General features: G+C 41.1%; 2 protein-coding genes across 6 annotated transcripts in view; one reads left to right on the forward strand and one right to left on the reverse strand.

Annotated features, from left to right (window-relative positions):
- Positions 1-15,118: 15,118 nt before the first annotated feature.
- On the reverse strand, positions 15,119-30,672 carry MRPL39 (mitochondrial ribosomal protein L39). Of its 2 annotated transcripts, XM_040227535.1 has the most exons (11): positions 30,499-30,672; positions 29,527-29,733; positions 27,645-27,784; positions 25,873-25,972; positions 24,464-24,531; positions 21,580-21,692; positions 20,215-20,280; positions 19,148-19,301; positions 17,213-17,260; positions 15,686-15,772; positions 15,123-15,246 (listed from the first exon to the last, which is right to left on the reverse strand). In XM_040227535.1, exons 1-11 carry the CDS (start codon positions 30,560-30,562, stop codon positions 15,199-15,201), a joined length of 1,095 nt encoding a protein of 364 aa, XP_040083469.1. In that variant the 5' UTR covers positions 30,563-30,672; the 3' UTR covers positions 15,123-15,198. The 2 variants fall into 2 exon arrangements, with proteins under 2 accessions (XP_040083477.1, XP_040083469.1); XM_040227543.1 differs by lacking the exon at positions 15,686-15,772 and having other exon boundaries at positions 15,119-15,246; positions 30,499-30,636.
- A 37,225-nt stretch (positions 30,673-67,897) lies between these two features.
- JAM2 (junctional adhesion molecule 2) overlaps positions 67,898-72,089 on the forward strand; it is an 82,039-nt gene continuing 77,847 nt past the window's right edge. For all 4 annotated transcript variants that reach the window (XM_040227559.1, XM_040227550.1, XM_040227573.1 and 1 more), the window contains exon 1: positions 67,898-68,417. In XM_040227559.1, coding sequence (XP_040083493.1) covers positions 68,351-68,417 — 67 coding nt within the window. In that variant the 5' untranslated portion in view covers positions 67,898-68,350. The remainder of the gene's footprint in view (positions 68,418-72,089) is intronic.

Below are 72,089 nucleotides of genomic sequence, written 5' to 3' on the forward strand. Positions count from 1 at the left end.
CCGGAAGTTTCAGCCCTGAAGCTGAGCCAGCATGAGGTCAGGGCATGGAGGAAGCCCCTTCTGTGAACACTCAACCTTACTCCTCCTGCTTCCTCCAAAGAATGACTCTGGGGGCAAATATATCTAACCTTTTTTTTTACCCCCCACCATCTTATCTGAAGGTATTAATCACTGTCCATAATAGAACTACTGGAAAGATTACTTAACCTGTAAGTAAGTTCCAAAGGAGTTTCAGTGAAAACTTCCTGGTTTTAAAGTTGGGAAAAGCAGAGTAATACTCCTCTAAGGCTAGTATTCTTCCTCGTGTGCACATTCACAATTAAATGGTCCCTCAGTATAATGCTTCCATGGTGATCCTGTGTATCCACTTTGGCTTTCTTCTGAGACAGTTCTAAAGTATGAAATACTTGTGTTAAAATCATTATTGGCATATATCTTTAAAAACACTCCAAACACTTTAAAAACTCTAAAACACTTTAAAAACACATATATCTTCAAAAACATTTTCTGAATTTCAAAAGACATATAGGTATGTTCTAGTAAAGTTGTTTCATGTGCAAACCAGTCTTTTTTAGTCAAGAGCTCTTAATTTAGAAAAAGCAGGTATTTTCATTAAAGAATTCTTAATTAGAACTCAAGAAAAGTGATGTTAGATTTTTATGGAAGTAAATGAAAGAAAATATCATGACATAGTTTATAATTGTTTCCCAGCAAAGGATTATACAGGGAATTTTCCTTAAATGTAAACTTAATGATACGAAAAGTAAATTTATTATTCATCAAGAGGTCAGGATTTGGGTTATTTCTGCAGAACAATCCATTTTACTTTTACAAGATGCATTTGTGTGCTTTATTAGACATGTCCCTAGTTAGATACCACCTCATTTGGTAGCAGGTCACTTCATCAACTCCTCTTATGATTTTCTTTTGTAACTTTTTTTAAGCAGAGAGAGCAACATACTCCTTGGGCATCGATCCCTCTTTAATGATGGAATGCATGTGAACTCAAGGGGAACATAATCCTCTTTGCCCTATTTCCTGACACCACAGAAGTTGACTTAACTCTAAAACCAGTTACTGAAATGTAACATAGAATACTCATTTTCTATAGAAAGTGATAAAAAAAAAAAAAAAAAAAAACTTCACACAAAGATACACACTTTAGAGAGCCAGTCACTTGAATATTTCTGTCACCAAATATTGAAGGTTTTTATGAAGAATTACTGAGAAATTGAACACTTTCTTGCAGTTTTATAATACACAGAGGTTGAAACACAGAGGACTGAAGTGAATCTGTGACTCTCTTAGGCTGGACTTGGAAAGGAGGAGCTCTCGGATAATTGAGGGTATATCTTTCCTCTAAATCACTCTTTATCCCCATTGAAACTTACCCACCTTGGCCCTCTCTCTGTCCTTGATCTCTGCCTTCAGAGATGACTAGCTAACTAACCTAATAAGCAAGTCTATTTGAGGTGTCCATGCAGGGGCTTCAATGCCACCTTTCTCCTCCTTCTCCAAATAACTGACTTGCATTTCAAGGACTTTTTTAACTGAAACCTTTCCTGCCATCTTGGTTCTCCTACCTAAGGCAATGGTTCTCATAGTAAGAAATTCAGACATAGCAAAAGGGAAGGGAAACACTATGATGTAGAATTTTTAGAGGGCAGGTCCTTGGAGCATCATGTGTGCAAACACCCTAAGTCAAAAGTTAATCAAGAAATTATTTTTCCAAAGATGAACAATGACAAGTATAGACTTTCTCGGGATCTTGATTTTTTATATACTTTACCATTTAGTTTTATGACTTAAAACAGTGACTTCAAAACACAGGGTAAGTTCTGGTGGGAAAGAAAATATATGCTTTCTTATGCACTTATATGCTAGTCACTTTCAGTGAGTAGATCCAAATAAGAATCAACATTGAATATTTGTGTTTTTTACTGGTATATAAGAAAATTTTTTAAAAATGGGGAAATAGTTAAAGGAAGTTATCTACACTTAATCATTTTAATTTTCAAAAGTGTAATTTCACTATTTTTCACCTATTAAAATCGTTTTGGAGCTAGAATTTGTATGACTACATCAATATAGGATCATGCCTTTTAGTAGAAGTAAGTGTATATTCACTTTGTAACAGCAAATTAATAGTATCAAAATATCTGTACCTTTCATGCTGAGTAAAGTGAGAGCTGTCCCTGATGGCTTGGTTATGAGAGTCAATCACTGTGACTTTTCTTAAACTTTATAGCATGCAGTTGTTTTGGTATGCAAATATTAAGTGGTTGGTGCTGAAAATAAGCAAAATAAGAAAACGCAGAGATATATAAAATTGTGGAAGGATCTAACTTATAATTCATGTGTGAAGAGATCCTTAGTGACAAGCCTAACATATTCTACTCTGAATATATACAGCTGATGTCATTCCTGGCAAATCAGTAAGGTAAGAATAAAAGGATATGTTGAAATCATATGCTCCCCTAAAAAAAAAAAAATCCTTCAGTAAAGCATAATAAGGGAACTTTCCCCAGAGTGCTGTCTTCAGGTTAGATCTGACTACCAGAGGAAGAACAGGTCTGTCATATAATGAAGGATGTCTATTGTAGTTATTTATCTAGTGCAGGTAATGCTGCATTTTGGCAGTTTTTAACTCAAGGAGTGGTTTTGACACTCAATTACTAATTAGAGAAGGAAATGGCAATCCTCTCCAGTACTATTGCCTGGAAAATGCCATGGACAGAGGAGCCTGGTAGGCTACAGTCCATGAGGTCGCAAAGAGTCGGACACGACTGAGCGACTTTTTCTTCTCTTTTCTTTCTACTAAATAATAAATACTGTCAGGTACTATATTAAACTTGGAACCTATCTTTGACAGTGGTAAAAAAAAAAAAACCACCTGCCAATGCAGGAGATATAAGAGACTTTGGGCCCGATCCCTGAGTCAGGAAGATCCCCTGGAGGAAGAAATGGCAACCTACTCTAGTATTCTTCCCTGGAGAAGCCCATGGATAGAGGAGCCTGGCGGCTTACAGTTCATGGTGTCTGTCGCAAAGAGTCGGACACGACTGAAGCAACTTAGCATGCAGGCATCTTCAGCTGTGCTATAGTCAAGTTTATACTCATAATGGACATTTCATACCGTAGGCCTAAAAGTATTGTGGAGCGAGGGGTTTGAAGTAGATCTTTAGAAGAATCCCAGTCAAGACCTTTACTCTAATTCATACTGTGTAATCCATATAAACTTCTTGGTATTGATCTATACTGCTCATCACGCTGGTTACAGTCTTTTCAAATGGTTAGCCTCTGTAACTATTGATTGCTGGGTCTGTAATTCTTCCTCTGCCACTCTACCAGCTGGGTGGCTATTCTAATTCCAGAATAACACCACTTCGTTTTTTAATACCTCCTGACATCATCCTGCGCCCAGTGCCTTGGCTAACTGACTGGGCTTTGTTGTCTATGATTACTAATTTCCACTTAGACGCACAGCAGTTCTGTTGTTGGCTTAGGTTCTCCTTGCAAGCCCAGGCAAAAACAGTGAAAGTGAGCAGTTTTGTCTCAAAGTCCGCTGACTGTCCTTTTAAAAATGCTATTCTGAGATAACTTCTTCTGTATTTCGTTTATTGGGATTAATGCTTTTCCTCTCTCATCATGTTTTAAGTGATATTTAAAAGTGTGCAGTATACTTGGGGGCTTCCCAGGTGGCTTAGACAGTAAAGAATTGGTCCACAATGCAGGGGACTTGGGTTCAATCCCTGGGCCGGGAAGACCCCCTGGAGGAAGGCAAGGCAGCCCACTCCAGTATTCCTGCCTGGAGAATCCCCATGGACAGAGGAGCCTAGGGGACTACAGTCCACGGGGTCACAAAGAGTCAGACATGACTGAAGCAACACAGCACAGCACAGTGTATCTGGACAAACTGCGCAGTTTTAGGAATTCCTCATGCCTGAGGGGTCTGTCTAGGTAACACACTACCACAGTTTCCGTCTGAATACTGAGAACAAAAGGAGAGCCGTGTGACACTTTTATTTCTGCATACCTTTAGTGCTTGAACCAATAAAAAAAAAATACAAGTCGTTAGAGGACTTCCCTGGCGGTCCAGTGGTTAAGACTCCACACTTCCCACTGCAGGGTGCATGGGCTGGATCCCAGGTCAGAGAACTAAGGTGCCATGTGCTATGCTATGTGGTAAAAAAAAAAAAAAAAAAAAAAAATGCTATTAGAATTTTTAATACAGTATTGTGAAAACCACTGCCACTTTTCTGAACACTCACATCAGGCAATTGTAAAACAAGATCAAAGAGAAAAAGACTCTGATTGTTATACTAAATATATTTCATTTCATACCTATGCTCAGATGTCATTTAAAGACCAGGAGTAAAATTTATGGGAAAAACAGTATGCAAGCAGTTCACCTTAAAAACAAATTAGACACAGTTCTTTAAAAGAAGGTTGAATTGTATTGGCTGGAGGAAGTAATGTTGGGATATTAATGTACATTTATTGAGCATTTACTGAGTCCAAGGCTCTGTGAAGGGCAGGGGGAAAGTCCTTATCTTTACAACCTTTATTGACTGAACATGTTAAAAAAAAAAAAACATCTAAAATCCTGAACTGACATCACTGAATTCAGAGCTCTTCATCTTTAATTCATCTCAGAAAACAGCAAAGTTCAAGAGAAAAAAGAACTATCAGTAAGAATGACAAATTTCCTTGGTCTGGAAATTTCCAAACCACGATATTCTGCCCTGTCAAAATATATTCATTGGGGAATTTTTAACTTTATACACTTCTTTTGAACTTAATCACAATTTCACATCTAGCTGGTTTCATGATTAAATAGGAGAGAAGGTGATTCCCCTCTTGTGCTGAAGGCAACCACACACTTGAATGATACTCTAACTTCTAGGTTCTGCTGTAGTAACTGAAACCAGAAGCTTGTAGGAGAAATGTCACTGTATCTGAGAGAGTAAAATCACACCCTGACAGGAAGTAGCAAATTCATCTTTTTCTTTTTTTAATCCACTCTGCTGAAGGCAAAGTCTGAAACCCAGCACTCTGTAAGTCATACTTCCTTTACGTAGATCAAAACCAAAGCCACTGGTAGTGCTTTCCCCTAAGGAATCTCTAAATAGAAGAGGGGGCCATCTTGTGATGAATTCATTTCTAGACAACACCTCCACTGCCTGTATCATATCTCCTGAAACAAGAAAAAAAAAAAAAAAGAGGTCAAACCACAACTATTTATTACAGAATGAAAATCTAGCCTGAAATCTACCTCTATAAAACAAGTTAACTCAGTTTTAATCTTTATAAATCACTGAGTACTATTTTTAATATTTTGGGCTTTTACTTAAATTACCCACTTCCTAGGAGAGATATAAATCAGAAAAGATAGTACTACGTCAGGATGCAAAGTCTGCCCTTTGCATTTCAGCATTTTGGACTTTGAAGAGTGCTTTCACTTTTGTTATAAAGAAGATGATACGTACGTGTGAATACTTCAAAACTACATTAGAATTTTAAACAAATTTTAAAATAGTCTTCAAATACACTTAAAAGGTAAAAATATCATCCTTTAGTTGCCGATTTCTCTACCCTTTCCCACAAATAACTAGGATTTAATGAACTCTTTCCCTTAAAAAAAAACAAAACTGTTTTTACTTTCAGATTTATACTCTGAAACTCCAGCTTTATAACTGCATGTGTGTACACGATCATCTTTCTCTCTCTTGCAGGTGGCGCAAACCATGAAGGGGACATCTGTGGTTTAAGTTCTCTATGCCTCATCCTCCGAATGCTGGAGGCTTGCTGTGGGCTGTGTGCTATTAATGCTAATCGTGATAGGGGTTTTTACCTCGGACTGACTCCTACATGTTAGCATTAACAGGGCACGGTGCCTGTTATGAGCGTTCGCATGGAACAAACTGCTGCTGTGGGAGGGTGACAAAGCTTGAGTCACCCTGCTGGATCAACTCCGACTGCAGGCTTTATTATTTTCTGTTAATCTTTATCTGGTCACTGGGATGTTCTACCTTAAATTAAGTTGTAAGAGTAAGGTCATTTTAAAGACTTAACAGCCATAGCCTGAATGCCAGTAATTTTACTTTAATCCTCAGGCCCACATCTATATCTTCAGTGGAAAATGTATTCGTGTCATTTTAAAGTTATGGTTTATTCGTTCTGGTTATGAAACTGTTCATAAACACTTTCAACAATTCAACTGGAAGAAATATGGACTAAACACATTCTGAAACAAGCTTCCAGGATATCTTTGTAATTGAAAATTAGGACTACTACTATCCACTAGTTACATCATGGATTGTCCAGAAATGTGTTTTAAAGATTTAGAAATTGATGTTTTCCCCCATGTAATAACTCTATTAGACAACTTTAGTATAAAATGGATATTTTGAATCTTAAGGGGGAACTGGAAGGCTATGACAATTTGTTTTTTAAAAATGAAGTATTTTTAAAAATTAGTATGGTAAATGACATCTGAGAGCTAATCTGTTTTTCCCTACAAGACATAAAGATTTAATCAAAAACTTCATATGTGAAATTAAGTCCCAAATGTAGCTTCAAATTCAACAGCTTGGCCACGTACCAAACATTGTGGAGTAAGAGAATCCACTTTTCCTCTCAGCCTATTTCTCCTTCCACCGAATTGGGCTCATACTTTATAATGTTGGTATGAGGCTTACATGATAGAGAACTTGTTTGTAAAATACAGAGTGTAAAATATAGCGTACATTAATGTTATGGCAAAATTAATCCAAGAACTAATCCCCCTTTGTTAGTGAAAAGCTAATGATTACAGAATTTTTCACGTTCAGATTCCTATGCAACCTTTCTCCATAATTATAGGACTACATCTCTTACATATATGTAGCTAATTATAACTGTTAGCATATTTAATGTGTATTTGTATTAAGCAACTCTTTTCAACATTTTTGTCAGATGGGTTATGCACTCTAACCAAATAAACCTCTTGAGTCTTTAGTTGATTTAAAATAATTGTTATAGTCTTTTTTTCTTTTGCAAAGTACAAACTGTAATTTCAGAAGCTATTTACACAAGAAAAGACAATGGGAAAAAATTATGAGAATATTAAGGGGAACATTCCTGCTTCCAGGACACAGTATTCTCATGAGGGCATCCCCTTGGCCTGTCCCCCATTTCTGTTCAAGCTATGTCTGCTGCCAAGATAAATTTCTCCTCTTAACCCTTGGAGTGAACATTAGACTCCATGGAGCCCCCACATAGGTAGGTCGCACTGAAGGGTTTTTCTTGGGACTGTTCATCTCATCTGCACTGCTTGGCCACAAGAGGAGTCCTTGTTTTGATTCCCAATTCTTCAGAACCCTGCTTGCTACCTACAGCCACCAAGACCCAGAGTGTTAAGGCCTGGAATACAGTAGCTAGTATTACCTTTCTGCTGTTATGATGAAACACTACAAACATCAAAAAGGCAGATTTTAAAACCATGCTGTGAAATGCTTCATTTGAAAAGCACTAGACTAGATGAAACTAAAGGGAGTGACTTAATCTAAGCTTCAGCCTCATCAGTAGAACGACAACTACATTTCATAAGGATGACAGGCTTAAATGAAAGTGTTTGTATGATATCTACTATGCATTAAGTGTTAAACACTAGCTTTAAGACATTTAAATTTCAGCCTTTATAGTGAGTGATCTACCATCACAGATCTCCCCAAGGACAGAGTAACTTCGGATTAACTGTAACCCCATGATGACCACTCAGAGAACCTAGATACTGCAAGGGCCACTGGGTTTTCTCTTCGCCTAACCTCTTAGACTTCTAGTTCCTGATCTCCTGGTCTCAGATGGATCTGATCAATATAGTCAGTCATTCCAAAAATTCTTGGAGCATGAGTAAGACTGGGTGTGCATTTGGGTTGGAGGGTGTGTGTGTTTGTGTGTTAAAAGTGACAAACCAAATGTGGCTGAAGTAAAGGAGGGTTCTGGAAAAAGGAAGGCCAAGGGAAAAGGAACCCAATTTTGTACACAGAGTGACTGAACCGAATGAAGCACTACGTTATGCAGGGCCTGATTTCTTATTCTAAAACACTGAAGTATGTCAGGAGGGCTGTCTAGGCTCTGACTCTCTTTTCCAGAAACTTGCTAAATTAAAGACCAGTCCTTTCCTATTCACTGTTGGCAGCCAGATAGACCCAGCAGATTAAAAATAAAGGGAAAAATGTAGACAAATTAAGGAGAGAAGTGAATTTGTGTTTTAACTAATCCAAGTCTTCCAGTGCTAGTCTTCAGCTGGCTAACACACGCGTGCATGGTTAAGTCACTTCAGTCGTTATCTATTTGCGACCCTTGGACCACAGTCCCCTAGGTTCCTCTGTCCATGAGATTTCTCCAGGCAAGAATACTGGAATGTGTTGCCCTGCCTTCCTCCAGGGGATCTTCCCAACCCAGGGATAGAATTCACATCTTAACCTCTCCTGCATTTGCAGGCGGGTTCTTTCCCACTAGCGCCACCTGGGTTAACACATATATATTCCTAACCATTTAAGTAACAATTTTGTTAGGTGCATTTCTCAACTATCATCCCAAAGATGTCTTGTCCATATTGAATCACTCTTCCACCCTTCTTTGCAAAACTCAGGGGTTTCCTGGATCACCAGCACTTAACACACTGAATCCTAATTTGTTCTGGTGTGTGGATGATTGTACTAGAGGAAGCGGTACCCCTGATGGCCCATCTGCCATCTTGTATTTCCATATCCCTTAATTACACCATCATTCCAAGTCCAACTGTGAAAACAGAAACTAGTGTAAATACAGTGAGCATTTCACTTTATACTGACAGGCTCAAAGAGGTGATTTGCGGTAAATAAAAGTTCATTATAGCAAACAAATGACTGGGAAGTTCTATGTATAACTGAAGAGCTAGGGCAGTGATTCTTACCTAGGAAACTTATCAAGGGGGAGGTTCACAGGTGCACCCACCCCCTCCTCACTAAAAAAAAAAATCCGATTCTGTAATAAAATTAAGGAAACTACTTTTCTACCAAGCTAACCAAGTGATCCAGATACAAGCGGTTCATAAATCAACTCTAAAGAACAGTGGTTTATATCCAGGAGTACTGTTGACATGCATGCAGGCTAAGTCACTTCAGTCATGTCCCACTCTGGGACGCTATGGACGATAGCCCACCAAGCCCCTCTGTCCATGGGGCTCTCCAGGTAGGAATACTGGAATGGGTTGCCATAGCCCTCTCCATGTGATCTTCCCAACCCAGAGATCGAACCCAAGCCTCTCACATCTCCTGCACTGGCAGGCAGGTTCTCTACTAGCTAGTGCCACCTGGGAAGCCCACTGCTGACATGGCAACTAGGAATGGTGGTCAGCAGAAATCCTGCAACATACAGGTGTAATGTCTGTTGACACACCATTTGCTGTGTAACCAGAAGTTCTGCCATGAGGGCTGAGTGGTGAGATGTAGTTATCCTTGACCTCTTCAGGGGATAAGCAGCAATTAAATTTCAGGTCCCATTATCCTTCCCTGCTCAAAACACCCTAACCATCTTCAACAAACCCACCTGACTTGAAAGCTGCCCACTAAAACCAGCTGCCACCAACTGTAACCAATCAATGACTATCTAGGCCTAACCGGTCAGCTTAGAACAGTAGTTAGGGATGGTCAAGAAGGAATGAGGTGCCAGTTCCTGCCAAAAGGGTGGGCTAAAGAAACAAGTGTGAAATGTCACTGCCATCCTATCTCACTCACTCCTAGGCTGTCGAGGCTTCACCAAGCTTCACACCCAATCTCCACTTAGGAAAATCCTACTGTTTCCCAAATGCTGACAGCTCAGCAATTTCTGACCCGTTTGCTCATGCTGAGAACATAGGAAGAAAGCCCTGAAGAGGGCTGCATCCAAGAGGGATCCTTCTGCCCCGTTCCCCCAAAGCACAGTTTGCAGCTCTCCTGTAAAGGAGCATCCCTCTGTGCCCTGCGTTGTCCTCACTGTGTACACACTGTCCTCTCCTCGAGATTGTGAGCTCCTGCAGGGAAGAAGTATCACTGTAAACTTTTCTGTATTCCACTCAACCCAGGGCCTTGCTCACGGTTGCTTAATTGGAATGGGAAAATGTATCCAAGTCTCCACTGACTCTGGAAATACAACTTGTTCTGATGCTGGAGACTGTCTGTACCTGGCATATCTGTATTCTCAGACCTGAGGGACTGTTTTTCAATAAACGTACATGGATACAACTCGAGCCCCAGTTTGGCTCTTCCTAAATTCTGCAGCTCAAGAGGGCAGTCTCCATATTTAAGAAATTCCATCACCAAAAGTATATATACGAAATTTGTCCTTTTTCTCCCTCCAGGCAGGCTTGATGTAACACTCAACTTTGAGATCCCTTAGAAATAACATTGCAGTAGTAGCTTTCCCTAAATATAAGTATTTTACCTTTAGTATATTTATCAAATCTAAAATCTAACTGAATAAATTTATCTTCAAAAGGATGTTACCTATATTAAAACTTAAAATACACATAACCCTTTGACCTATAGGATCACCTATAAGAATATTATAGAACTACCAGCACATGTAGAGTATCATATGTACAAGGTTACCAGTAGAAGCATTATTTTAAAAGCAAAAATGTAAAGTCAACCATCAACAGCGTTCTAACTTAACAATGGTACACCTTTATTTAACACAAATGGAATATTTAGTACAAATAGAATTCTATAGGCTGAAAGAATGGAAACAGAATACATAAATTCTAAAATAGGAAGAAAAGCCTATTCTCTATGTCTGCTTCTCCATTGCTACCCTGTAAATAAATTCTTCAGTACCATTTTTCTAGATTCCATATATGTGCATTAGAATATGATATTTATATTTCTCCAACTCACTTCACTCTGTATGATAGGTTCTAGGTTCATCCACCTCATCAGAACTAACTCAAATGCATTCCTTTTTATGGCTGAGTAATATTCCATTACTCAGGAGGGAGGTTCAAAATGGGGGGGAATATAAGTATACTTATGGCTGATTCATGTTGAGGTTTGACAGAAAACAACAAAATTTTGTAAACCAATGATCCTTCAATTAAAAATGAATTTAAAAAAAATAGGAAGGAAAGAAGAGAAAAAAAAGAAACTGGATCAAAATCCAGTGTTTAGCAAGAAAGGAAAGAAAAGAATGCAAAGTAGTAACCACAAGAAGGGGTATATGAATTAAAACATACTTCTTAAAAGACAGTAATTCCAAGACTGGATTTTAAAAGAAAGTTCAATGATTTTATGCTATTTATGAAAAACGGATTTAAAACATAACAACATTTTTAAAAAGTTGAAAAGGGACAGAAAAACGTATACTATGTAAACACTAACAAAAATTTAATGTGAAAATAGAAACAGATTAAAGAAAAAATAGATTGAGGAAACCAGATTAAGGGGAGAAAGCATTATTAGCGATACAGAGGATCCTTATCTAGTGATTAAAAGAAAACAATTTGCCACCAAGTTGTAACAATTCCAAACTGGAATACACAGTGCTAACAAACAGTCTCTAAATAAAATAGGCAAATATAAAATGTCAAATCCACAATCGCTGTATAGGAGTATGGATTTAAGAATGAAGAAAAAAGATTCCTATATGCTTTTTTAAAGAGAAAACCTAAAACATAATGACATAAAAAAAGTTAAAAGGAATGAAAAGTATTTACCACTAACCTAAAGAAGCTCATGTAGAAATATCTGTAGGAAAGCTGCTTTATCCGAAAAACAGCTTTTCACACTAGTCACTCAGAAGTTGACAAGCTGATCCAACAATCATGAAAATTTTGGGAAAAAAGAAGAACTCACCATACCATAAGTCAAAACATGTTACAAAGTTATAATTAAAGCAGTGTGACAGTAGTACAGGGATAGACAAATGGATCAGTGAGGACTCAGGCATGTAAAGGATTCTGATATATTATGTGGTAACCTCTGAAGAGGAGGGAGGAAATAATGATGTAGAATAACCGATGACCCATGTGGGGTTAGATTCAAAATTAGATCCCTTCCCTCACTCTAAATGCAAAATTAAATGTCAAATAAATGAAGCAATTAAATATGAAAAGCCTTTAAAATATTAAAAAATACCTTATAACCTTCTTACAAGAAGAACACCTTATTAACTTCAAGTTAGGGGAGGCTTTTTTAAAATTTCCAAAATGCATATAAATCATAAAGGAAAAGATGAATAATTCTGACCACGTAAGACATAGTATCAACAAAGTCAGTCAGACTAGAGAAGAGATTTACAATGACAAAGGTTTAACTTTCTGAACATATAAAGAAACTCCTAAAAGGACCAAGGAGCCAATAAAAAAAAATAAATAATGGATAAAATCTGTAAACTGATAACTCACCGAAGTCTTATTGGCTACGAAACAAATGAAGAGATGTTCACCGTCACTACAAGCTCGGTATTAGATCGTGTGCATCCAACTGACCAAATATTTGAAATATCTGACTGTCTGACAATGACAAGAGTTTGTGAGGGAGTGGGAAACAGAGACCATCAGACTGCTGATAGGGGGTAAACCAGGGCCACTGCTGCAGTGCTGACATATTTAGCAGTTGAAGACGCATGTTCCACCCCAAACACTGTCAATTGTATACACAAAGAAACATAAGCAGAGTACTTTCTGCAGTACTGTTCATAATACTAAAAACTCAAGACCATCCTCGATGGTCATCAATAAGAACATGAATTAATCATGGGATTAATCATACAATGGGATACTATATACACCTACATGCACTAACCAGCTCAGCACACACACTAGCTCTACAAGTCTCAACATGTTAAATGTGAACACACAGCGCTGAGCAATGGAAGTAAATTTCAAAAGAACATGCGTATCATGAAACCAATTATGTTCAGTATAATATACAAAGAATAATATACACTGCAAATCATGAATGGTAAGGATATGCACAAAAGGACAGGAGTTCTTAGAAAGAAATAATATGAGGAAAATTTTCAATGCATAGGCAGCTTTTCCTTGATTTAAAAACAAAAGGATCTGATAAGGGAAAAGACTGATGGTTAATTTGGGTAGTGGCTATAGGTTAACATTCTTGGCTGCAAACAACAGGATCTACTCATTTAAGCAAAAAACAAATGGTTCACAAGGCTCAGGCTCAGAGACCAGATTACAGGACCCAAAGAAATGCCCACTGTTACAGCACAGGGCAGCTGCAGGGGGAAAATTACGGGGCTCAGTCCACCTTCCACCACATGAGACCTTGGCTGCTACTGTTGCCGCCACCTTGAAAGTCACGTCACTGCTCCCCCTGGACAAAATGAAACTCACATGCCATTGTCCTCACGGCACTGCTTTCAAATTTCAGACACATGTGTCTAATCGGTGAGCCCAGGACACCTGTCTGGGCTCTTATTGCAAGGAAAGCTTAGAGATTAAGTTTTACTCTCCACTGGGTAAGACAGGATACACGAAGGGTGAAGTCACCAAAGGGTGGATGTTCAAGAGGACGAGGTACCCCAAAAGCATGAAAAATGGCCACCCAAATAAGGGTGTGTTAAATTATATTTTGTAAGCTGAAAATATTTCACAATTTTTTAAAAGAATTCAAAGCATAAACCCATAAACAACAAAGGGTATGGGAGAGGAAAGCAGCAGCAGACAAGAAATCTCGTTGCTAAAAGATGGACAGTGAAGTGACCAGTGCAAGCGTGGAGGATGCCACCACCCAGAATATGTGGGGGAGTCCGGCACAAGAGGGAGCCGACCTGCCCAGCTGGCCAGAGAACCTCAAAGATGGTGGAAGACAGAAGGCAGAAGAGGGACTGAAAAGAATGGGCTCTACAAAGGTCTATATACAAATCAGTTGTTCTCTGGTCCCCACCCACTACTGCCAAATACATCAAGGCCTGAGTCTAACATTGGTCCACAGGTAAAATATTGGAGGGATCTCATAAAATAAGTTCAAGAGTCGAGAGAGAATCGGAAGAGTCATCATAGAAACTAGTCACCAAAACTGACAAGTTCTTCATTTTAGCACTAGAAAAATCCCCATCCTAACAGCCAGCTTCACCTACTCACCCTTAGAGAAGCCAAACCTCACCCATACCACAGAGCTACCACTCAATCTCCTTCCCTACAGCTGCATTCTCAACTAAAACTACAACCAACAGTCGCTAGATTTGGGGGTGGGGCATGGTTAGGGGGAACCCGAAACATGAAAGATTGAGATAAGCAAAAAATCTGACTCCAGAGGAAGGAGATCATCCACGGACTAGGAAATAAAGGAACAAACGAACATATAACTCCATCAGTATCTTCTGAAAGATTCACAAATTCATATGCACCTGTTAAACATGAACAAGAGCACAGTACATAAGAGTTAAGGGTATGGGAGTGAAAGCACCTGGATCCAATCTCCAGCTTTCCTATTAATACTTGCCAGATTCCAGTTTCCTCACTGGCAAACTGGAAACACCTTATTAACAGGCTGTTCTGAGAATTAAATACAAGATTCCATACGAAAAGCTTAGCACAAGGACCTGTTTATGGGAAACAGTTACTCAGTAGCAATTTATCTATCTATCCACAAAACACATGCCATTTTGCACAAAGATGTTTACTGCATCACTGTTTAAAACAGTGAAAAATGGAAACTAGTACGATCCTATTTATGTCTGTAAAAGATTAACTTTCTATCTGTGCATATATGTTTAAGGGGCTTCCCTGGTGCTCAGCAGTGAAGAATCCACCTGCCAATGCAGGAGACGCGGGTTCAATCCCTGGGTCAGAGGATCCCCTGCAGGATGGCACGGCAACCCACTCCAGTATTCTTGCCTGGGAAATCCCGTGGACAGAGGATCCTGGCAGCTACAGTCCATGGGGCCACAAGAACCGGTTATGACTTACCAACTAAACAACAACATATATGTTTATATATGTACAAAAAAGCCCTCAAAGTAGAAACATGCCAAAATGCTGAATCCAGATAGTAGAAGGGGGCAGGTTTGTTTCTATGTAAAATTTTTACTGTTTTACCCTTTAGAGAAAGGAGACAGTAAACCAGTATAAATCTCAGGGAGAGAAAGACAGTTCATTTTATAAGCACGCACAAACACACATAGAAAACTTTTATTTTAATTTACTCTACGTATTTAAATTTGAGGAAGTCACTAGGTAGATGCACTCTTCTCTGTAGGCTTAGTTTGATCTTCAGTTACCTGTAAAAACATAAATAACTTTACTTTTCTAATAAACACTTTTACTTTTACCATTCACTCACCGTTTAAAATCACTGCAGTCTTTCTTTTTTAATAATCCTTTGCCTTTCTTTTTCAATAGTAATTATAGAAAGTTAAGTAGAAAGAGAAGAAAACTTACACAACCAAGTTCCCAATATAAATTATCAAGTAAAGTACAATTTCACTAAAAACATAATCTGAGGCATTTATCTAGGCTTCTCAAGTTCGTCACTGAATTTTTCATCTATAAAATGCAATCAACAAAGTATTTTAAATCAATCAATTTTGTTGAAAAATATCTAATTCTATTTTGAACACAGTATACTACAAGTTTAGTAGAATACATATCTGTATGTTAGTATTTGTTACATGTCACTCAGGAAACAGAACTAAACGGCATTCCTCATCACCCTACAACCTGCTCTACTTCCTGCGTCATCTCTCTCAGTGAAGGGCTCCACTCAGACGCCCAAGCCAGGCATAAGAGAATCCATATTTCTCTCACCTGCGTATGTGATCAACAGTCTTACTAATTCCACCTACGTAACTCTCACAGCCATTCTCACTGCCCTGCTTGAACTTCAGGGTCTTGTCATCTGCTACTCCTTAGAGGGCTGCTGGCTTAAGTCACAGTTATCTTCCATGCTGGCCCCAGAATGAGCTTGTAAACAGGAAGATTTTATCAATAGGTCACTTTCTTACTCAAATTCTCCAATCATCTTCGGGAGGGGCATGCCAATTCCACATCACAAAAGACAAGCCCCTCATATTCTATTTCCAACAGACTCATCACCCATCCCACACGTGAGTGTGCATCCAGATTCCTCTTACATTCACCACGCACTCGATTCCACCAGCCTCTCAGACAAGCAGCTTCTGCTGGGATAAACCCATCTGCAAGCAAATCACCTGCCTGGCCCACTTCCATTCACCCTTTAAAACCAGTTTAAGAAATAACGATTGGGAATGCTCCTTAACCAAGCAGTGGCTTGGCTTGGGTCCTTTTCTTTATGCCAGAGCCCCACATGTACACCTGAATTGTCTGCTTCTAGGTCTAGTTATGCTGTTCAAGTAACTTCCTTGAGGACAGCAAGTAGATCTTGTTCATTATTGCACCTACAGTCCCTGGCACATAACAAGGCTATGTAGTTAAATCAACGAACCATATGTTTAAGCTACTGCCTTTGTACAAGCAAAATAAACAGTGGAAGAGGAAAGTGAACCAAAATAAATATTGTAAAACAGCTACTCAGTGACTTCCACTAGACACTCTAGGCTCCTGTCTCTACTACTTACTACATTTCTTATATATTCCTTTCTTCTCTAATCTAAAATGGTCATTGTTACCAACCAAAGAGACAAAGCTATTCCATCTATTCAAAAACACTTTCTTCTAATGAGAAAAAGAAAATTACATCATCTGTGCACAAGAACATTATAGCTAAGTGCCTAAATAGCAAATTCTACCTGTAAAGTCATTACTAAAGGCTAGCTGTACACATCATCATGCAAAATAATAAATATTTAATTGGGTAATGGTTTTTCAGGACATTTATATATTAAAGTGTCTACTGTCAAGGCAGCTTTAAAACATACGTGGCAAATCTTAAATATTCACTAAGTTCACAAAAAAATATAGCATAGACTTAATTAACACCATTATAGCCATAAAGAACTGTTACTGCTATACAGCAGTAAGTTTTATTTTTCTTCAAGTTCCTACAGTATCACTCTCATGTTATTAGCAAATAAAAACAGAATTGCCAAATAACTTTTCTTTTGCCAAACAAGGTCAACAACCACAATACTGATTTAGCTAATGAGACAACCAATTTCTTTCCTTCTCTTTTTCTTTATTATTTTGTTGTTGTGGTGGTGGTGGTTGCTTAATTTCAAGGAAAATTTCTTCATAGAAATGTATTCACACGCTGTCAAAAACACTTACCATTTTCTGAGACCTTTCCAATAATTTATTCCATATGGTAAAATGTGCCTTGAAAAGAAAAGATTTACTATGAATTAAATAAAGCAGCAAAGTTAAAATCAAAGAGGCTGAGTCTTTATATAGGTTTTAAACAAAACAAATACAGAAAACAAATACATGGAAAGTTAGGCAGTACTGATGAGGCTACGGGGTCACAAAAGTGAGTCTGAGTAGGGAAAAAAGGTACACACTATACAGGACAGCTGCTTTGCTTAGCAGTTAAGAAAAAGAGACTTAAGGACTGAACATGCCATTCTTTGTCCTTCTTAATCAGTACCACCATAGAAAGCATTCCTTCTAATGGGAAGCAAAAATCTCTCCCACTAACCCCTAATTCTTTCCTTAAATAGCCAATTTCAACATGCTACTGGTCATTGTTCAAATCATAAGCAATTACAAGGAAAGGTTCATTAAGAATTCTTCTCAGTTCTCCGTAATGAACTCTATTGTATGGGAAACGAATCTTTAAAGGAGTGGATATGTGTGTATGTATAACTGATACACTTTGCTATACAGCAGAAACTAACACGACACTGTAAACCAACTATACTCTAATAAAAATTTAACACACACACACAAAGAACCAATTGTGACATCTCACATCGCAAAAGCAGACCTGGAAGTTTTAGTAGATTTCTACAGAACAAGTAAAAACTGACAAAGACAAAGGTAACGTTATAGAACCAATTTCCTTAATACTTAACAATCATACGCAGCAGAGGATTTTCAGAATGCATAAATGAAAATAGATAGCAAAGTGCAAAATGACCACATCAGTGTTTACTAAATCGCTGAAGGTGATACTCAGGGATGTGGGTGGGTCAGGAACTATTTCAAACTGGATGAGCTGGTAAAAATCTGATAAAAGGTAAAATTACTAAAAGAGCAAAGAGTGGTATATTTCAAGGGAAAACCGTACCTGGCTCAGGCAGAATGAGCTACAGTGAGAGACTTTAAGGTTTGAATGGAATATAATGGGGGCTGGAGAAAGCGGTATGAGATGAAGTCAAAGAAAGGCAGGAGTCTCACAATGTAGGGCTTCGTGAGACAGGGCGAAGGGTCAGCATTTGTTCATGAGAAGCCACTGGAAAGTTTGGGGCATAGGAATTACATGATCTGATGTGTATATTAAAAGGATCACTTTGGCTACTCATTAGAGAATGTGCTTTGGAGGCAAGAATGAAAAGCAAGGAAGGAGAATGGAGAGAAAGAGGGAGAGGATGTGGGGAGCAGTAGTAGATGAGCTGCTGGCTGTGGATGCATTCACGATGTGTTTTAAAGAGTCAACTTCCTGATGGATGGGATAGGGCCTGGCTATGGGAACCAGACAATCAAGGGTTACCTCCAATAGCCAGGTAGCTGACAGTTCATTTACTGAAATGGAGAGAGCTAGGAAAGGAAGGCATGTGAGAAAAAAATCAAACACATAAAGAACACATGTGGTAAAAATTACAAAATGCTGATGAAAGATTTAAATAAATGAAAAGATATACTGTATACCCCAAGACCCTGATGCTGGGAAAGACTGAGGGCAGGAGGAGAAGGGGGCATAGATCCTCAAAATTAGGGAGAAGAACAGGCCAAATATAAGGCCACAGGGCACTCCAGAAGGTCCCATCAATATGTTCCCCACTGCACCCTCTTCTGAATGAATCTGAAACATTAAAAATACTATCTCAATTTGAGTTAATTTTTTCAACTAATATTTCTTTTGTAAATTATCTGTTTACATCCTGGCTAAAATTATTTTTAATCATAAACCCAAGTTGATGAAATATTAGTGTTACACAATTTAATGAAAATTAAAACATATGTCCTTCCAATTGATATAAAAATCAAGACTGGAATTACACTCACACCCAAACTGAATAACCTGAAACTTTCAGCTTTACTTACTCTTAAGTGTGCAGGTAGAGAGAGACCCTGGAATCTTCGTACAAGACTCGACTGGGTGGCTTGAATATTGTGAACCGCTGACACTTCATACTGGAAACAAATACTTGTTCTTGGAATAAGAGGGCCCTCGCTTACATCAATGAAGTCACCAAATCTGATTTGATTTTAAAAATAAACAAATTAGATCATAAAATCACATCACTTACAATAGTTTGTAAAAAAAAAAGTCTATTCATTCTATTTGCTGCTACATCCCTAATCAAGAATAATGCCTATGGATCAATTTGATCTGGAGTAGACCCTGACACAGCCATCTCAAGTGAAGAGACTAAAATTTTGAAAATTAAAATTGGTAAAACTTTTTCTTCCTACAATTTTGAAGATTTTTAAGATCACTGAACGTATTATGCCATCAAATGGATCCAATGTCTAAATCTGATAACCTATAACCTTGTAACAACTAATGCAGCAGAATTTAGAGTTTTAGTATGTAGGCCAGGTTGTGCCGTAAGAGCTGCTTCCTAGAGGAAAAAAGTTGAGTCTGAGTCAAGAAAACATTAAGCTGAAAAAACAGATACAGACCAGGAAGTCATTTTTGCTAATGCCCTGTCTTACCTCTCTCATCTCTGCATCAGAAAGCACACTGTGATATGACTTCCTTACATGTAACACAAGTAGTAACTAATTAGTCAGTAATCATATTTCTATATATATATATGAATACAGACTTCATATGAATTATGACCAATTCATAACAAAGGATATTTCACCCATTTTAAAAATTAACTCTAAAAATTACATTTTTTAACAATGCTTTCCAACTTGTAAAATACAAATATAAAAGTTACAAACAGCAAAATGAGGAAGAGAAACCACAGCCCTTCCTGAAGATAACAGAGCTTCCAATCACCACCATATCAAAAAACTAAACAAAGCAACAGAAAATAAGATAAAAGAACAACAAATAAAGGTACAAACTCATCTTATTCAGTTTTATACTAGTCAAGTAACAATAAAACTATACCTTCCATTCAATTAGCATAGAGGTCAATTTAATCTTTATTTACCTGTGTAGCTTGACTATTCTCTCAGGGTTCTGAGATGCCTTCTCTTCTATGAAATCTACTTTGTACCTAAAGAGCAGCAAAAAAAAAAAAAAAAAGTTCTAATTCTAAATGTACAAAAAGGTGTTTAAAGCCACTTCCCTCTCTCTTCCTCTTCAGCCAAAGTGCTTGAAAGGGAGGGTTAGACTAGGCGCCTCCCCCTCCCGCCTCCTTTCACATCTCACCTTTTTCGGTCTGGCCACAGCCTCACAACTCCACCATAACGTTCTCACGGTACCCACAGGTGCCTCCTTGGTGCCAGTCTAGGTCCTCACTTCCACGGCTCACCTCCACTTCTCAAGGTGCTCTCTCCCACCAGCTTCCGTGGCATTCCCTACTGTCGTTACTGTGACTCTGGTCACCCTTCTCTCCCTGCCCTGCAAGCTCTGCCCCTCGGCTCTCTTCACTCAAAGCATCCTCTCTGGGCTGGTTCCTTGATCTGCACAGCTTTAACTACCACTTCTGTGCTTTTATCTTCTACATATCTGCTTCTCATCCACATACTTCTTCTGAGCCCTGAATGTATATGCAAAACACTCTGGACTTCACCAGGGTATTCAACAAGCATCTTACATTCCCAAATACGCAAACTGAACAAAAACGTACCACCTCTTTTCTCACCAAACTCATTTCTGAATCCCCTAGCTTAGTAAATGACATCAACCACTGACATGTCCAAGTGAAAAAATTCTGAGATTTCCCTTCTAATGGATTCTAGTTAGATTAATATTAAAATTTAGTTTATGTTCTCATAATTAGTAGAAGATAAGTTGGAGGTTTTCTGAGTGAGAAAGGGAATTGAGAAGCCAGGCACGATTAAAAACGTTGGCAAAGAAAATCCATCAGAGGAGTAATTCCCACAGGGAAGACTAAGATCTGGCCACGTGAACGTTTTCCTTCGGCTGTTAGCTGCTTCTGGACAGCTGGCATTCGCTGTCTTACCCTTTTCATTTGAAAAGTGGAAAGACGGGAAGGAAAGGTTGCCAAATGCAATACAGTTTAAATAAAGTTTAAATTCACAATAATACAGTTTCACACAGGCTACCCCCTTCACAGTGAAAGGAAACAAGGGGAACACACCACGATGGTAACATAAAGAGAAGAACTGGCAAAAAAAAAAAAGACAGTAAAACAAAGAAAGAAAAGAATCAAAAGCTGGGGAGGGGGTCATTTCTTCTCAGGGAAATGGTGAGCTGAACAAAAGTAAAAGCTAAAAAGTAAAACGTGTCCTACGTACATCAAATATCAAAGTTCTTAAACACCTGAATTTTCTTCATTATATACAACTTTCAGAGGTTTACTTTTGTTTTAGAGGAAGTCAACACTTACTTATTGTGCTGAAATATTTCTAATGCCACTTTTGCTTCAACTTCCAGGGTTTCAAATGGAAGATCTTTATAAATTAAAGCACGAGCATCTTTTGTGAAAGAACGCAGGTTCTCCTTAAAAATGAAAAAAAAAGTATTAATGGAAAACAAGTACTAATCTTTTACAATAATTTACTTAAAAACACTTCTCTATAAGGCAGATAAAACTGTATGCTTAATGTTATAAATCCAACTACAACAAAAAGCAAAAGCCAACTGGCTAGGAAAGGAAGCATTAATTTGCACCAACTGAATACTTGAACCATGAGATGTATGATTAGCAATTTCTCCCAACTCTACAAACTATAAAACTTGTAATTAACTTGTAACTAAATATCATCCTATATTAGAAATAATTATTAAGGATAATCCTACAAAGAAATTTTAATGAACATTTCATTTATATAGTCTTGTAAATGTTTATTAAAATAATGATGCAAGAAGTAGAAATGCTAATAAGCAAATAGTAAGATGCAAAACTTTGTTTACACTATGAGTAAAACTAAGTTCTTTAAATAAATCCATGAGGAAAAACTTATTATGTGATTCAGAAAGTTTCAGTAGTAAATGTCATCACTGGCCATGTCCAAAACATATCACAAAATTCAATGCTAGAAACTTCTGTTTAATGAAAATGTCTATTTAATACAATTGAAATGATTAATAATACACATTAACAATGTTTATGAGATTTTAATAAAAACTATAATTGAGTTTTCATACTATAAATCATTACTAATACAGGAAAGATCAAGCACTATTGCGCAAATAATTTTTGTAATAAAATTCTTTCTATAAACCTATTAGACTGTTTTGAATGAAATGACTCTTCTCATTCTTAAAGAGATAATTTCCTGCAAATACACATTCATGGTTTAATATAGCTTGAAAGTAACTCTCCCCCACTTTCTCAAAGCCTTCCACCAAACCCCACAGTGCCTCCGATGAGCTAGTCCATTTCTTTTTTAAAGTTTTATCTTGGAAAAAAAAGGAAAAAAGTAGCAGCAAGTTTCACAGACAATGAGAGTTAAATTCTGACTGCCTTAGTTTTTACTTAACTTCAGTAAAGGAAGAATCTTGACAGACTTGGAAAAAAGAAATATACTGACACGAGTTCACAGATGAAGAAGAAACCGTTCTTACCCCTCCCTGGCCCTCTCCCCATCTCTCCCAACACCTTTCTTCCCTCTCTCTCTTTCTTCCTTCCTGTTTCTCTCCTCTCTCCCTTCTGATATTAAGCAATAAGGGCAAGATTATTTAAGAAATAACTTTTAAAGCCAACATTTGGAGTCAGCAACTCTGAAATTCTTGCTTTTAGAAACTATTTCACTAAACCTAAGATGCACCACTGAGAAAAGAGAGTACCAGTGATAATCGTAAGATGCTACCTACTGTTAAGTCACATTTGCTCCAGAGAATTACACTAAGTGAAAAAAGTCAATCCCCCAATATTACATACTGAACGACTTCATTTACATAACATTCTTGAAGTGATAAAATTATACAAATAGAGAACAGATAAGTGGTTGTCACAGTTTAAGGATGGGGAGGATAGAGACTAAAGAGAAATTCTGGCAGTGACAGAAACGTTCTGCATCTTGGCTGTATCAGTGCCAATATCCTGGTTGTGGTCACGTGGTACTGCGGTCTGCAAGATGACACACTGGGGAAGAGGGAGTCAAGGAAACATGGAACCTCCACATATTATTACCTACAACTCCACTGTTGCTGTGCTTAGTCGCTCAGTGGTGTCCGACTCCTTGTGACTCCATGGACTGTAGCCCGCCAGGCTCCTCTGTCCATGGGGATTCTCCAGGCAAGAATACTGGAGTGGGTTGCCAGGCCCTGCTCCAGGGGATCTTCCCAACCCAGGGATCCAATCTAGGTCTCCCACATTGCAGGCGGATTCTTTACCGTCTGAGCCACCAGGCAAGCCCAAGAATACTGGAGTGGGTAGCCTATCCCTTCTCCAGGGGAACTTTCCCACCAAGAAATTGAACCGGGGTTTCCTGCATTGCTTTGCATTTACCAGCTGAGCTACCAGGCAACTCCACAAGTATCTATAATTTTCTTCAACTAAAAAAGTTTAAGAAAAGTTACAGAAACAAACAAAAGACATATTTGTTTTAGAGACATTAAACTGTGAAAACAATGGACATAGCGAAATTGATAAAGTGGCACACTACACTGCCTCCCCTTTCCTGACTTCCAAACTCCCACTGTAGGACATACAGTTTTGCTTAATTAGGCATCTGTCCGTTCTCCCCAGTCATAACTAAGTCACTAGGTTTAACTTTCAAAAGCCATCAGCGCCCCCTATGTACCCAGCATCTGACGCAGACCCACTTCTGTCAGCCAGGCTCCTGGCGCTCCCCGAGCCCCAGAGCAACAAAGCATCGCTGCCCTCGTTAAGAAGGCAGACCATTCCAGAACAGGCTGGTCTGTTGCTATGTAGTCTGCTGCTTTTCGGGTTAGCTTTCTCAAAGTCTGATGTTTTTTAATTCACACCCCTTCCCCAACCACCATCACCACCACTCTCAATGTAATCCTTGTTTATTGGAAGAACTCGGCATGCAATAGGCTTTAACAGGTTTAGAGTAGTGATTTTCAAAGTGTGCTCTGGGGATCCAAGATAGTTAAGCTTCTATATTTTATATTCTGGGCACCATGCTGCGGTGAATACCCTCAACCATATACCTCTGTCTTAAATACACTTACAAAAAAAAAAGATTGAATGACTGATCTTTTAAACATTCTCAACACAGAGTATCATTCAACAATACTAACACAGGAATCATTCTAACAAAGAAAGGCACAGACTCTAATACTCTAAAGAGCAGGCTTACTTTTGTTGGCATCCACTCATCAAGTCTCTTATCCAAAACAACATCATAGCAGAAGGCTCCAGCGATTACTGTGAACCCAACCAAAATAAAAAAGCAAAGTTATCTGTTAGGGTATGAAGTTACTAATTTAACACAAATGAATATTTAGACCCTAATGTGAAGAGTGAACAATCTCTCCCAACACTACAAATTATAAAACTGTTACCATTACTCCAGCTGCCTGTCAGACCTCTACCAACTCTGACATCAAATTATCTCACCTTTTTGTTAACCCAACATCACCAGTATTTTTTAACCACTCACATTTTCTTCAGGAATATTATCACCACAGAGATTTCTCTGATGATCAAAACAGTTACTAGACATAAAAACTCCTAAAGAATAAAATATTTAACAAGTAGGTGAATAACCAAATGGATATGAAATGTTTAATTTTTTAGTATCTTTTAATAAAGATTAGTTTTTTGTTGTTTTGTTTTTAGAATCATTTATTGCCGAATCAAATATTTTTTGGCATATAAACTTCTACCTTTAAAAAAAAAAAACCACATGTGATCCTACTACATGAAAGAATATGAACTCTTCCACCTCCCCAAAATGGTGTTCCTCTCCAGTGTTAGGGCTATTTCTGGTGAAATGGTACCACCTAAACAGAGTTTTCTATAGAAGTCTACTTATACTCGCATCTCCTCCTCCTTCACACATTGTTTGGAAATAAATACTTTAAATGATAATAAATAAATACTGACACAGTATAGTTACATGAAATGCACAGAGAAATAATCTCCTCTAGTTCTATTAGGTTAATAATTGAATTCTAATAAACGGAATATGACAGCAATAAGAGGAATTCTGTTACCTACAGTGAATGGAATGTATATATGATGGTAATTTACATTAGATTAAATTAGAAAAAATGAAAGTTGCTCAAAAAATGTCAGTTGCTCCATCATGTCCGACTCTGTGACCCTATGAAATGTGGCCAACCAGGCTCCTCTGTCGGTGGAATTCTCCAGGCAATACTGAGGAGGCTGCCATTTCCTTCTCCAGAGGATCTTCCACACCCAGGGATCAAACCTGGGTCTCCTGCGTTGCAGGAGAATTATCATCTGAGCCACAGGGAATCCCAGATTAAATTAGAATTGAGTTCTATACGACAGGCTTCCTTGGTGGCTCAGAGGTAAAAGCCTCTGCCCGCAATGCAGGAGACTCGGATTTAATCCTTGGGTCAGGAAAATCTCCTGGAAAAGGAAATGGCAACCCACTCCAGTACTCTTGCCTGGAAGGGGTCGCAAAGAGTCAGACACGACTAAGTGTCACTTTCTATACGACATTAAACACAGGTACCAAAATATTCAGATACAAAAAGCAGACCTGGATGTGTTTATTTGCTTCTATGTATACATCACCTGGAACCTCTGGGGCTCTGACCAAATGGACCACATATTCATCTTTGAATGCCCTCTCTATCACACAGCCCATTATCATCGCACAAGAACGCCAATAAGCCTAGAAAAATAAAATATATGTAAGCATAATACTACTAAGATTTACTAATATTTCTTCAAAATAACCATCACAGAGTCAGAAAGAGAACACCAGTACTGCAGCCCACCTGCCCATCGGCAGCTCTGCACTGGCACTACTATAAGAGGGCACATGACCTTCCTAGACGAGAGTGGGCTCACAGAGACTCCAGAATGTGCTCTACACAATCACAGAGATACACTAAAAACAGACACAAATTCAGGCCTTGAAGGCCAGCAAGATGCTCTTTTTCATCTACCTGAGTTTATTGTTTCTAATGTCTGAGGAATTCAAAATCAGTGCCTAGGTTCAAATCCAGGCTCAGCCACTTCCTAAACTGGTAACTTTGGTCAAGCTATTGCATCTCTCTTTGCCTCAGTTTATTCATCTGTAAAATGAGGATAACAGTACATTTTATGGGATTTTTTTTTTTAATGAGGATTAAAACGAGTTAATATCTGGGAATCACCTAAAACAGTGTCTGATAGACAATAAATGTTTGATGTTAGCTACTTTAATTATCATGCTTATCATTTCCTTCTTTAAATATTTCAACAAATATTTATTAAACACCTATTGTATGTAAGTCAAGGACAAGATCCAGTAAGGGTCATGATCCCTGTCTGTGCAGAGCCAAGAATCCAATGCATTCAACAGCTCATATTACAAGGGAAAATCAAAATACTGTGTCGAGAGACACTACACAACTGTTCTGAGACCCAGAAGAGGGATTCATCTGACAAGAAGACACTGAGAAGGTTCCACAGAGCAGATTACATTTTAACTTAACTATAAAAGATAAACAGGATTTTAACAGGGAGGAAAGAGAATACTCAAATCAAGGAGGACAACAACAGAGCAGAAACCATTATTGTCCAAGTCCTCCAGTGTGGCTGGAGCAGAGAGGAAGTGGAAAGATGCTGTGGAAACTAAAGTTCAAAGAGCAGGTGGGGGTCAGAGAAGGGTCCACGCAAGGCCAGGAAAGTTACATGAAAGGTTATCAGGTAGGCAAGTGCTTTAGGGATCAGTCACAACATCCAACAAAACTTTTGCAAGACTATTAAGGAAGACTTTCAGATAAAAAAGGGAGGGAGGGAGAGAAGTTAAAAAGTTATTGAAATAATATAGAACAGATGGTCAAAAGCAAGAAAAAAATTACTGCAATATACAGGGTGATTAATAAAACTAAGCTGAACAAAGATATGAATGTGAAAGACACATCATATAGTTTTTTCAAACCAAAATACAGATATGAATGCCACTGAGGATTTCTGAACTATGAAAATGCCTTATCTACCAATTAAAACCCTGATTAGTATAGTACAACATTTGACTTTGGGCATATTTAACTCCATAGGAGCTTCCCCAGTGGTTCAGCAGTAAAGAATCCGCCAGCAAAGCAAGAGATTTGGGTTTGAGCCCTGGGTTAGAAGATGCCCTGGAGAAGGGCATGGCAACCCATTCCACTACTCTTGCCTGGAGAATCCTGTGGACAGAGGAGCCTGGTAGGCTACAGTCCATGGGGTCACAAAGAGTCGAACAGGACCAAGGCAACGTAGCACAGTACAAGCATACTCCAAAGTAAACAGATTTTAATAAAAGGGGGAAGAAAAACTGGGGGGAGGAGGACAAAAGAATGCAGAGGCAGAAATACCTTATTGACTTCTCCTGGATCATCATCTTTGAAAGTTAGAAATTTAATTTCACAGGACTTGGTCAAAGGTTTATACATGTCCCAAGGCTGTCCATCCACGAGAGCCAGAATAGACTTCCTGCAGTACCACTCACTTAAATCTAGGAATTCAGAACAGACTGAAGATTTAACTCTAACAAAACCCACATGAAAAGTTACATGTTTAAGTGCTACGTTAAGAAATAAAAAGACAGAAAGGCAAGATTTGGCAAGCTGTCTTTTATGAGGGGAAAAAAAATTTGTAGCTAATAAAAAATAATTTCCAGCACATTCAGTGTATTGTTAATTATTAACAAAATTACCCAAGCAAAAATCATTAAGGCTAAGTCTAACCTGAAATTAATCTGTTAATTAAGTAATAAAATAATCTGCCAAGAGCTACACTTAAATATTCAGAGAGCAGCATCATGGATATATCTGGATATATGCACACACAACATAGAAGAGAAAATATAAAAATATACATCCACAGTAAGTCTGTTCTAGAGGGGTTTGGGGCCTTCCTTCCAAATTATCTCTTACCTTCCTAACGTGGACTCTTAAATTAAATACAATAGTTAGCAGTTTTTAGTAATCAGTATGAATTCACACATAAGCAGATCAGCTCTGGTCTGTTATATGACTCCAGAATGCAACTTCATCCCTGATTAGATGTTTTTTGAGTACAAAGATATTCACAGAAGTGGTCCAACCATAGCATCTCAATAAGCTCCCTAAGGCAGGGATCATGCCTATTTTTGCTCAATTTATCTAGAGCCTAGCACCAGGCCTCAAATATAACAGGTAGTCAATAAAGAAAAAAAAAAAAAAAGATTAAAAAAAAAAAAAGGTACTGAACAACTGACAGTATGAGAGAGAAACAAGTCTGAGGGCAGGCATTATGCTGGGAGTGTTCAGAGGCTCCATCTCTACATGTGAAATGTGTAAAACCACTTAAGGGCCTTGTCTTAGCCTCCTCTGTATTCCTAATACCTATCCTATAGCAGAGGTTCAATAAATGCTCGCCAAACAAGAAAGCAACTGTAAGTACTAATTCAAGTGCCAAAGTAAAGGAAGATTGAGAGTACACACTCTGTAGGTCACCTTAAGCTTTTAACTAATGTTAATCACTCAAATGGAATCATCACTAAGTTTTCCAAGAGCCTGAACAATGCAGATAGTCATATTCGAATGAGCATGCAAGACTTACAAATCGACTTTTTGTTCTTTCGGAATTTAAACATTACCAGTTCTATCAAAGTTACTACAAAAGAATTTTGATCGAAAATAATACAGAGGCCCTACTCCCTTCATTTCCAAACCAGATCACACACACAAGGCATTATTATCTTCTTTAATATATGAACATAAGAAGTATTTTTACCCCAATCACACTCACGCCATGCACTCACATATTTACTACAAATAAACAAAGACACAACACACACACAAGGCAAGCAGTGAGCTCATAAAAGGAAAAGAAGGCCAAAAAAATAGCTGATCATGAGGTCAGGGCAGTCCCCCTTGTCTCAAAATCCTCTAAGGGGACTCACATGGGGACTACCCCCATTACACCAAGAGTGTCTCTAAAAAGGGCAAGCACAAGAGTAGTTATACTTTCAGATCTGCCACTATGACAGCACTCTAAACTCAGCCAGATTCAAGCAAGTCCCAGGACAACCTGTGCATTACAATACCCACCCGACCCCTAGTATTCTCAACACCTAAGTCAACAGTGAACACACAGGAAGAAGCTAGATACTGGGGAGTTCAGGGAGCAATTACAACATCTTGTCTCCTCTGCACCAGTTTTTCTCCTTTCTTATTTAAAATCATCAAAATGGGACCCTGATCCGTTACTTACGCATGGCACAGCTATAAGGAGTGGAAACGTTTTTATTCAACACAAAGATAGTGCCAGGGTCAGTTTTACCAACGTGTTTCACTTCAATCTTCTCAGTTCGGGGAGTTAGTGACAGCTGCCTGTTTTTCTCTTTGTTAAAGAGATCATTCTGCATTTGTATCAGTTCGGTCGGTGACAGCTGAGAAGCAGGTGATGTGGCCACAGACCCTATGAGGAAGTTACAATAAATGTGAATACATCCTGCAGCCGCCCTGTTCCACTCCTGCCATCGCCCTCCTCCAGCCGGGAAAGAATAGAAGGCAAGGGAGTTTTCAATGCTATTTGCCGAAATGAGCTCAGCGGTCCACTTTGTAACAATTATTAATTAAAACGACAACGCAAGAGAATCGCAGCCTGCCCAGATCCGCGCCTTTATTTCCACTTTGCTTTGACCATCAGATCTCCACTTCTCACCAGTTTCCTCCGTCGAATTCCAATCTGTGCTTTACAAACAATAAGGAGCAAGAAAAAGGTAACCAGGAAGCGGAGTCAAAAACCAGACCAGTCAAGGCAAAGTTGAGCAAAGTTTGTCGCTTTGAAAAGGTCTTGGCTACAAGAAAGCTCCAAGAGACTGAAGGTCCCACGCCAAATCGTTCCATATCTAGAGGGAGAAAGGCTGTTTTTTGTTTGTTTTTTCCGAAACCCCAAAACAGCGATTTGGCAAGGCGTGCACGAGTTCAATGGGAAAACAAGGGCACTTATGCACCAGGACGTGGTCTCCCTCTCAGGGGGCGCCCCAAGCTTCTCCAAGGGCCCTTAACGTCAGCTCCCCGAGATTTGGAGCCCAAGGCCGGGAGAGGCGGCAGATTTAAACACCCGCCTCCGCCCCCTCAACCCCGCGGGACTCCCCCCTAGGACCCGCTTGGGGTCCAGCCTGAACAGACACGGTCCTCTAAGCCTGCCTCCTCGTCCGCACGGCCGCTGATAACTCACTCCAGGCAGCCCCGCCGCTGGGGGCGGCCCGCCAGAGCCGCAGCCCCCAGACCACCACCGCCATTGCCTCCTCCGCGGCGGCAGGAACCTCCGCCCGCAGGTCCTTTTCCGTCCTCTTCCCCGGAAACTTCGGGCGCGCACTCTGTGTTCCGCCCGACAGTTTCGTTCCGGGCCCGGCTCTCGGACGGCAACCGCCGCTAGGGGGCGCGCTCGAGCCTCGCTGCGAGTCAGTCGCCGGAGGTCCGGCGTCTGGATCCGGGTTTGTTCCGGGAGCGCGGAGAGTGACTCGCGGACCCTGGGCTCCGCAGGCGGGACAAACGTCTCGTTTGGAGCCGCAGACCCCGACACGTGCTGCCACCCTCTGTCCGCCGCGGGCTCGAGCCTGGCTGGCTGGCGAGACCCTTAGAAAGAAAAAGTGAAGTCGCTCAGTCGTGTCCAACTCTGCGACCCCACGGACAGCAGGCTCCTCCGTCTATGGGATTTTTCTAGGCAAGAGTACTGGAGTGGGTTGCCATTTCCTTCTCCAGAGAACGACCCAGAGATCGAACCCAGGTCTCCCATATTATAGACAGACGCTCTCCGTCTGAGCCACCACTTGACCTTAGCCAAAAGGCCAAGAGGTGAAACCTTTAGTGCTCACAAAACATGTTTCTGGGGAGAAAAATCGAGGAAAGGTGGCTTCTGTTTACTCTTACTTTCATGCAGCCCGGCCGACCACGCCGATGGCATCCTCTGCTGTGGCTTAACTCTCGGTTTCGCAAGGCTTAATTTTTAGGGTGATTTGAGCGGGTCTGCACCCGGCTTCTCTTTGTTGTTTTCAGTCGCTAAGTCGTGTCCTCTTTGCGACGCCATGGACTGTGCAGCTGGCCAGGCCTCCCTGTCCTTCAACCATCTCAGGGAGTTTGCTTAACCTCATGTGCATTGAGTCAGTGATGCCATCCAACCATCTTGTCCTCTGTCGTGCCCTTCTCCTCTGACCTACAATATTTCCCAGCGTCAGGGTCTTTTCTAGTGAGTTGGCTCTTTGCATCAAGTGGCCAAAGTAGTAGAGCTACAGCTTCAGCATTAGTCCTTTCAATGAATATTCAGAGTTGATTTCCTTAGAATTGACTTGTTTGATCGCCTTGCTGTCCAAGGGACTCTCCAGAGTCTTCAACACCACAATTCAAAAGAATCAATTCTTCAGCACTCAGCCTGCTTTATGGTCCAACTCTCACATCTGTACATGACCACTGGAAGAACCATAGCTTTGACTATACAGACCTTTGTCTGCAAGGCTTTTGCCTATATTTAGCCAATAGTAATATAGACCTCTTTTCATACTGTTCATGGGGTTCTCAAGGCAAGAATACTGAAGTGGTTTGCCATTCCCTTCTCCAGTGGACCACATTCTGTCAGACCTCTCCACCATGACCCGCCCATCCTGGGTTGCCCCGCGGGCATGGCTTGGTTTCATTAGACAAGGCTGAGTTAGACAAGGCTGTGGTCCTAGTGTGATTAGATTGACTAGTTTTCTGTGAGTATGGTTTCAGTGTGTCTGCCCTCTGACGCCCTCTTGCAACACCTACCATCTTACTTGGGTTTCTCTTACCTTGGGCGTGGGGTATCTCTTCATGGCTACTCCAGCAAAGCACAGTCGCTGCTCCTTACCTTGGACGAGGGGTATCTCCTTACCACGGCCGTTCTTGACCTTCAACATGGGATGGCTCCTCTGGGCCCTCCTGTGCCTGCGCAGCCACCGCTCCTCAGGTTGCTCCTCCTGGCCATCGGCCCTGGCCTCGGGCGCGGGTGGCTCCTCCCAGCTGCTGCCCCTGGCCTTGGGCTTGGGGTGGCTCCTCAGGGTCACCGCCCCTGACCTCAGACACGGGGTGTCTCCTCCCGGCCGCCACTGAACTCGGATGTGGGGTAACTCTTCTCAGCTGTGCTTAGTGCACCGGGTTGCAGCTGCCCCCAATATGCTACTGGAGATCAGTGGAGAAATAATTCCAGAAAGAAGGAAGGGATGAAGCCAAACAAAAACAATACCCAGCTGTGGATGTGACTGGTGATAGAAGCAAGGTCCGATGCTGTAAGGAACAACATTGCATAGGAAGCTGGAATGTCAGGTCCATGAATCAAGGCAAATTGGAAGTGGTCAAACAGGAGATGGCAAGAGTGAATGTTGACATTCTAGGAATCAGCAAACTAAAATGGACTGGAATGGGTGAATTTAACTCAGATGACCATTATATCTACTACTGCGGGCAGGAATCCCTCAGAAGAAATGGAGTAGCCATCATGGTCAACAAAAGAGTCCGAAATGCAGTACTTGGATGCAATCTCAAAAATGACAGAATGATCTCTGTTCGTCTCCAAGGCAAACCATTCAATATCACAGTTATCCAAGTCTATGCCCCAACCAGTAACGCTGAAGAAGCTGAAGTTGACCGGTTTTGTGAAGAACTACAAGACCTTTTAGAACTAACACCCAAAAAAGATGTCCTTTTCATTATAGTGGACTGGAATGCTAAAGTAGGAAGTCAAGAAACACCTGGAGTAACAGGCAAATTTGGCCTTGGAATACAGAATGAAGCAGGGCAAAGACTAACAGAGTTTTGCCAAGAAAATGCACTGGTCATAGCAAACACCCTCTTCCAACAACACAAGACAAGACTCTACACATGGACATCACCAGATGGTCAACACCGAAATCAGATTGATTATATTCTTTGCAGCCAAAGATGGAGAAGCTCTATACAGTCAACAAAAACAAGACCGGGAGCTGACTGTGGCTCAGATCATGAACTCCTTATTACCAAATTCAGACTCAAATTAAAGAAAACAGGGAAAACCGCTAGACCATTTAGGTATGACCTAAATCAAATCCTTTATGATTATACAGTGGAAGTGAGAAATAGATTTAAGGGCCTAGATCTGATAGAGTGCCTGATGAACTATGGAATGAGGTTCGTGACATTGTACAGGAGACAGGAATCAAGACCATCCCCATGGAAAAGAAATGCAAAAAAAGCAAAATGGCTGTCTGGGGAGGGCTTACAAATAGCTGTGAAAAGAAGAGAGGCGAAAAGCAAAGGAGAAAAGGAAAGATATAACCATCGAATGCAGAGTTCCAGAGAATAGCAAGAAGAGATAAGAAAGCCTTCTTCAGCGATCAATGCAAAGAAACAGAGGAAAACAACAGAATGGGAAAGACTAGAGATCTCTTCAAGAAAATTAGAGATACCAAGGGAATATTTCATGCAAAGATGGGCTCGATAAAGGACAGAAATGGTATGGACCTAACAGAAGCAGAAGATATTAAGAAGAGGTGGCAACAATACACAGAAGAACTGTACAAAAAAGATCTTCATGACCCAGATAATCATGATGGTGTGATCACTATTCTAGAGCCAAACATTCTGAAATGTGGAGTCAAGTGGGCCTTGGAAAGCATCACTATGAACAAAGCTAGTGGAAATCATGGAATGCCAGTTGAGCTGTTTCAAATCCTGAAAGATGATGCTGTGAAAATGCTGCACTCAATATGCCAACAAATTTGGAAAACTCAGCAGTGACCACAGGACTGGAAAAGGTCAGTTTTCATTCCAATCCCAAAGAAAGGCAATGCCAAAGAATGCTCAAACTACCGCACAATTACACTCATCTCACATGCTAGTAAAGTAATGCTCAAAATTCTCCAAGCCAGGCTTCAGCAATACGTGAACCGTGAACTACCTGTTGTTCAAGCTGGTTTTAGAAAAGGCAGAGGAACCAGAGATCAAATTGCCAACATCCGCTGGATCATGGAAAAAGCAAGAGAGTTCCAGAAAAACATCTATTTCTGCTTTATTGACTATGCCAAAGCCTTTGACTGTGTGGGTCACAATAAACTGTGGAAAATTCTTCAAGAGATGGGAATACCAGACCACCTGACCTGCCTCTTGAGAAATCTGTATGCAGGTCAGGAAGCAACAGTCAGAACTGGACATGGAACAACAGACTGGTTCCAAATAGGAAAAGGAGTACATCAAGGCTGTATATTTTCACCCTGCTTATTTAACTTATATGCAGAGTCCATTATGAGAAACGCTGGACTGGAAGAAACCCAAGCCGGAATCAAGATTGCTGGGAGAAATCTCAATAACCTCAGATATGCAGATGACACCACCCTTATGGCAGAAAGTGAAGAGGAACTAAAAAGCCTCTTGATGAAAGTGAAAGAGGAGAGTGAAAAAGTTGGCCTAAAGCTCAACATTCAGAAAATGATAATCATGGCATCTGGTCCCATCACTTCATGGCAAATAGAAGGGGAAACAGCGGAAACAGTGTCAGACTTTTGTGGGGGGGTCTCCAAAATCACTGCATATGGTAACTGCAGCCATGAAATTAAAAGACGCTTACTCCTTGGAAGAAAAGTTATGACCAACCTAGATAGTATATTCAAAAGCAGAGACATTACTTTGACGACTAAGGTCCGTCTAGTCAAGGCTATGGTTTTTCCTGTGGTCATGTTTGGATGTGAGAGTTGGACTGTGAAGAAGGCTGAGTGCCGAAGAATTGATGCTTTTGAACTGTGGTGTTGGAGAAGACTCTTGAGAGTCCGTGGGACTGCAAGGAGATCCAACCAGTCCATTCTGAAGGAGATCAACCCTGGGATTTCTTTGGAAGGAATGATGCTAAAGCTGAAACTCCAGTACTTTGGCCACCTCATGCAAAGAGTTGACTCATTGGAAAAGACTCTGATGCTGGGAGGGATTGGGGGCAGGAGGAGAAGGGGACAACCGAGGATGAGATGGCTGGATGGCATCACGGACTCGATGGACGTGAGTCTGAGTGAACTCCGGGAGTTGGTGATGGACAGGGAGGCAAGGCGTGCTACGATTCATGGGGTCGCGAAGGATCGGACACGACTGAGCTACTGAAATGAACTGAACTGAACTGAATATAGACCTCAAAACAACTCCTGTTGACTTGGAGGGAATTTTGTAATCCATAGAGTGCTTTACAAATTATCTAGACTAGTTTAAATACTATATAGCTCCTGCTGCTAAGTCACTTCAGTCGTGTCCGACTCAGACCCCATAGACCCCATAGACGGCAGCCCACCAGGATCCTCTGTCCCTGGGATTCTCCAGGCAAGAACACTGGAGTGGGTTGCCATTTCCTTCTCCAATGCATTCATGCATGCTAAGTCGCTTCAGTTGTGTCCGACTCCGTGCCACCGCAGGAACAGCAGCCCACCTGGCTCCTCTGTCCATGGGATTCTCCAGGCAAGAATACTGGAGTGGGTAGCCATTTCCTTCTCCCGTACTATATAGAGAGCATGGTAAAAGGAACCCATGTTAAAGGGTGGAATTTTTGTCTCCTGTTCACTGATGAACCCTAAGCGCCCAGAATGCTGGGTGGCACACAATGGGTGCTCAATGTATATTTGCTGAATGAATGAATGCGCTTGCATTCAGCGTGGTGTCTGATTCCTTTGTCTTACTAGGATGTTGCTGCTGTTGAAGTAAGCCTTTCGGAGATGAAGTATGGAAATGCTGTTATTCAAAGTTGTTCACTGCTACGGCTTCGTTTAAATCGTGTAAATTAACAACCCGCTCCATAGTCTTGCCTGGAGAATTCCATGGACAGAAGAGCCTGGTGGACTTCAGTCCATGGAGTCGCAAAGAGCGACTGAGCTACTAACACTGACTTCAGTAACAAATTCACGCCACGCGTTTTCCCCATCTGCTTCTTGACTTGCTATTGAAACATACCACCACCAGATGGCGGTACTGACTAAGGAACAGATGGCGCCATGAGGCTCCCTCCTGTGGGGGAAATTGGACGGTGGTCACAAGGTACAAAGTTGTAAGATAAATAGGTACTGGGGCTGTAATCAACAATGCTATATGGTGTATTCGAAAGTTTCCAAAAGAGGAAATTCTTACAGTCCTCATCACAAGGGCAACTGTTTTGTTTTTGAAACTATGTGAGGTGAAGGATGTGAACTAAACATTGTGGTAATCATTTTGCATTACATATACATATATTGAATCACTATGCTGTACACCTTAAACAGTGTTGCACATTAGCTATAAAAACTGGAAGAAAAAAGTTACTCTGTTCCTTAATAGATCTGTCTCCTTGGCCTAAATTTTACATTCACAATTGCACAGGGTAATTACCTTCAGTTTTTAAAGGAGAAGTGTAAGTGTCCTACCTTGAATTTATACCCAGTCCGAGTTTTACTCATTTAAGATTCTGTTTCAAAGCACGAAATATACATATGTCGATATATTTGTATGATGTGTATGTATGGGAGAAGTGTATCTTTTGCTTCCTCCTTAAATCTGTGTACAGTTATTCCCTTGGCGGTCTTTGTTTCACTAGTGAAGCTGTCTTTCTAGTAAAACTGTTTCACTAGAGTTTGTCCCCATTTAACCCCATCTAGTTGCCTTCAGAAGAGCAATACTTAAAGCTTCAGAATGTAAATTTAAGCAAGTTTACTCATAAATTGCATCGGAAGCAGTAATTGGAAGTCGCAAGTCTCATAGAAATTAATTCGTTTGGAAGGATGTTGGTGATGATAATGTCGAACAAATACTCAACCTATTGCAAGGTTGAACACACCAATCAATCAATTACAACTGACTCACACAATAACCATAATAATCTTCACTTTCTAAGAGAGGTGATGCAGTTTTAGAGAACTTGAGAGACCTACCTGAGATGGATCTTTGGTCAAGAATCCCCCCAAATATGTCTTTATCCTAATTGAGAACACAGGATTCAGTTTGAATGGGGGCTCTCATTGTACAAATTTAGGATAGTTTAAATAACAGAAAGAATAATGATGAAGGATTATAATGTTATATGTGTTAGAAATCCATGAACTCGTAGTGATACTCAAAGATAAATGGGAGCAGAGAGTGGAGAAGACGTTTTCTTTACAAAAGAATGCCAAAGTAGGAATTACAGAATGGAGGGAGATCAGCCATCCCACAAAAGCAGTGCAATGATTCATTCCGGAAGGGATCATCCATGGATGCTAAAACCAATGGGGAAAGTTGTTCAGGATCAAGATACAGATATTGCACCACAGATTACTGACAAAATATAAAGGGATAAAGGAAACTTTTCGATGGAGAAACCCAGTGGATACCACCTTAACATAATAGTAAACCCTCTCGTCACACAAAATGAGACAATCTAACATTGTCTGTGCCTCCCAGTTGTGAAATAAACCACATCACCAATGAAGTATTCCTACTGTAAATGCTGACCCTGAATCTAAAGAATTATGAGGAAGAATAATCAGATATGTTCAAAAATGATACATTTTTTAAAGCAGCTTGCTTGAATTCTTCAAAAATAACAGTTTCAATACCACGTGTGAAAGATAACTAATGAGAGCCTACTGTATAGCTCAAGGAACTCTACTCATGCTTTGTGGTGACGTACATGGGAAGAAAAAGAAGGGTATGTGTATATGTACAGCTGATTCACTTTGCTGTACAGTAGAAACCAACACAACATTGTAAAGCGACTATGCTGCTGCTGCTAAGTCGCTTCAGTAATTTCCGACTCTGTGCGACCCCATAGACGGCAGCCCACCAGGCTCCCCCATCCCTGGGATTCTCCAGGCAAGAGCACTGGAGTGGGTTGCCATTTCCTTCTCCAGCTCTACTCTCATAAAAATTAATTTTAAAGTGTATGTATGCCACTTTCATGGAAGATGGACCAAAAAAAGTCAAGGACCTGTTTTAAATTAAAGGAGAAGGGAAAGACATGCAACTATCACCTGTTTGATCCTTGCTTGGATCTTGGATCAGAAAGGAAAATAATGTACAAAGGATATGATTATGAAAGCAATTTGAATATGAACTGTATGCTAAATAATATTCTTCTATCAATGTTATATTTGTGGATATGATCATTGTATTGATAGAGGAGAAAGACCCTTTTCTTGGGATATAATGTTGAACTATTTAGGAGTGCACCATCCTTACGCCAGTTAGTCACTCTCAAACGGTCCAGCAAACATAGAGGGGCCAAGAGCAATTAAATAAATGTGGGAGCAAAATGCAACCAATTGGTGAGGCTAAGTGAGGTGTTGATGGTCCCGCTCTTTCAACTTTACTCTCAAATTTTTCCAAATAAAATGCTGGGGGAGTGACCACAGTAGTTTTCAACCACAGAAGTTGGCTTTGCTCATACTGCATTTCTGGGGTAGCAGGTATGCACCCATGGGGGTCTTGACAACCTATCCCAGATTCCAAGCTGTAGAACCATTACCGAAACTGGGGTCCGATGCTCTCCGCTCAAAAGCCAATAGAGAAGCCAGGCTGATGGACAGAAAAGTTTGCTTAATTTCAGATGCCAGCAATTCGGGATTGAGGGGGAGGGGGACACGTGTCCAAAGGCCGAATCCCCCCACTGACAATCAACGGGCAAGAGCTTTTATAGGCTGAGGGAGGGGTCTACATGCAGAAACAGCACAGTTAGCTACAACAGTCATCTTGAAATTGGTCATCAGTGGTCTGACCAAGCATCATTTTAATTGTTTTAAGCACAGTTAATCCTCAGTTCCAGGGTCAGTTAGTTTGCATTTCTTGGAGGCCAGCTCTTGGAATTGCATCAAACTTTATGTCACAGCTACAATCTGGTCATCACGTAGTTTACTTCTCCACCTGGTGGGGATTTGGGTATCTATAAGACAACTCATAGGCTATAGCTTACAATATTATGGAAAACCCTGTGCTGCTCTGCTCAGTCATGTCCGACTCTTTGCAACCCCATGGACTGCAGCACACCAGGCCTCCCTGTCCATCACCAACTCCCAGAGTTCACTCAAACTCATGTCCATCGAGTCAGGGATGCCATCCAGCCATCTCATCCTCTGTCGTCCCCTTCTCCTCCCGCATCAGGGTCAGTTTCAAATGAGTCAGTTCTTCACATCAGGTGACCAAAGTGTTGGAGTTTCAGCTTCAGCATCAGTCCTTCCAATGAATAGTCAGGACTGATTTCCTTTAGGATAGACTGGTTGGATCTCCTTGCAGTCCAAGGGACTCTTAAGAGTCTTCTCCAACACCACAGTTCAAAAGCATCACTTCTTTGATGCTCAGCTTTCTTTACAGTCCAATTCTCACATCCATACTTGACTACTAGAAAAATCAGTTTTGACTAGACGGACCTTTGTTGGCAAAGTAATGTTTCTGCTTTTTAATAAGCTGTCTAGATTGGCCATAACTTTTCTTCCAAGGAATAAGTGTCCTTTAATTTCATGGCTGCAATCACCATCTGCAGTGACCTTGAAGCCCAAAAAAGTACAGTCTGCCGCTGTTTCCACTGTTTCCCCTTCTATTTCCCATGAAGTGATGGGACCAGATGCCATTATCTTAGTTTTCTCAATGTTGAGCTTTAAGCCAACTTTTTCACTCTCCACTTTCACTTTCATCAAGAGGCTTTTTAGTTCCTCTTCACTTTCTGCCATAAGGGTGGTGTCATCTGCATATCTGAGGTTATTGATATTTCTCCCACCAATCTTGATTCCAGCTTGTGCTTCTTCCAGCCCAGCATTTCTCATGATGTACTCTGCATGGAAGTTAAATAAGCAGGGTGACAATATACAGCCTTGACGTACTGCTTTCCCAATTTGAAACCAGTCTATTTTTCCATGCCCAGTTCTAACTGTTGCTTCCTGACCTCCAAACAGATTTCTCAGGAGGCAGGTCATGTGGTCTGGTATTCCCATCTCATTCAGAATTTTCCAGTTTATTGTGATCCACACAGTCAAAGGCTTTGGCATAGTCAATAAAGCAGAAACACATGTTTTTCTGGAACTCTCTTGCTTTTTCAATGGTCCAATGGATGTTGGTAATTTGATCTCTGGTTCCTCTGCCTTTTTTTTTTTTTTTTACACATATATTATTTATACATATTGTCAATTTAGGTATAAAAATGAAGTTCTGTAAATATGAAAAATGTATTCACTTTGCTGTACAGCAAAAACTAACACAACATTGTAAAGCAAATATACTCTAATGATTTAAGCAAATAATTAGCGGCTAGGCTTGCTATTGTGACATTTTTTTCTTAAAATCTTTCAGTGAATTCTCCTTTCCTTAACATAAAATAAAGATCTATTGTGCGTGTGTGTTCAGTCGTGTCCAGCTCTTTGTGACCCTGTGGACTGCAGCCCGCCAGGCTCCTCCGTCCATGAGATTCTCCAGGCAAGAACACTAGAATAAGTTGCCATTTCCTCCTCCCAGGGGATCTTCCTGATGCAGGGATCAAACCCAGGCCTACTGCCTCTCCTGCACCGGTAGAGTCTTTTACCCCTGAGCCACCTGAGAAGACCAAAGATATATTAAGCATACCCTAAATAGGATCATTATTATCTAGCCTTTGCCTACCTATTCAACCTTCTTTGATATTCTGGGCCCCTTGATCACCACTCTCCAGACACAATGCTCTCTTGTTTTTCCTTATGTATTGCAAGTCCTTTAAAATTCCAGGCCCTTTAGACTTGTTTTTGCCTCCTCCTGAATATCAATGCTTTTTATCCATCAATAGAGCCTCTAATATCAGCTCCTTACAAAAGCTTTTCAGGGCATCCTATCAAAAGGAGGTTATTAACACTCCATTATTTTACTCTTGATAGTTCCTTCATCTCACTGAACATAACCTAGCGTTATATCTATTTATAATAAGAGACATCATAAAGTCTAGTAAATCTTTTTGACAAACCAAATGGTCCAATAGCTAAACACTCATTGATGATTTGCCAAAATTCTAGTGGTAGAACTTTCAGAGGTGTTTTTATCTCTTTCTCCTAACTGCAGTATTTGAGATACATTAACTTGACTCAACTGTCAATTCCATCTTTACTTGTTTCTGAGTGTGTTTCTGTTTCTATTCCTGATGACCTATAGTTTATTTCTTGTTCAAACACACCAATATAGGCAATCAGAACTGTGGTACAAAGGTCTCATATAACCATTTCCTTTGGTTTCTTAATAAGTCTATGGTTGGGTGACTTTGGAATGTATTTCTTTTCTTTTAATATAAATAAACGGCCATGACCAGGTTAGGGAACAGTGTATAAAAACTTCCCAGGGCTGCCTCTCAGCTAAGAGCTGTGAAAGATAGCAAAGAGCTACCTTTAGGAGAGAAAGGTGATAGGTAGCCAAACAGAACATAAAACACTGGCCCCACTGCAGTTCAGTTCAGTCACTCAATTGTGTCTGACTCTTTGCAACCCCATGGACCGCAGCACGCCAGGCCTCCCTGTCCATCACCAGCTCCTGAAGTTAACTCAAACTCACGTCCATCGAATCGGTGATGCCCTGTCATCCCCTTCTCCTCCTGCCTTCAATCTTTCCCAGCATCAGGGTCTTTTCAAATGAGTCAGCCCTTTGCATCAGGTGGCCAAAGAATTGGAGCTTCAGCATCAGTCCTTCCAATGAACACTCAGGACTGACCTCCTTTAGGATGGACTGGATGGATCTCCTTGCAGTCCAAGGGACTCTCAAGAGTCTTCTCCAACACCACAGTTCAAAAGGGTCAATTTTTTGACACTCAGTTTCTTTATAGTCCAAATCTCACATCCATACATGACTATTGGAAAAACCATAGCCTTGACCAGATGGACCCTTGTTAGCAAAGTAATGTCTCTGCTCTTCAATATGCTGTCTAGGTTGGTCACAACTTCTCTTCCAAGGAGCAAGTGTCTTTTAATTTCATGGCTGAAGTCACTATCTGCAGTCCCCACTGCAGTAGACAAGATAAATTATATTCCATTCTCAAAGATGACCAGAAAAAGTCCAATCCAGTTTAAACAAGCTACCCTTATAATACTTATTTTTTTTTAAAAAAAGACTGTCTTTAGTAAAATGAAGGAATAAGTGATTAGAGAAATTTCTATCATTATAGTCATTGGAATTTTCAGATGACTGGCACACAAGATTTGTCATAAACAGTATGCTGTCTGCAGTATGGACATAAATTTGAGTGAACTCTAGGAGATCGTAGCAGACAGAGGAGCCTGGCTTGCTGCAGTCTCTGGGATCGCATGACATCAGATACAGCTTAGTCACTGAACAACAACAACAATGATATGCTATCTAACTAGATATCTACTTCCTAGATTTAATCCGAAGTTATTTCAAAGAAAGAAGAAAAAGACAACAAACTTCAATCCTTTTGAGGTTGTTCTTTCACATGGAGGAGGCTTATTGTGAATTAAGTTGCATTTTTCTCCAATGCAGTTTTTAAATTCTGTATAGCACCTTCATAAACCACAAGGGAGATTGTGAGGCTTTTTGAGCAAAATCTTTTTCTTTTGTCTTATTGAGGACTAAGAGTGATTTACCCAAGTGGCAATTCAACCCTTAAAATAGAAGATGCTAGAACAGATATAGAGACTCACAAATCTCTGTTGGCTTTGAGTATACAAGAGAAGTATTGTCAAATCACCACTAGGGAAAAAAAAAAAAAACAACTAAACTGCTCTAGTGTAGCTGTACAGGTATAAATTGTTCCATTGGCTATTCAGGAGGGAGAGAAATGTAAATAGTTATTCAAGTGGAATCTCCTTGTGGAAGAAGAAACTGAGCACACATTTGCCTTGGAGATTGCTGTGAATTTCCATTTGTATTACAAAATATTTATCCAATAAAAGGATGAAGTGGATATAGATATATGAAAGAATTACTATGGAAAGTGATAATAAAGATAGAATAGACAATGAAAGAAAGAAAGAAAGTGAAGTCACTCAGTCGTGTTCGACTCTTTGCAACCCCGTGGACTGTAGCCCACCAGGATCCTCCACCCATGGAATTTTCTAGGCAAGAGTAGTGGAGTGGGTTGCCATTTCCTTCTCCACCTCTGCCTTTTCTAAATCCAGCTTGAATATCTGGAAGATCACAGCTCACATACTGTTGAAGCCTGGCTTGGAGAATTTTGAGCATTACTTTGCTAGCATATGAGATGAGTTCAATTGTGTGATAGTTTGAACATTCTTTGACATTGCCTTTCTTTGGGATTGGAATGAAAACTGACCTTTTCCAGTCCTGTGGCCACTGCTGAGTTTTCCAATTTGTTGGCATATTGAGTGCAGCACTTTCACAGCATCATCTTTTAGGATTTGAAATAGCTCAACTGGAATTCCATCACCTCCACTAGCTTTGTTCATAGTGATGCTTCCTAAGGCCCACTTGACTTCACATTCCAGGATGTCTGGCTCTAGGTGAGTGATCACACCATTGTGATTATCTGGATCATGAAGATCTTTTTTGTATAGTTCTTCTGTGTATTCTTGCCACCTCTTCTTAATATCTTCTGCTTCTATTAGGTCCCTACCATTTCTGTCCTTTATTGTGCCCATCTTTGCATGAAAAGTTCCCTTGGTATCTCTACTTTTCTTGAAGAGATCTCTAGTCTTTCCCATTCTATTGTTTTCCTCTATCTGTCTGCATTGATCACTGAGGAAGGCTTTCTTATCTCTCCTTGCTATTCTTTGGAACTCTGCATTCATATGGGTATATCTTTCCTTTTCTCCTTTACCTTTCGTTTCTCTTCTTTTCATAGCCATTTGACTGTTCTTAATGAATATATTGTTATTACTTGGTCTCCTTTGACTGTTTTCCTTTGTTTCTGCCTTTTCTCATTTCTCTGATTAAACTTATTCCTGGGCTAAAGTTTTTCCACAGACAAAAGTCAGGCAGAGGAGATGGGGGTGGGGGGCAGGGACCACAGGGTCCTGCTCCCTTTCAGAAGCGGTCCCTGCTTGGGACTTGCGCTTCTGGGGCAGAGAGGAAAGAAAGCAAGGACTTTTCATGACTCTACAGAGCGTCCACTCAGATCCACCTGGTTCTCAGCCACCCAGTCCCCTAACCCAGCAAGTCCCACAGCCAAGTCCAGTGGTGTCCGGCAGGAGGCGTCTGCCTTCTCTATGGAGTCAGAGAATGAGGTCATAGACATCTCCTTCCAGAAGCAGAATGCTGAAATCTGGAATCTGGTAGCCCAGTTACTCTTCCCCATCAAGAGATCCATCTCCAAAGAGCTCAAATTCAGATCCATCTCCAAAACCGATGCTTTCTTTTTTCTCAAGTTTACATGTTTTTTGAGCCAATATTTGACTCTATGTCTTCAAATGATCATGCATTTATTCACTTGGAAAATCAAAAACATGTATATTTTACACTACACACACCATGAAAAGGTACCTCTCACCTTTTGTCCCCATTCACAGGTTCTTTCCAAAATCTCACCAATCTTACCACTGAGATTAATTTATTATGCTGGAGAGTTCTTGAGTCCTTAGTCCGCTAATTGAAGATGTTCTTATTTTCCACCCTTTTTGAACCAAAATGCAACCAAGCAAACTCATGGTTCTTTGCCTTGAAAACCTATACTTTTTTTTTTTTTAATCAGTTTGTGTTCATCTGGGTCCCCCGAGGAAAGAGCCACAGACAGAGTGAAACAAGTAAGGGTTTTATGAGGGGGGTTATCTGTGAGGATAAAAGGAGACTCAGCCTGGTAAAGCTGATGCCGCACAGAAGAGAGAAGGACGGAAGGTAGAGAGGAGGTTAAAAAAAGAGTCAGCAAGGCCACGGGGGTGGGGGTTCCCTTGAGCCAAAGTCCACCATCAGCAGGTCCCGGTGCCCCAGGAGTGGACCCACCTCAGTGTCCCGGCCACACCCAGTCTCTGGCTGGAGCAACTGGTAGGAAGAGGATGATGTGGCTGCCAGCAAGGCGAAGGGTCTCAGAGTCAGCAACTGGGGCTCTTGGTCAGGGACGCCCCCTATACTTGGAGATCTGGGAAGCACACGAAGTAAGCCGGGTCTAAGAAATTAAATAAAGAAGCACTTGCTATGCATTTTACATTTCCTATGTGTTAAACACACACACGTTTCTATCAATTATCTCACATCAGGGCTTAACACCCCTAGCTTGCACCTGGCCTGACAAGTGAGGATGGACAAGCTGCTGCTGAGAAACAGCAAAAGAAGAGAAAGCAAGTGCAGCCCAGGGCTGAATGGTGACTCACTTCCGCATCGGGCGTGCAAGTGTGCTCAGTTGCTGAGTCATGTCCGACTCTTTGAGACTCTATGGACTGAAGCCCACCAGGCTCCTCTCTCCATGGAATTCTCCAGGCAAGCTTACTGGAGCTGGTTGCGCTTTCCTCCTTCACGGGACCTTCTCAACCCAGGGATCGGACCCTTGTCTTCTGCATTGCAGATGGATTCTTGACCACTGAGCCACCAGGGAAGCCCCTCACTTCAGCATCAGTCCTTACCAGCTCCTTCATGGACTGAGGTGGCAGTGGAGGGTGTGTGTGTGTGTATGTGTGTGTGTGTGTGTGTGTGTGTGCACGCGCGCGCCTGCTGATGCATTTCTGGAGAACTGAAAAACAGTTGAATATAAAGATGTACACTAGTTCACTTCCTCCACCGCCATTCCTCCTTAAACCACCCTCTCCTCATTATACCATGAGAAAATCTTAACAGTTCTTTTCCTAATAGTAAAGAGAGAACCAAGGATACAGATTATCAAGGTATAGAGTTTATCATATGTAATATTTTATGTTTTTTTTAAAATGTGTATATATACGTGTGTATAAACTGTGTTAACTAACACAGTTATTTTGTTTCTGACTCATTAATAAATGGGCTTCCCAGGTAGTGCATCGGTAAAGAATCCACCTGCCAACGCAGCAGGTGTGGGTTCAGTCCCTTGGTTAGGAAGAACCCCTGGAGGAGGAAACAGCAACCCACTCCAGTATTCTTGCCTGGAGAATTCCATGGACAGAGGAGCCTGGTGGGCTACAGTCCGCAAAGAATCCCACATGACTGAATGACTAACACTTTCACTTTCATTAATAAATGCCAAATAATTTTTATTTAAAATACTAATGGTTCCATAAAGTTTTGAAAACTGTCAACTAAATCATAAGTTGAGGAGACAGTAAGGATCTTTTATTACACACACAGACACATCACCTCATTTAATAGCTAGAGAAGATGAGTTACAGAAAGGCTAGTATTTGGCTCAAGGTCACACAGAATGTGGGTGTGGCATCTGGGATGACTGGAGATACCAGGGCATGCGAAAAATGCCAGGACTCCTGAAACGAGCATGTGTTCTTCAGAATGCTCTGCACCCTCCCACTCTGTGATAGCCATACCAAGTTTTCGGCTCACGGTGTGGTGGGCACTGCAAGAATTCTCCCATTTGCTTAGGGTTTCAAAGAGGCACTAATCCCTCAAACGCATGTTAATATGGACTTTCTTTGATGAAAAGGAGCAGATACAAGCTTGCTTCTCCAGAATTAAGCTCTTCCTTCAGTACCGCCCCCTCACATCCTATTTCAGAATGGGACCGATCATTGCAAACTTAGAGTTTTTTTAGAATGGGGGGCAGGGGAGATAGGTCATGCTCCTGGCAGAGGGTGGGAGTTAACTAAGGTAATGCTCTTTTTTCTTTTTTGTTTTCCATTTATTTTGTCTGCACCGGGTCTTAGTGGCAGTGTTCAAACTCTCAGTTGTTGTATGTGGGATCTGGGAAAGAAAGTGAAGGTGTGAGTTGCTCACTTGTGTCCAACTCTTTGAGACCCCATGAACTGTAGCCAGCCAGGATCATCTGTCCATGAGATTCTTCCAGGCAAGAATGCTGGAGTGGGTGGCCATTCCCTTCTCCAGGGAATCTTCCAGACCCAAGGATAGAACCTGGGCCTCCCGCATCCAGATATCAAACTGGGTGCTTTACATTGGGAGTGTAGTCTTAGCCTCTGAACACCAGGGAGGTCCCAATGATGCTCTTTCAATGAAACAGAATACTTGCCCCCAGAATTGCTCTCCCTTAATTATACATAGCCTTTTTTCCACTCTTTATTCCTATTGGAAAGTCTTGACTTGCCCTGTCTTATTCCTTATCCCTGAGCTGTGACATCTGCCTGTCCTCTCTCCTCTCCCCACCGTCCAATCTTGACCAGCCCTGGGAAGAACACACAAGCTGAGTCGTGAACACCCAGAGGCACCTGCAGCCACAGGCTAAGTCAGGAAACACGGTATTTTGAGGACTAAAAGCTTAAGTTAGATCCCAGATCCCGACTTCTTAGCCCTGTGGCCTTGGGCCAGTTGGGCCATAACTTACACAGCCATACTCTCTTTGATGTATACTGTGAAATGAAATATTTTGCAGCAGTGAGCATCTAGGTATCTAAAAATCTGTGCCCTGGTGTAAGTATTCCGAAGAAGAGCTTCCTAGCAGTGGAACTGCTTGGTCAAACGTGTATCATTTGAAAAACAGATAAGGGCTTCCGAAATGTCCACTGAAGTCATTAGCACACAAGATGAAGCAGAGATATGTTTATTCCAGATGATAGTTGCAAATATGATCACAGTGGTAAAAGGTCACCCTTTCCCGCCTCTACAAATTCGCAGTTGAGGTCCCAGGTCGTACCCTCTAATCTTGCTCATTTGATGTTTCAGATGAGAGCACTTTTTAAACCAGGCCAGGCATTCACCTGGTCAATGGAATCATCAAAGAAAATGCAAGATCAGAGCCAGTCATTTCAACTTCTGTCAACCTTTGGTTCAAAGGGCTGAACTAAATCCTATTATAAAGGTTTGGCCACTTAACTGTATCTCCTTAATTAGAATCATTTGATATAATCAGACTTTTCTTGGTGTTTTCCTTTAGACTCTCTTTTAACTATTTTTATGTGTGGTTTTTTTGTTTGTTTGTTTGTTTGTTTGCAGGTTTACATTACACAAACAGCATAGTCTGTCTGTAAAAATCCAAACATTAGGAACATATGGAGGGTAAAGTATGACAAACATCCTTCCTGAACTTGCTGCACTCTGTATATGTATCTAGAGCTATGCCTTAGGCTTCCCTGCTGGCTCAGTGGCTCTGCCTGCAATGAAGGAGACTCAGGTTCGAACCCTGGGTCAGGAAGATCGCCTGTAGAAGGAAACTGGCAGCTCACTCCAGTATTCTTGCCTGGAAAATCCCATTGACAGACCAGCCTGGCAGGCAACCAGTGCATGGGATGGCAAGAGTCGGACATGACTTAGGCACAAAACCACCATGGCTCTGTCTCAGATATTCTTGTGTTTTTTTTTTTAAATCCCTTACTTAGTGTCTAACTGTTCTCTACTGACATTATGCAGGTTATTCAAGTAACTTTCCAAGTACAAGTGGCAAAAGCAATGAACTAGAGGGACAACAAGAATAAAGAAATAGTAACTCCCTGAACAATTCTCTCTGTGACAACTGTGGGAGTATTTTGATAACTGTTGGCAGCAGGACACCACATGTGAGTGGGGAAGGAAACCTTGGCATTCAAACAAACAAATGGTTTGGCAACAATCTGTTACATTTCTGCCATGCTTGCAAATGCCAGTAACAATTTCTCAGAACAATTTCTCAGACGACAGAATTACTGCATGTGACAGGTTTGAGAATGTTTCACAATTGTCATCAAGTAAATCACCCTTCAGGATTCAAAATTCTGTGAACTCTTTGAATAACAGCAACTGGAGTTATTAATAAAGCTCACTGGAGTTTATGTACATAACCTGTGCATTTTGGATGTTTGTCTGCCATACAACGAGGCTAAGCTAAAATATCCAAGTATTAATTAAATTATAATTCAGTTTTACTGATAGGTTTCCATCAAACTATTGTATTTTCTGCAGGCCAAAAATAGTGCACTGTCTTTTGTAAATGTATGGCTCTAAATGCCTATGGTGTTGCAAAGAGCCGGACATGGCTGAGCAACTGAAATGAACTGAGCTGCAATGCCTATGTTAAAAAAGATCTTAAGTCAATAGCTTTACACCTTAAGAAAATAGAATAAGAAGAGCATACTAAACCAAAGGCAACAGAAAAAAGGAAATAATAAAATTAGAACAGAGACTGATGAAAAAAAGAACAGAAAAACAGAATAGAGATAATCAATGAAACCAAATATTAGTTCTTCGAAAGAATAAACAAAATTGACAAAACTTTAGCTAGACTGACCAAGAAAAAAAGAGAGAAAACACAAATTACTAAAATCAGGAATGAAAGCAGGCACATTACTGCCAACTTTGATGTAATAAAATGGATTATAAGAAAATTTCAGCAAATTTGATAACTTAGATGAAAGGGACAAATACCTAGGAAGACACAAACTACCAAAACTGACTCAAGAAAAAATAGAAAATAAGTGTATCACAAGTAAAGAGATCACATTGTAATTTAAGACCAATAAAAAGATCCACCAATAAAATACCAGGTTCAGATGATTTTACCAGTGAAGGTGGCCAAATATTTCAAGGAGAATTAATATTAATTTTTTACAAACTCTTCCAAAAGATAAGAGAGGCAGGAAAACTTTCCAACTCATTTTATGAGGCCAGAATTACTCTGAAAATCAGAAAAACATAACAAAAGAAAAAATGCAGGCCAATATCCTCTAGGAATATCTGTGCAAAAAATTCACAAGAAAACACTAGCAAATTGAATTCAATAACCTACAAAAAATTGTTTTATATTGTTTGAGATATATTGCTTATAGTTGCTTTACGATGTTGTGTTATATGTACGTGGTGGGGGATGGGCTTCCCAGGTGACTCAGTGGTAAAGAACCTGCCCAATGCAAGAGACGTAGGAGACAGGGATTTGATTCCTGTGTCAGGAAGATCCGCTGGAGGAGGAATTAGCAACCCACTCCAGTATTCTTGCCTGGAGAACCCCATGCGAAGAGGAGTCTGGGCCCCCACAGTCCATGGCGTTGCAAGAAAGTTGGACACAACTTAGCAACTTACCAGCAACAACACCTCTGTGTGTGTGTGTGTGTGTGTGTGTGTGTGTATACATATATTTGTATAGATATGTTTACATTCCCACCAGCAGTGGTGTAGGAGGTTTCCTTTTTCTCTGCACCCTCTCCGGCATTTATTATTTGGGAACTTTTTGATTATGGCCACCCTGAGCAGTGTAAGGCGATGCCTCATGCAACCCTCGTTAATTACCTCATTTGCAAATAATTTCTCTCACTCTGTAGGTTATCTTTTCATTTTGTTTATGGTTTCCTTTGCTTTGCAAAAGATTTTAAGTTTAATTAGGTCCCATCTGTTTATTTTTGCTTATGTTTCCATTAATTAAGAAGACATAACCAAAAATATTATTGCTGTGATTCATGTCAAAGTTATTACTGTGACTTATGTCCAAGAGTGTTCTGCCTATCTTTGCCTCAAGGAATTTTATAGGTCTGGTCTTACATTTAGGTCTTTAATCCACTTTGAGTTTATTTTTTGCATATGGTGCTAGTGAATTTCTAATTTCAGTTTTTTACAGGTAACTGTCCAGTTTTCCTGGCATACTTATTAAAGGGAGTATCTTTTCTCTACCGTTTATTCTTGCCTCCTGTGGCATAGCTTAGTTTACTGTAATGTGTGGTTTTATTTCTGGGCTTTCTATTCTATTCCATTACCCTGTCTTGATAAAAGCACTCAACAAATTAAAAATAGAAGGGAACTTCCTCACTATCCACAGCTAACATTATACACAACAGTGAAAGACTAAATTATTCCCCTTAAATCAGAAACAAGAAAGAAAAGGGTATCTCTTTTTTCCACTTCTATTTAACATGTGGTTACATTTAGGGCAGTTAGGCAAGAAAATAAGTAAAAGCATCTAGATTAGAAAGGAGGAAGTAAAACCATATCTATTTGCAGATGACATGATCTTATATATCAAAAATCCTAAGGAATCCACTAAGAAGTATTTGTATTAATAAAAGATACCAGAAGGTTGCAGGATATAAGATCAATATACAAACATCCATTTTATTTCTATAGACTAGCAATGATAATTCTGAAAATATAATTAATAAAATAACTCCATTTATAATATCATCAAAAAGAACACATTAGGTGTCAGTTTAGCAAAAGAAGTGCAAGACTTGTACACTGAATATCACAAAACCTTGCTGAAAATAACTAAAGACTTAAATAAATGGAAAGACATCCCATGTTTGTGGTTCAAAAGACTTAATATTGCTCAGATAGTGATGCTCCTCAAACTGATTCACAGTTCCAGCATAATCTCTACCAAAATCCTAGTTGGCTTTTGAGGAAACCGACAAATCCATTCTAAAGTTCATATAGGATTTAAAAATAATCTTGAAAAGCAGAACAAAGTTGGAGGACTCATATTTGTGATTTCAAAACTCAGTACAAAACTACATGAATCAAGACAACGTCATATAATCACAGACATAGAATAAACTGAGTGTCTAGAAACCAACCCTTACATTTATGATCAATTGATTTCTGACAAATGTGCCAAGACATAACAGGGAAAGAAACATTTTTTCAAGAAATGGTACAATTGCTTTGGCAAACAGGCTTACATTTTCTCAAAATGTTGACTATAGCATTATCCTATAACCCAGAAATTCAACTCTTAGGTGTATACTGAGAGAAATGAAAACATACATGCAGACACACAAAAAATATTACATGAATGTTCATAGAAGTATTATTCATCATAGGCAAAAAGTGGGAGCAACCTAAGTGTCCATCTGCTAGTGGATGGAGAGCAAAATGTGGTCCATCCATACAATGAGATATTATTCCTCAGTAAAAATAAAGTACTGATACGTGCTATAAGATGGAGAAGTCTAGAAAACATGCCAAATGAAAGAAAGCCATTCATCACAAAATATCACATACTGCATGGTTCAATTTATAATGTGTTTGTCATGGGAAAGGGTGTTGGGAAATTGGATGGAAGGTGACAACTAATGGGTAATAGATTTCTTTTATATTATTCACTCAGTTGTGTCTGACTCTTTGCAATCCCCTGGACTGTAGCCCACCAGGCTCCTCTATCCATGGAATTCTCCAGGCAAGAATACTGGAGTGGGTTAGCCCTTCCCTTCTCCAGGGGATCTTCTCAACCCTGGGATTGAACCTGGGTCTCCTGCACTGAAGGAAGGTTCTTTACCATCTGAGCACCAGGGAAGTCCCTTATTTCTTATAGAAGGGACTAAATATTTTTAAATTAAGTGATGATGATTGGACATCCCTATAAATATGTTAAACAACACTGAACTGATACTTTAAATGAGTGAATTGTATGGCATGTGCATTATATTTTAATAAAACTGTTTTTAAAATACTTCCTGACCAGTCTGGCTGACCTTTTGAAAAGATGCCTTATTTCTCATTCCTTGGTCATGACTCTTGCCTGCCTCTTCCCATCAACCGTGATGTGTCCTAACAAGAAGACACAGCTGGGTCCTGGCCACCCAAAATCTCCCTGCATGCTGGATGCTACCAGCATGAACTCCCTGTAAGAGAAGCATGGACTCCAGCAGCATGCTGCCAGTGTTGAAATCTCTCCTGTCTACTTCTTAGTGTTTGATGTTTATTAACCTTTATTTTCACTTCATGCTTCCAATTAACCAAATGGTGGAATAATTGTTATATTTGCCTTGTAGCACTTGGGGATGATTAGAGCAGTTAATGGGCTTCGCTGGTAGTTCAGATGGTAAAGAATCTGTCTGCAGTACAGGAGACCTGGCTTCTATCCCTGAGTCAGGAAGATCCCCTGGAGAAGGGAATGGCAACCCACTCCAGTATTCTTGCCTGGAGAATCCCATGGACAGACAAAGTAGTCGCAAAGAGTTAGATACAACTGAGCGACTATTACTGCGCTTTTTCAGAACAGTTAATACCTAGAGGGTGTTAAGCACTTTAACAGGTACTAGTACTGGTACTCAGGAGGGTCCAAACTTCTCACTCGGTGATAACTAGTGATGGCGAACATCTTTTTGTATGCCTGTTGGCCATTTGTATGTGATCTCTGAAGGAATGTCTGTCTTTAGCCACACCACCCTGAACACGCCTGACTCGTTTGGAGAAATGTCTGTTTAGGTTTTCTGTCCATTTTTTTGATTGGATCATTTAAAATATTTATTGTTGGTGAACTGTATGAATTTTTTTGTATATTTTGGAAATTCACCCCTTGTTGGTCACTTCATTTGCAAATGTTTTTTCCCGTTCTGCAGGTTGTCTTTTAGTTTCATTTACAATTTCCTTTGTTGAACAAGGGGCCTCCATGAGAGCTTAGTTGGTAAAGAATCCACCTGCAATGCAGGAGACTCCAGTTCGATTCCTGGTTGGGACAATCCCCTGGAGAAGGGATAGACTACCCACTCCAGTACTCTCGGGCTTCCCCTGTGGCTCAGCTGGTTAGGAATCTCCCTGCAATTGGGAGACCTGGGCTCGATCCCTGGGTTGGGAAGATCCCCTGGAGAAGGGAACGGCTACCCACTCCAGTATTCTGGCCTGGAGAATTCCATGGACTAGTATAGTCCATAGGGTCACAAAGAGTCGGCATGACTGAGTCACTTTCACTTGCTGAACAGAAGCTTTTAAGTTTGATTAGGTTGGGTGTGCTTTGCCTTTTCTGAGGGAAGTTTATTTTATTGACTTCTCCTACACAAGTGAGAATTCCGGTGAAGTGTCCCCACACGCCTTGCCTCCTTCTTTCCCGTGCTCTTCTCCCTGCAAAGAGCAGCAGGAACATCAGAATTAGCTGGAGAGAGAAAGATGGAAACAGTGAGGAGTTTCTGTTTTCCTCACCAAGTGAACTGGCCTTCCAATTAGCAGTCAAGACCTCTGCAAAGTTAAAACTTGTTTTGATAGTGATTCCTTCTCATGGATCGACTGAGTAAGTGGAGCCAGTGACATGGCAGAGAGATGGTATCTGTTACTATCGTGAAGATCAAGCGAGTTTCCCTAGGAGGAGAGGAGATCAAATTAATTCAAGGCGTTGGTTTCTTATTTATGAAGATGAGGTTAAACTTTCATTCCCTTTCTGTTATGTGTATGAAGTTTTGAAAAGTACGTGTAATATGTGTGAAACATGTCAACCCTACAGAAAAGAAGAAAAAATCATATAACAAATGTCATATCCCCACTGCATAGATTAACAATTAGCCACCCTTTGCTTCTTCCACTTTTTTACAAACTGTTTTCTTTTATTCGCTTTTAAAATTGAAGTGGAGTTGGTGTATAATGTCATGTTAGTTTCAGGTATAGTATACAGTGATTTGGGGCTGCCTCAGCGGCTTGAGGTAAAAGAATCCACCTGCAAAGCAGGGGACGCAGATTTGATCCCTGGGTCAGAAAGATCCTCTGGAGGAGGGAATGGCAACTGGCTCTAGTTCCTGCTTGGGAAATCCCATGGACAGAGGAGCCTGGCGGGCCACGGTCCATAGTGTCACTGCACGCATGCAGTGTTCTGACATTTGCGCACATTATGAAATGACCACCACAGTTAACCTAGAAACCACCTGTCCCTGCACAAAGCTATTATCATGTTATTGACCACTGTAATATAAAATCACAGATATTTTGACATTTCACTTCTAATTTTTCAGTGTGTATATTTTTTAAAAATAATGACATTTTCTTAAATAAAAGCAAGTTTCACTTGACTAAAACTTTTGAGGTTAAAACTGGAGAGATTTCCAGACCACAAAGCTTTCATTATTATTTCCATCCCTCTTTCCCTTATTAGTAGGAGAGGCAGGAAAAGAGTGGACCTGTTAGAACTGGGCCAAGTACCAGCCAAGACTCTTTTTTGGTGTTTCCAGAAAGTTTCTGACATCAGAAAGCAAAAATCTCTTTAATTCTAAACTAGTAACAAAGACTGTGGTCAAGTTAGGCCAAAAGTCAAAGCTCTCCTCATTGAAAACTGCAGTGGAGAGATCTGGCTAAATACCAGTAGCTTTTTCTTAATTAAGAATCTCAGTCAACATGTTGGAAGTTTTGAATGCAAAAAGAAAGAAGGGTGTATAGAAAAGAGACAAGCAATGATAAGAGGAAGATTAGAAGAGAGAAGAAAAGAAACAGATAGTCTTATAAACCCCAGCTCAAATACCACAATCAAGGCATCTCTTTCTTCAATCTGTATATATCCCTTTTCAAAAAAGGTTTTGTGTGTTTCTGTTTTGTTATTTAGCCATCCCAACTCAGATACCACAATCAAGGCATCTCTTTCTTTTATCTGCATATATCCCCCTTTTTAAAAAAGGTTTTGTGTGTTTCTGTTGTTTAATTATTTAGCATTCAGGATCTTTAGTTGCAACAGGCAGGACCTAGCTCCCTGATCAGGGATTGAACCCAGGGCCACTGCATTGGGAGTGTGGAGTCTTGGCCACTGGACCACCAGGGAAGTCCCTTTCCTGTGTCTCTTTCTAGTCTAACATCCATGACTTACTAGGATAAAATAAAAAATGCTTTAAACAGTTTATGAGAGAGCAAGAGAAACTCTGTGTGTGTGTGTGTGTGTCCAGTGGTTGCGGCAGGAAGGGAAAGAAAAAATTTGCAGTAGTTGAGTAGAGGTTGCTTATTATCATAGTGACAACTTTTCAGCAACAATAAAATATGATATTGTTACTAGAAGTCTTGCTTATTCTCTGTTTCTGAATCTGAAGTTTCAAAAAGTAGGCTAGTTCTATATTAATAGTAGAAAAAGCCTTTAAAATTATATATGTCAGTCCCATTTTCTGTACGAGTGAGTGAGTGATAGTTGCTCAGTCATATCTGACTCTTTGCGACCTCAGGCAAACTATAGCCTGCCAGGCTCTTCAGTCCATGACTTCTCCAGGCAAGAATGCTGGAGTGGGTTGCCATTTCCTTCTCCAATTTTTTGTATATAAGGAATCAAAGTTCCAGAAGTTTTAGGTGGCTCATCTGAAAGTGTCTCTAAGAGAAAAATGTAGTTTCTAGACTGGCCAATATGTCTCCCCTTTAGATTTGCATTGCTCCGGGATGCTGAACCCCTATCCGAGGAAGGAACGACAAGGATGGCCATTTCCTCCATAGGACCTAACCCCTGTATCCTGCTTCTTAAACTGCATCCACCTCCATCAGGCATTTTCAAGGTTTTCACCAAAGTTCTCTGCCATTGTGTTCACTGGCCCCAAGCCAGCAGACAAATATTTGAACTTCTGTCCCTCCTTGCAAGGATTTCTAGCACTTCAGGGAATCAACAGCCTGGGCTTCATTACACTATCACATTTCCAGGAAAAAAAATTTTTTTTTGAAAACTGTTCCAATAGTAGCATTCACATTGATAAGGCACAAGTCGAACTTTAAAATTCAGTGTAACAGTGAGAGGGTTTTTAAAGGTTATCATATGAGGAAGCATGCCATTTCTTGACTTCTCCAGAAAAAAACACAAATCTTGGCTCGTGGGGTGGACAGAACATGTTCACTTACCAGTGTTATGAATTGTGAAAACAAGTGTTAACCTTCTGCTTCTTTTCCAGTCAGCTACTTTTCATCAGAGCCAAAAAGAGCATTCTAGAAAGACTAAAACGATCCACCTGCTTAAAAGGAGGCAGATCCAAGAACACAGCGGAATTCCTAAATCTTTGGGAGTGAAAATGCATCGCCCTGTTTTTTGTCTATCCATCTAATTTTCACTGTAACAAGTTTAGTCATGTTCTCTAACCTCTTCCCAAAGATCTTAAAGATCAAAGATGCAGTTGAGATGTGGGCAAGACAGTTGTTTCAGGTACAGAATTTCATCAGCATTAAGGATTTTTTAAAAATGAATGGTTTATACAGTTGTATTAGAGAAAAATGTGTTGAGAATACATAGTAAATACCAAATAAATCATAGAAAGCCTGTTTTTGCTGCAAGTTCTCTTATTTATCTGACTTAAGTTGGGAATACAAACTAAATTTTTTACTTCTAAAATAAGCCTTGAGAACCAGGTCTAAAGAAAAAAGGCTACAGTAGATTTTATCTTTTTTCCTGTACTCCAGGATTGTTATTCAGTCGCTGAGTCGTGTCCAACTCTTTGCAGCCCCATGGACAGCAGCACGTCGGGCTTCCTTGTCCTTCACTATCTCCCAGAGTTTACTCAAATTCATGTCCATTAAGTCAGTGATGCCATCCAACCACTTCATCCTCTGTCGTTCCCTTCTCCTCCTGCCCTCAGTCTTTCCCAGTTCAGGGTCTTTTACTTCAGGATAAATAAGTGAAAATACAAAGAATATTTAAATCATGTTTTTCTTTGTGGGTACAATGGCAAAACATACTCTCTTGGCAAATAGGCAGGTACTATAACCCAGTCCTAAAACCTCAAATACTACTGTTGCCAATTTGGCTATATGAATAAAAACCTCTGACTTTTTTTCACCAACTATCCTAAGGAAATAATCAGACAAGAGGATAAGAATATGCATATAAGAATATCGGACAAATATATAAGAATATGCATCACAGCGTTCTTTATGATGTTTGAAAGTCAAAAGCCTAAAAGTACATAAAATAAGGATCTGTGAAACAGTTATTACATCCCTACAGTGAACACAACAGTACCCTCAGGACTGATGTTGGAAAGACGGTCATAAGAGTGGAGGTGACGTGGCAGTGCTATAGAGTGAAGGCTTTAGATGCAGACGGATCTGAATCAAGTCTGGTTCTGCCGTTGACCAATGGCTGTCCTGGGGCAATTTATTGGGCCTCATTCAGACCCTCAGTTCCTTCACGGGTAGAATCATAGTGAAAATAGAGCATTTAGCAGTGAGATTGTATGTAGAGACATTGAAGCTTAGATGCACTATTGACTTCAAAAGACATTGTTAGGTGTTACGGACTGAATGTTTGTGTCCCCTCTAAATTTATAGTTTGAAACCATAATCTCAGTGTGATGGTACTTAGAGGTAGGACCTCGGGGAGATAGTTAGGTCATAAGGGTGGAGTCCTCATGAATGGGATTAGTGTGTTTGTCAGAAGAGTCTAAGAGCTAGCTGCCTTTCCTCCAAGAGAAGATGAGAAGTTGATTCTCTACCTACAGCCTGAAGAGGGCTGATTGTGGAACCTGATTGTGCTGGCATCCTGACCTCAGACTTCCTATCCTTCAGAACTTGAGAAAGGAATTTCTGTTGTTTATAAACCACCCAGTCTCCGGGGCTTTGTTACAGCAGCCTGAACTAAGCTGTTACATTAAAAAAAAAAAAAAATTATACTCGCACTCGGGTGAAAGATATATATATCCAACCAGTAGCCATATATTTATTGAGCATGTAATAACTGACAAGCACTTAGTTAGGAAAAGAGATGGTAATAATGAGATTAAAAATTAGACAAACCCTGTGTTCATGGAGTCTGGCCTACTATCGGTGACTGACTGTGACCAATTGAGTTTCAAATCCCAGCTCTGATACCAGAGAGGAAGGGGTGAAGAGAGTTTTCAGTAGTAGGATTTGCTCTAGTCAGGAAGGGCAGGAAATGTTCCTAAGGAATCTGAAGTTTAGCAGAGACAGAAGGAGGAACATGTGGTGATGAGCTGAGATGGAGGTGAAGGGCCGGCAGTAGTCGTTATGGTTTGGCACATTGAGTCTAGACAAAGCCCAGTGTTAATGCAAACTTCAATTTACCCCCACCAGCTATTGTGATTCTGGGATTGTCGGTCTATCTCTCTGTCCCAACAACCTCACCTATAAAATGGAAATAATAGATTTTTCTCATTTATGTAAGTGTTGTTGTTGTTTAGTCGCTAAGTTGTGTCTTTGTGACCCCCATGGACTGTAGCCCGCCAAGCTCCTCTGTCCATGAGGATTCTCCAGACAAGAGTATTGGAGTGGTTTCCATTTTCTTCTCCAGGGGATCTTCCCCACCCAGGGATCGAATCCACAGCTCCTGCATTTATATGATTATGAGGATTAAAATAGGTAATATGAAAAGAGCTTAACAAGGTGCCTAACATATGGCAAATATTCAATCAATGCTAGATAATACTAAAGAAAAAAGAATGAGATCCAAGTGCAAAGAAAGAACAAGATCCAAGTACAAAGAGCGCACAGCATATACAAAGGCTCGCGATGAGAAAAAGAGAATGAAGGCAGTGTTGTGCGCTCTGCTTTTATTCTAAAAGCTGCTGGGAGTCCTCGAAGGTTTTCAGCTGGGGATTCCACGGCTCCATTATTGACCCAGTCAACCTCTGTGCTCCAGCCGCACCTGCCAATTCTCACTCTCCGGAGTTGTCACACGGTCTGTGCCCTTGGTATTCGCTTTTTGTAAACTATTCTTTCCACCTGTTTGCTCCCACTTCCTTCAGCTTTCAGAGTCCCTTTCCTGACTTCCCAAATAGACAAACTCTTAATTAATTAGCCTCCCTGGTATGCACCTTGCTTTGTCTGCTCAGTGTCAGTCTCCCCGATCTACACATGAACGAGACGAGATATTGTCATTTACTGCACACAAGTGCGTCTCAAGCCATCAGCATAGTGATTGGCCTATAGTTCATGCTTATTTCATGCTGGGTACTAAAAGAGAGAAAAGATGGGAGAGAAGGAGGAAGGTTAAAAATCGGAGAAAAACGGAGACTTCCCCAGCAGTCCAGTGCTGAGACTCCGCCCAACCACTACAGAGGGTGTAGGTTTGAACCCTAGTCAGGGAACTAAGATCCCACATGCCTTGCAACACAGCCAAAAAGAAAAAATAAAAAAACAATTTTTTTTTTTAACTAGAGAAAAATAAAGTTGGGTGAAGAGGTGACAAGACCAGCTCAATTTTATGCTTGATTTTAATCTAAATATTTTAAAATCAATCACTTTCACTGATTTTGAGCAGTACATCTAGATGTTCTAAAAACAGGGGAAACCGATGCAAAGTTTGAGAGAAAAGTTTGAGCTAGAGAGATGTAAAGGCTTCCCAGGTGGTGCTAGTGCTGAAGAACCCCCTGCCAATGCAGGAGACATAAGAGACACAGGTTCAATCCCTGGGTCGGGAAGCTCCCCTGGAGAAGGAAATGGCAACACACTCTAGTATTGTTGCCTGGAAACTTCCATGGACAAAGGAGCCTGGCGGGCTACAGTCCATGGGTTGCAAAGAGTTGGACATGACTAAGCATAAACATACACATTAACTGTAATTGTAGTTGTCCTGGACAAGGGGTGCAGGGAGAAAATTAGACAGAACATTTGTTGTTGTTTAATCACTCAGTCGTGTCCGACTCTTTGCAACCTCATGGACTGCAACCCGTCAGGCTCCTCGGTCCATGGGATTTCCCAGGCAAGAATACTGAAACGAGTTGCTGTTTCCTACTCTGCGGATCTTCCCCAGTTCAGTTCAGTCACTCAGTTGTGCCCAACTCTTTGAGACCGCATGGATTGAGCACACCAGGTTTCCCTGTCCTTCACCAACTCCCAGAGCTTGCTCAAACATGTCCATCAGGTCGGTGATGCCATCCAACCATCTCATCCTCTGTCGTCCCCTTCTCCTCGTGCCTTCGATCTTTCCCAGCATCAGGGTCTTTTTCAATGAGTCAGTTCTTCGCATCAGGTGGCCAAAATGTTGGAGCTTCAGGTTCAGCCTCAGTCCTTCCAATGAATATTCAGGACTGATTTCCTTTAGGATGGACTGGCTGGATCTCCTTGCAGTCCAAGAGACTCTCAAGAGTCTTTTCCAGCACCACAGTTCAAAAGCATCCATTCTTCAGCATCCTAGAGTGGGCAGTCAAGTGGGCGGAGCTTCCCCACCCAGGGATGAAACCTGAGTCTCCTGCAAGTCTTTACCACTTTACCACTGTCGAGTTATATACAAAAAGGTAAATTCATTCCCAGTCAAAGTGGAACGATTTAGGCTGTTTGGGGGGCTGCCAGGGAAAGACAGAACTAGGGTTCCTTCCAGGCCTGGCTCTTTTCTTTTCTTGCTGTGTCATCTTGAGTAAATTATATCACTCCTCCAGGTCTCATCATCCTTAAATGTGATATGAGGAAGGGGGAGGAATGGAGAGGATGGATTTGGGAATTATATTTCTCCCCCAGTTCTAGTTGTTATGACTTCATCCTTATAGACTAGAAGGTCTTCAACCTTTTTGGCACCAGGGACCAGTTTTGTGGAAGATAATTTTTCCATGGGTGGGGGGAAGGGGGGATAGTTTCAGAATGATTCAAAGACATTACATTTACTGTAAACTTTATTTATATATTATTACATCGACTCCACCTCAGGCCATCAGGCATTAGCTCCCAGACGGTGGGGCCCCCAGGACTGATGCCTGTCCTTCCTTTGTTTAACCCCAGGAAAATATTTGTTAAATGATATCTCCTGCATTACCTAATTCCCTATGAAATTGCTAATTTTTACCCAATTTAAAAGAAAATTGAGTTGATACTAAATGTGCTTTTTAATTAAAAAGGAAAGATTCGATTAGTCATGTTCGACTCTTTTGCACTCCTATGGACGGTAGTCCGCCAGGTTCCTCTATTCATGGGATTCTCCAGGCAAGAATACTGAAGTGAGTAGCTGTTCCCTTCTCCAGGGGATCTTCCTGACCCAGGGATCAAACCCAGGTCTCCTGCATTGCAGACCAATTCTTTACCTTCTGAGACACCAGGAAAGAAAGCGTTAATAACAAATAAGGAAAGGAAGCCTTAATAACTACTTTACTGACCACAGGTGAAGTTCACTTAATGTCAGGTAGAACTACCTTGCTGCTGCTGCTGCTGCTGAGTCGCTTCAGTCGTGTCCGACTCTGTGCGACCCCATAGACGGCAGCCCACCAGGCTCCCCCATCCCTGGGATTCTCTAGGCAAGAACGCTGGAGTGGGTTACCATTTCCTTCTCCAATGCATGAAAGTGAAAAGTGAAAGTGAAGTCACTCAGTCGTGTCCGACCCTCAGTGACCCCATGGACTGTAGCCCACCAGGCTCCCTCATCCCCGGGATTTTCCAGGCAAGAGTACTGGAGTGGGGTGCCATTGCCTTCTCTGACAACTACCTTAGAGCTGTTAAATCATGTAGGAGCAGAGACTGAAAGACTGTCCTGCTTGTAGTAATTCAAACCAGGTAAGGTTAGTGAGGGTTTTTGTCTTTCTTGGAAGAAAGTTTTGAGCCTGTATTGTTATAATGTATATGAAGAAATATGTCACTTTGGGGGAGTCATGAAGGCTATGTGTTGGGGACACTGGACTTCTCTGAGAAGGTTCATTTGACTGGAAAGAGCTGTGGTTTGAACACCAGCTCAACCAGCTCAAAAACACCTGAGTATTTTTGTGGGCATATCTGAATGCAATGCTGAAATCAGGTTTATTCCAGAAAAAAGATCTGAGGGATAATGATGAGGGATAAATAATAAGGATCCCATTAAAGACCTTGAATTCTATCCATTGGCCTTTAAAATGTATATGAGAGACTCTTGGTAATTTATGTGGTTCTGGAAATGGAAGGCTTTCCTCCCCCTCCTCCCTCTTTTCTCTAAATTGCAGAGTGTGGGCCACTTTCCAGCACCTTCTCCACACCCATGAGGGAAAATAACCCACTCCACACAGAAACACCAAATCTGAGATGTTGTGAGAAGTCACTCAATTTAAACTCAGCCCTTCTCTGCATTGCTTGTTTTAGGAAATGCGTCTTGCCACCTCCTCAGCATCACCTGGAATTCAGAATTCGAGTGGGTAGAAAGGAGGAAAAATGGTCAGACTTGCTGAAACACCAAATCCCCATTTTGACCTGACAAAATGCTTATAGTATCAGAGTGAAAGTGACTCCGACCCATGGGAGGGGGCAGGGAGGCTAACAGATCGCTTGGAGGGATGCTCATGGTGAACCCTCCCATTCCTCCCTACAAGTTGCCTAGTGCTCCTGGGTGTAAGGATTTTGACAAGCAGAACAATAATGAAACACACACCCAACCACCCAGGAATGAAGCAGTATAACTGTTAATATTACTATTCCTTTCACCATCCTGCTGCTGAATTTGGGGCGGAGAGGGTCTTCACCACACAGCTTGTAAGATCTTAGTTCCCTGACCAAGGATCGAATCTGGGCTCTTGGCAGTGAAAGTGAGGATTCCTAACCACTGGACAGCCAGGGCATTTTCAAGAGCTTCCCACTTGAAGAACCATTTGAATTTTTCTTCTGGGAACCGTCTGGGGGTGGCCTGTGTGCTGCTGATGTTTGCAATCATTTCAGGATTCATTTTTATTGTATGTACTAATGTGCAATATTACATTTTTATTGTGTATACTAAGTTTATTGTACTTAATTATCGAGTACAAAAATTATTGTACTTAATTTTTCAGTAAAGTAAATGTCTTTAAACTTTTCCTACAGGGAGGCCTTGCTTTCTGTATCGTCTATGTGGGTGGTGCCCTCGTAATTACTAATGCAGGCCTGGCATGCTGCAGTCCATGGGGTCGCGACGAGTCGGACACAACTGAGCCACTGAACTGAAATTACTAAAGTAGGAAACAATTCTCAGTCGTCTTTTTAGCACTGAAGATGGTAAATACCTCCACCTCCTGATTCTGTCTGAGCTCCTCTCATACATTTCTGACCGCTCTTACTTGTGTTCTTTTGTTTGTTCTAATTTTGTTACTAGACTTTATTTTTTAGGTTTTATTTTACTTTTAGAAATTTACTTATTTTGGGCTGTACCAGATCTTCATTGCTGTGCCGGCTTTTCTGTAGGTGCCACGAGTGAAGGCTAGCTGTGGTGCACGGGCTTCTCATTGCAGCCGCTTCTCTTGTTGCAGAACACCAGCTCCAGGGTGTGCCGGCCGCAGTAGTTGTAGTACATGGGCTCAGTAGTTGTGACTCCCGGGGTCTAGAGCACAGAGTCAGCAGTCATGGTATACAGACTTAGTTGCTCCGAGACATGTGGGATCTTTCCAGACAGAGATAGAACCTGTGTCTCCTGCCCTGGCAGGCAGATTCTTTAACACTGAGCCACCAAGTGAAGTGAACATCACTCACTCGTGTCTGATTCTCTACGACCCCCATGGACTGCATGCATGCATGCTAACTCACTTCAGTCATGTCTGACTCTTTGTGACCCCATGGACTGTAGCCCACTAGGTTCCTCTGTCCATGGGATTCTCCAGGCAAGAATATTGGAGTGGGTAGCCTTTCCTTTCTCCAGAGGATCTTCCAAACCCAGGGACTGAACCTATGTCTCCTGCACTGGCAGGCAGATTCTTTACCTCTGAGCCACCAGGGAAGCCCTACTTTTCAGGTTTTAGATTCGAAACAAAGTTAAGCAGAAGATACAGAGATTTTCCCCATCTCCCTCTGCCGCAGTGCATCACAGCCTCCGCCTCGATCAGTGTCTCCACCAGAATGACACATTTGCTACAACGGACGAACCCACACTGACGCATCACAATCACCCAGAGTCCACAGTTTGGGTTCATTTTTTGTGACTCTATTCTAGAGGTTTGGACTGTGGACAAAGAAACGTTGCCTGCCATTTCAGTAAACAAAGAATACTGCTCAAGCCATCAGTCACTGCAACCTCCCCCAACGGTGCACCCTGAGGGGAATTCAGGGTGGAGGAAAACAGGATACAGACCTCAGATAGTTAAGATGCATATCAAAGGAATGATTTCAATGAACTCTGACTCTTAATCTTCCTGTACAGAGAAAAGCAGTAAAATCATTAACTTGAGATGTTTGTTTTTGTGATTAGCAGCACCTTTTCCTTTTGATGTTTGGCTACTGTAGAACTGTTCCTACTGATCTGCTGTTTTTTTCCAGAAAAAAGGCTTATATATCCTGGCTCATCATTCTAAGGCACCTAAGTCTTATAGAACTTTCTGCAGCAATGGGCATGCTCTGTATCTGTATTATCAAGGAGGGTACACCCTACCCCCAGGTGGCTATTGTCATTGTTCAGTCTCTCAGTCTTGTCCAACAGTCGCTCATGGACTGTAGCACGCAGGCTTCCCTGTCCTTCACTGTCTCCCAGAGTTGGCTCAAATTCATGTCCATTGAGTTGGTGATGTCATTCAATCATCTCATTCTTTGTTGCTCCCTTCTCCTCCTGCCTTCAATCTTTCCCAACATCAGGGTCTTATCCAATGAGTCAACTGTTTGTGTCAGGTGGACAGGTATGGGAGCTTCAGCATCAGTCCTTCCAATGAATATTTAAGGGGTTGATTTCCTTTAGGATTGACTGGTTCAATCTCCTTGCAGTCCAAGGGACTCTCAAGAGTCTTCTCCAACATCACAGTTCAAAAGCACCAGTTCTTCAGCACTCTTAGTCTTCTTTATGGTCCAACTTTCACATCCATACAAGACTACTGGAAAAACCATAGCTTTGAGAACTTCAAATGTGGCAAGTGTGACTGGAAAACTGGATTTTAAATTTAATGGAATTCAAATTTATATAGCCATGTGAATCTAGAGGCTACCATATTTGAACAGCACAGTTCTAAAATATGGATTATTTTATATCCTATCCTAGTGCTTTCAAAAAGCTCTTTATCCACAGGATAAAGAGTCGACATGGCTTAGCGACTGAAAAACAATAACGAAGATCTACAGTCTATAGTATGACATTGAATGACACATAATCCAATGGTCTTTTCAACTTTTCTGCCAACTCCCCTACCCCCATTCCACATGTTCTACTCTAACTCTGTATAAACTTGCTTTTCCTAAACAAGTCATAATATTTAGCTTTCTCAGCTTTTGATCCTTCTCTTTGCCTAGAATGTCCTTCCCTTCCTTCCTCCCTTTCAAAATTTGCCCCAACTTTCTATGCCTAATAAAGCATATATGAAAGGATGTGCAATGGTTATTATATGCCCTACAGGCATCCCCAGTGTAGAGCATCTCCTTATCCTTAATCTTGAACAAGCTGTTTAGCATCTCTTTGCCTGGTCTTGTCATCTGTAAAGTGGGAATGATACTGTTTTCTCTCTTACAGAGTTGTTGGAGGATTAGATATTGCACTATTGAGACTCCACTGCTGAGAAAGCACTCAATAAGAAACTGTTACTATTTTCTCCCAGGGGACACATGATGTGGTATTAGAGGTCTTCCCAGATAGGACTCACTTTCTAGTCTTGGGACTTTCTTTCCTTAAGACTGTGAGCTCATTAGCACCAAAGGCTTGCTCTTGTTCACTGTCCACCAGCATCAATGTAGCTATCTGATAAATGTCTTGACTGGGGGTGACTGGGGCTTTTCTGGTGGCTCAGATGGTGAAGAATTTGCCTGCAATGCAGGAGACCTTGATTCCATCCCTGGGTCAGGAAGATTCCCTCTGAGAAGATCCCTTGGAGGAAGGTATGGCAACCCAATCCAATATTCTTGCCTGGAGAATCCTTTGGACAGAGGAACCTGGCATCATACAGTATACAGGGTGACAAAGAGTCAGACACCAGTGAGTGACTTTCACTTGACTGGATGACAGAGAACTGAATGAATCAATTATTCACATAGGAGGTGACAGCATTTCTTTAAAAAAAAAAAAAAGGATTCCTTTTTTGGTGTGTGTGTGTTTAGGGAGGGGCAAAAGAGACAGTTGTGGCAAGAATGAGAGAAGAGGGTACCAACAAATTTTCTTGTAAAACATCGCATCTTTTTTGTTCCTGCCGAGAAAAACGTGCACGAGCCTGTTTCTTGCCACTTTGACTTTCCTTTCTGGGTCCTCTGCCCCTCTCCCGCCATGGGCATTAAGCTTCCATCACCGTCACCGAGGAAACAGCAGAGATGCCTCATTCCTCACAGCTCTGCATATCTCAACTCTGGTTGCCTTTGTCCCTGAGCTAACTCGATTCTTCGTGTGCACACCATTAAATCAACTGTCTTCTATACAGAACTTTATTCGTTATTCTACGTTAAAAAAAAAAAAAAAGCAACACGTGCAACAATTTCTTCTCTTGGGAATACTGACCTGTCAATATTGTTGAATGCATCAGACATTTCTGGTCCCTGAGAGGAAATAGAAAAATTGCCTGTTTAGCCCTTGTACCCTGAACACTACAAGTGCAGGTCAATTTAAAAACACGCAACAGAGCGTGCATAATGGGTCTCCCTTTTAAAAAGCACTGTAGACCAAAAATAAACCTGACAAAGGGCAGCTGTAGAGTTTTAACATGTGGAAAACTCCACAGGCGGCAGTTATATAACTGCAAAGAAACATGATAAATATTTCACACCGTTAGATGAACTTCTAACTCTGACACGGCAAAGGCAAAGAACACAAAACACACCCTCAGCCTCCAAGAAGCACAAAGCTTCCACTGAGACGAGGCCAAGACGATTACTAAAATCTCAGTCCTGCCTGCCAGCTCGTCTTGATTGATTTTTTTAACCCGCCCCCCCCCGCCCCTCCCCGCATCGCCCCCGCCCCTCCCTGCATCGCCCCCGCCTTCGCCTCCAAGGCGGAGCCGGCGAACCCCTTGTAGCCGGAGCACCTCCCCGCTCAGCTTCGCGGGTTGGCCAGAAATTTTCCCCAAATCCCCACCCCTAGGCTGAAACCGCACTACCCCCTCCAAAGAAGTTTGGGGCCAAGGAGGGTGAACGAGGAGTCTGAGCGCGGCGGGCGGAGCAGCACCCCCCCACCAAACCTCCGCCGCGCCCCACCCCCGCGCCCGCGGCCAGCGCCTCCCGCGCCCCGGGGACAGCTGGCAGCCCCGCGCCGGACCCGACACAAAGCCGATCAATCTCGGCGGCGCGGGGGCGGGGGACGCCCCGCGAGGGCTTCCCTTCCTCTCCTCGCCTGCCTCCTCCGGCCCCCTCATTAGGAGCCAGCCGGCATCTCGTCCGGCTCACTCCGCCTCCCTACCGCTCCCCGCGCCCCCTCCAAAACAGAAGTGCCCAGACCCCCGCAGGCCCTGGGCTAGACCAGAACCGCCCCTGGGCTGCGCGCGGAGCGGGCGCCCCTGGAAGGGGGAAACTGACATCCCATCGGGGTCCGCCCCCTCCGCTCCGCTGCGCGCCGCTCTCCCCTCCCGCCCCGAGGAGTCCGGTGACCGCCACCACCACCCCCCCCGGCCGGCCTCCCGCGCTCCAGCCGCCGGGACCCTCAGCTTCCGAGGAGCCGCCAGCTCCCGACCCCCACGAAGATGGCGAGGAGGAGCCGCCACCACCTCCTGCTCCTCCTGCTGCGCTGCCTGGTGGTCGCCCTGGACTGTAAGTTGCTGGGGTACCGCTACCCTCCCAGCCAGTCCTGCTGAGACCAGCTTCCCCCAGTCTTCAGCCCCTAGACCTGGTCCTGGCGGAGGACAGTCCCCGGGACCTCGAACGGATAGGTCTGCCTCGGGGCTTCTGATTTCACACCCAGGGAGCCCAGAATTCGGGGTGCCTGCTGGGGCGGGGGTGGGGGGGAGTTCGGAGGTCTTGTGTTTATTCTAAATAGTATCTGATTTGAACTAGTTAGAGAAAATTAAGGGTCCACATCAGCAGGTTATCATATCCTGGAAAAGTTGGGTTAAGTTTTTAGACACAGGGACGTGAACAGAATGCAGAACTCACTAACTCCTTACGAGATGCTAACATCCCAAGATGGCATCATCACTCGGAGGCAGGGGCCGGCCACACTCTTAAGCACCAGAGCTGGGGGCAGTGTTAAGAGTTTCTTGGCGTCTGAAGGTCCCATTTGTGGCGGTAATATGCAGTGCGCTTCGAAGGCGCGGGGTGGGGGGGAATTCCTGGCTGCTGAAATAGAATTACTTTTATCCACTCCACCTGCACGTTTTCATTCGATTAAAGAAGTCTGGTCTGAGCGCCCCGTCAGCTGCTGTGTCCTCAGGGGACTTCCAACGGGATGGTTGTTAGAAAGTTACAGAAGCTGGATGATCGAGTGGCGGGGGAACGTCCCAAAGCCAATTTCACAGGATGGTTCTAAACAGGATTGTTATGGATCCTGGGCTCATAAGATTTAAAATCCTGGCAATATCTCCTATTATTTTGTTTTCCTCCCGTTAACTTTTCAGAAAAATGGAGGAAATTGCAATAGATCTTAAGCACTTAGGCAACGAAGTTTTCCGTTTTCTTCGGTTTTTCCTTTTTTGGTTTTTCTTTCTTTTTCGTGTCCTTTTATTTATTTTTAATGGGATGGATTATTATTGTTGCTATTCAAGTTCTGGTAATAGAATACTTAAAATAACCTGCAGGATGAGTGTTTAATAACATAATATAATGACTTTAATCTCACACCCTCATTGCCTGAGTTGCTCAGCTCAGCCTGATGTGAGTTTTTGTCCCTTATTGGGGAAGAAGGTGCAAGTTGTCTCAGTGAAGGGACATGTCTGACTTACATATAGAAAATCAAACCAGAAAGTCAAAGCTTCACAATAAAACCATCATGCGATTTTGAGATATCAATTGGTGTCATGTTGAGCACACAGAGAGAAAAATCACTAATGCCAAAAGGCAACAAAGAGCCAGGCTGGAGGAACTGTAACAAAACCACCATGATAATTATATATTTCACTGACAGTCTTAAATTTCAAGTCAAAGGATTGACTTTAGAATGATCAGTAATTAAAAACAGAGAAAATGGTTTCACTCTGGTATTCCTATACGGTAATCAAAATAGAAACAGTACACCCTAAATTTGAAATTGGAGTCAAGAAATAACCCAGAGGCAAACACAGGCTTAGATGAATAAGCAAAATAAGCTCTTTTACAAGCTTTGAATAAAGCTAACACATTGGCCTGTCTAATCCTGACGCTATAGGGGATTAATTTGAAAGTGTGCAGGGATCTTTTTTGTATTGTTCCTGGGATGTCAAAGGCCTGGTATGGCAAGAATGTTTTCTTTTGTTTTAAAATTTTACAATAGTTTAGACTTAAATAAAAATTGCAAAGATGGTATAGGGAATTCCCCTAGAGACCGCACCCACTTCTCCCTATTACTAATATTTTACATTAGTGTTACAGAATCAGTTACACAGTTTCAGATTCAGTACTGATACGTTACCAACTGACCTTCACACTTTACTCAGACTTTCTTCATTCTTCCCTAATGTCCCTTTCTGTTCGAGGAGCCCAGCAAGGACACCACAGTACATTTAGTAATCTTGTGTTCTTAGGCTCCTCTTAGCTGTGGCAGTTTCTCAGACTTTCCTTGTGTTTCCATGTTACCTTAACATGTTTGAGGAGTATTGGTGAAATATTCTGTAGAATGTCCCTCAACTGGTATTTCTCTGATACTTTTCTTATGACTAGACTGGGTTTATGGGTTGTGGGAGGAAGATATCCGAGGTAAAGTATGATTTGCATGACGTCATATCAAGGGTACATCTTGGGGACATGACTTATCACTGTTGGAGTTAACTTTTATCAACACCTGGCTGAGGTAATACATGATATAGGTTAACTTCCCCTCCCCCCACTTTCTTACTGTATTTTTTGGAAGGAAGTCACTATGTGCAACCCACACCTAAGGAAGAAGAGTTATATTCTACCTCCTTGAGAGTGGAGTAGCTCCCTAATACATTCTGCTTGAAAGATGTGTCTCTCCCCCTTCCTCCATTCATTGATCCATTCATTTTTACATCAGTATAGGCTTATCAATATTTATTTTGCACTTTGGATTATAGTCCAGTTATTTTAATTGGAGGCTAATTGCTTTATAATATTGTAGTGGTTTTGCCATACATTGACATAAATCAGCCATGGGTGTACATGTGTTCCCCATCCTGAACCCCCTCCCACCTGTCTCCCCATCCCATCCCTCTGAGTCATCCCAGTGTACCAGCCCTGAGCACCCTGTCTCATGCATTGAACCTGGTATAGTCCAGTAGTATTTTATTTATTTTTTTACAATCTAAATTGTCCAACTTTGGCCACTGAGAGTTCTTTAAATTGGTTCCTATATCCCTTTGACATCCCCTCGTCATTGTGTATGTATGTGTTTTTGTTTGTTTGTTTTTAGCACTTTCTTTCTTTCTAGTACCACAAAATGCTCCAGGCTGATCCTGTACATTTTCTGCTTCAGTTCCAGAATTAGCCATTGCTCCAGGGATCCCTGGTTCCTGGATTGGAGAACGGCATTAGAAAACGAGATGTGGGACTATGTACACTCATTGCTTTTAGGATGTTGTTGAAAAAAATAAGAATGTTCTTTGAGACTAAGTTTTACTCCACTATCCTATTTATGATTTTTTGACTCAGGTTTCACCTCCAGATTCAAAAACTATTGTTGTTGTTCAGTTTGTAAGTTTTGTCCAACTCTTTTCAACCCCATGGACTGTAGTCTGCGAGGCTCCTCTGTCCATGGGATTTCCCAGGCAAGGATACTGGAGCTGGTTGCCATTTCCTTCTCCAGGGGATCTTCTTGACCCAGGGATCGAACCCATGACTCCTGAATTGGCAGGCGGTTTCTTTACCCCTGAGCCACCAGGGAAGGCCCCCAAAACTGTACTGAAGGCTAAATCTGTACTGAAGGAACAGTAACACACTGTTCCTAGGACTTCCTTGTATATGCTCTTCTTTTTAAGTTCTCAACAAATGCCTGATATAGAACATATCTTCAACTTATAGAAAGGGTCCCTAAGGCTCAGAAAAGCTAAGTTACTTGTCTAAGCTCACTTACTTAGGCTGGAAAGAGATGGAACTGAGATTTGAATATCAGAGAATTTGTTCCATAGATAACTGGCCTTCACTCCTTTCATTTTCTCGAGTACTTGACCCTTTTTTGCTACCTTCATTCAAGAAAAGATAGTGGATTCCTTATGCTGTGTTTATATATTCAGCTTCTTAATATTCATCACAGATATGACAGTACCACTCTTTTGTCTCAGCCCTATTCTGTATAATATCTTGCTCATTCCCATTCTTTCCTTTTACTTCTGTCTG

Source organism: Oryx dammah, unplaced genomic scaffold (assembly GCF_014754425.2).
Source record: "Oryx dammah isolate SB20612 unplaced genomic scaffold, SCBI_Odam_1.1 HiC_scaffold_2, whole genome shotgun sequence".
Classification (NCBI taxonomy): domain Eukaryota; kingdom Metazoa; phylum Chordata; class Mammalia; order Artiodactyla; family Bovidae; genus Oryx; species Oryx dammah.

Excerpts from the sequence above, each read along its gene's own strand:
- MRPL39 (XM_040227535.1), bottom strand. The coding sequence starts at position 30,562 with ATGGCGGTGGTGGTCTGGGGGCTGCGGCTCTGGCGGGCCGCCCCCAGC. Across the intron at positions 25,973-27,644 it reads ATCCAGGAGAAGTCAATAAG|GCTTATTGGCGTTCTTGTGC; the intron begins GTATTTCTGCCT and ends TTATTTTTCTAG. Across the intron at positions 17,261-19,147 it reads CTCTACCTGCACACTTAAGA|GCACATTTTACCATATGGAA; the intron begins GTAAGTAAAGCT and ends TTTCTTTTCAAG.